This window comes from Terrapene carolina, unplaced genomic scaffold (assembly GCF_002925995.2).
Source record: "Terrapene carolina triunguis isolate 2854851 unplaced genomic scaffold, T_m_triunguis-2.0 Scaffold58, whole genome shotgun sequence".
NCBI classification, from domain to species: Eukaryota; Metazoa; Chordata; order Testudines; family Emydidae; genus Terrapene; species Terrapene triunguis.
The window spans coordinates 35,135,834-35,207,922 of record NW_020664409.1 but is presented as its reverse complement, the minus strand read 5'-3'; the positions used below and the strand labels follow the sequence as shown (position 1 = coordinate 35,207,922).

General features: G+C 38.7%; 1 protein-coding gene across 1 annotated transcript; it reads right to left on the bottom strand.

Annotated features, from left to right (window-relative positions):
* Window positions 1-13,769: 13,769 nt before the first annotated feature.
* RBBP8 (RB binding protein 8, endonuclease) lies at window positions 13,770-71,038 on the bottom strand. The gene is made up of 19 exons (XM_029913878.1): window positions 70,701-71,038; window positions 68,854-69,082; window positions 61,731-61,773; window positions 53,246-53,341; window positions 49,789-49,901; window positions 48,384-48,459; window positions 45,373-45,542; window positions 43,104-43,208; window positions 40,134-40,228; window positions 33,227-33,354; window positions 31,230-32,121; window positions 31,002-31,128; window positions 29,825-29,916; window positions 28,750-28,861; window positions 27,752-27,922; window positions 25,539-25,608; window positions 23,486-23,582; window positions 17,731-17,872; window positions 13,770-14,397 (listed from the first exon to the last, which is right to left on the bottom strand). The coding sequence occupies exons 2-19, from the start codon at window positions 68,963-68,965 to the stop codon at window positions 14,300-14,302; spliced, it is 2,739 nt and encodes a 912-aa protein (XP_029769738.1). The 5' UTR covers window positions 68,966-69,082; window positions 70,701-71,038; the 3' UTR covers window positions 13,770-14,299.
* Between the last annotated feature and the right edge of the window lie 1,051 nt (window positions 71,039-72,089).

Here is a 72,089-nt window from a genome sequence, read left to right as displayed (position 1 = left end):
GGTGGAGCCCCAGAGTCCACTGACTACTGACACCAGGAACTAGTAGGAGAAAGAAAGAACAAGAAAGCAAAAGAGATCCAAAACTGAACACTACTAATGGCATGTTCACAGAAGGAATGAGCTGACAGCATGTGCTGACAACAGATGGGAAGAAGGAATTGAAGGATGGGTCAGGTGGCTCCACCTCTTTATATCCTGGGCGGAGAGCATAAAGCATGCGCCAGGACACAGGTATGACTGCCCTATGGGTAACACTAGGGAAAACTCCCCAGCCCTGGTGCATGAGATGCATGTAGTGTAACAGACATATGCAATCACTCAAAGAAGAACAATATCATCACCAATTACTTTGTTTCAGTGCCAACTTATCTTTGCTGTAAAAAAAATTGCAGTCAATCATAGTAAATACCTTTCTTTAGGGAAAACTGTAACAGTTAAATCCTACTAAGCAAACCTTCAGGAGATGTATAAGTGGCACAATGACTAATTTAAAGGGAGAATTGTATTATGGGGATGCTGGACTGCTCTCTGAAGAGTAGGTTTGAGTTTTCCTTTGTGCTATACTGATACTATTCACACTAATATAAAAGGAAAAACAAAGCATTTCAAAAAGGTTGGTTTGATAGTTCCAAAACTAAGTTAGTCAGAAACTTTGTTTTGCAGGAATTTTTGACTTTTTATTCCCATTTGGGACAAAAAGAAATCGAATAGTTGGAATTTCCCAGAGAACGGTAATTAAGATGATGATAAAATTGTGAAGTAATTCTTACTTGCCTACTTGTGAGGATTAATATTATTTCACTAGTACAGTTATAGTAACAGTGCCTGCAATTCCTCAAAATAATTTTAGTTTATAATTCAAAATTTTAATATTATTTGTAATTTATCAATTCTAGGACATCTCGTTAAGATTAAAAGGCATATCACTTTAGTATCTATTCTGGTCCAATTCTGCACTGCCTAGTTCTTGTGAAGTCATTTATGCTTCTGGACAGTGGGTGTAAAATCCTACGGTTCTGAGCTGGTAACACTTCACCTCCATTCTAAGCAGGGCTAAAGGACTATACACAATGGACAAAACAGTGTCCAGACAGGCCCACTGAATTTATGGAAATGCTTGACAAAAGTGTGTTTCAGGAAAACTAGTTTGTGCTACCACCTTGGGAAGAAAAGAGATGTAAGACTGTGGAAACAGGGTTAAAGGATTTAAATATAGGCCTTTTAGTTGTAAAAAACAAAGCAACTGTTATGCTAAGTTTTAGCCTAATATTGCAAAACCTGTAAAAGCAGGGCTTACATTAAAAGCGGGTAAAAAAAACAGCAAAGTAAAGTCAGCATAATCCAGCCTTAAAATAGCAATGTTTTAAAAACAAAAGTAAAAAAATACAAAAATGGGCAAAACATAAACAAACTGCAAATGTTTTTAATTAACGCATGCCACTAAAATGTATAAATGCTTGTGTCATATTGCTTGTACTTTAAAAAAACTAAGGCAAAAATGCTCTCTGTCAGCTGTGTTCTTCCCTTGCAATTGCATGTCCTAAATAAAGCTCTCTCTAATTTTCTTGCTTCCAACCTAAAAGTAAAGTTAGTTTCTTCCACAATATTTGGTGCCGTGACTTGGATGGCTACGCCCAGCTAAGGCAGTAACTGCTACTATGGATCGTTCCTCTTCAAACCCCAGGTGCCAAGCCAGAGGTAAGAGACCTTTTGAAATCTCTATTGGGGTATTGGAAAAAAGCTGACCGGGGGGCCATCTGTCCCTTTGGGCTCACGCCATGCGAACTTTTGCTTATGCAACAAGATCAGACGCAGAACGGTGTTGAAAAATTGGTTGCCCCATGTAAGGTCAGTAATATGCGTACGCAGGGCTGAAAAATGTGTTTTTGCCCCAGGGTAAGCCAACGTGTGGCTTAGGTCAAACCTATTAAGTTAAGGGGTTGTGGTAATGCCCTCAAAAAAAGGTGTGTTCAGTCCGAACAGAGGAGTTGTGGTAATGCCCTCAGGTTAAAAAAAAAAACAAAAAAACCCCTGATGCATCGTGGTACAAAAAAATAGAGGCCTTGGTGTGTGTGTGTGTGTGTGTGTGTGTGTGTGCGCGCGCGCGCACGTGCGCCAGTGTAAATAAGGGCCACCGGAAGACGCCCAGTAACTAATAATTTAACCTGTACCATATTATAATATACCCCTTCCTATGCTATTAATGTTAATGCCTCTCAAAAGTACCTACAAATATTTAAACAATAAATGTGGTATAATGCTATCCCCCCCACAAATGTACTAAAATATCAAATAATAATTAATGCCGCATTAAAAACTGTAAAATTTACCCTGCCCCATCCAGCTTTCAAATCACTTTCATGTATCCAAATTGCTCAAGGGAGCTGCTATTTGGCTAGCACAGCAAAGGGCACAGGTCCCCTCTTAAAAAAAAAAAAAAGGCTTAACTAAACACTTATAAAATGGTGCAAATAGTGCAGCAGCAATTTAAAATATTCTTAAGGGCCAACAACATAATAAAAAATTAGGGCAACTAAAAAAGGCCACTGGTCTTATTACTAAAGCACAGCTAACCCAGGTGCAAGCTAAAGTTGGTAAATTACATGTTATTTCCACCTTTAGTTCAATAACCCAAAAGCGGTTAACAAAAATGGTATTAAAAATCACTAAGGAAAAAAAATTGCAGTAAAATTTAGCATGTTCAAAAATTCAAAATTTCCTAAATAACCAGCTAATGGCCATTCAATGTAATCTCAAGCATCAGGCGTGACCTACTGCCCTTACAGTGCTTCAAAATGGCATCTAATTTGTGGCCATAAAAACATACTTAAAAATTTTCAAAATAAATGTGCAAGTTCTCGCAGAGCTCCTTCCAAGCATATGGGCCGGTAAAAGGGGTGTGGGCTCCCACATACCAAATCCCGCCAGGCCCATAAAAAAATGTAAAATTAAATAATTCACTGTAATATCTAAAAAATTAAACCACCTGGTAATGCCTAGCCAATTTGCTGTTAGTGCTTCTAAAACAACACCTAATATTTAAATTAAAATAAAAAAATCAGTAAACATTTTGGCCCCTAAAACCCCCGCAGCTTTAGTATATAAAAAAATTAAAGCAAAAAAAAGTTGTCACAATGTTTAACAAAATTTGTTAAAAAAAATATAAAACAAAAAACTACCCTAACAAAATAGTGACTGTTCCAAGCTAATAATAGCTGTGTATACATTAAGGCCACCTCTTTGCTAAATATGCATTTTAATCTCACCATCACTGCAAAAAAAAAAATCACATTTATTGCAAACCAGCCCTACAATCAAACCTTAGGTATCAAATTCTTTTAATTAAACTACTTTAATACCTAACCAATTTCAAAATTTGTGCTTACTCCTACCAAAGGTTCAAAAAATTTCTAACTTACAGGGTCAAATCCATGTGCTTCAAAATATATATCAAATTAAAAAACATGCTTTTCATACAGCCTATAAAGTGTCTACTTTATGTACTAGTTATAATATAATGTGCTATGTAACTAAGGCAGTAAAACAACAGCAAAGTAAAGTCAGCGTAACCCCGCCTTAAAATAGCAATGTTTTAAAAACAAAAGTAAAAAAATACAAAAATGGGCAAAACATAAACTGCAAATGTTTTTAATTAATGCATGCCACTAAAATGTATAAATGCTTGTGTCATATTGCTTGTACTTTAAAAAAACTAAGGCAAAAATGCTCTCTGTCAGCTGTGTTCTTCCCTTGCAATTGCATGTCCTAAATAAAGCTGTCTCTAATTTTGTTGCTTCCAACCTAAAAGTAAAGTTCGTTTCTTTCACAAGACCTTACTTTCTACCTCTTGCAGCAGTTGCCATTTCACGCTTCATGGCTAAACCGAATGTATGGTGGTATATTTAAGGCACTCCATGGTCATAGGAGTGTAGTGGTTTAACCCAGGCTATGGTGAGATGCCACTTTGAAACCTGTCAAATGTTTCATATGTGACGTGAATATGTATCATCCCCAGCTGCATAATTTTTCCATTTCCTGTATACGAACAGGATGCAGATTGCTCTCGGAGAGTGTAAACCAAAGGAACAGGAACACTTTTAGAATAGTTTACCTTGCAGACCTTTCTCCTATCTAATCATTTAGTTACATCTTCCACAGAGCCTGAATTTGGGTGTGATTCTCCACTGCCTTGCCCCCTTCCTTGTGTAGCTATTGATATTTGTACAAGAGTGTTAGTGTTCTGATTTGTTAGTTTTGCATCATTTCTGTATGGGGGCAAGGCATGAACAGTCTGACTTTAATATTACAAGTGCCTTTGTATGTATCCAGTCTATTCTTTCCAATTATTACCTGAATTGATTTGTGGGTTAGAGCATGAACCTGATTTATTGAACAGGGATGAGAAAACAAGGCTGATCTCCTTGGGTCAGTTAACAAGGAGAAAGCAGATCTTTGAGACCCCCTGATAAAAATCTGAGGATATCAGATACTGGATTAAAAAAATACATAAAATATCTAAAACGAGCAGTGGAGGTCTTCTGCTGTAACCTGCGTCCCTGGCAGGTGTCTGGCGTGATCCATCATCACATGGTCTGCTTCCTGCTTCATTATTTTTGTTCTTTTTATACACAGGCACTGTTAAAGAAACAATTACTTTTGAGTTAGTGAATTAAATTGGGTTAAGTGATTGGAAACTATTTTTTCTTGGAGTGGGTGTCCATTTAGATCCCACTGTAGATGTACATGTGCCTCATGCATAACAGTGTCATTGGGATTTTTTATAGCAGTGTGTGAGGTGGGTGCGGGGGACAGCCTGCATGTGCCCTGTACCTCCTCGTGCTCCCATACAAGGGCATGAAGTTACTTCAGAAAGCGAGGCTGATACTTACTGAAGAGCTCTTGGTACCGTGGACGGTAGTGGATATGTAATGACATCCTCCAACTCTGAGTCAGCCAGAATGACAAAGGCTTCAGTTGTTGGAGCCTGCACTGTTGCAGGTACCAGTCGTCACTGTGTTGAGTAGTTGGTACTGGACGTAGGTACTGGGGTTGTCTTGCTGCTACTCTGTGCTGGTTCAGGAGCCGAAGTTTCATCACGTGCCCCAGCGGTATGGGAAGGCCTTCTGATTAATTCCTGGGAAAAGAGGGAAGGCAAGTAGCTCGTCTTAGACCTCTCAATTTTCCCTTTCACGGAAGAGAAAGATCCGTCTGGTGCTTTGATCTACCTTGGCTCGGAATGGAAGAATTGGTGTCAGGGCAGCCATTGGTGCTCAGCTAGTCTTTGACGGCCAGGGCTTCTGTGTTGATGCTGAATCAGATCTCCTACCAGCAGTGAGAGTGGCATCCTGGCTGACAGGGGAGTTGACTGGGAATTTGAGACAAAAGGTCCTGATATAGGGCTTGTTCTTGGTTGGAAGTGCCCCTCGGATTTATCCAGAAGATGTAGTTTCAGCCTTGTGTCTGTGGATTTTCTTGTTCTTGATAAGATGTACCAGCAGATGAGAACATTGGTCGGGCACTTGGTTCTCACTTGAACAAACCAGGCAGCAGCTATGACTGTGAGATGGGGCCATCCTGGGAGGTGCAGGGTTTAAATCCTGAAGACTTTGAAGCCACTGTTAAAGCAGTGGGGCACCAAAATCAAATAGGGATTTTTTTTATTTTTTTTAAAGCTGAAATAATTTTAATGGAAATTTTACCTGGATTGTTCATTAGAAGTAAATTGTAAGGGTATGTCCACATTGCAATGTAAACCCAGGCTGAGTAGAACTCAAGTTAGCAGACTGGGGTTTGTTAATGAAGAGCTTCAGCAGCTACCGTCATTTGTAACCACAGGTTAGGGATTGTTGAACCCTGGGTCCCAACCTGGCATGCCAGCATCTACATGGGGACTTGAGTCCAATGACTCATATCCCAGACTTCCTGGTGCCCTCTCAAAATGTGGTGACTCTAGCCACTTGTTCATGGTGCAGTGTGGGGAAACTTGACTATTCAGAGGACAAAGACAGTCAGCATGTGGGATTGTTGGATACTTTTGGCAGACTCCCAAAGTCCAGTGAAGCTGCATCTACACTGCAAAGCCATAGGGCTTGAACCCTGGGTTCTCAGGCTCTCCCATGGGGGCAAGGGACCCTGGGTCCGAGCCCTGGCTTAGCGTGATTTGTGTGTGTGTAGATGCAAGGGAAGTTAGGCTTGAGTCTGACTTCAAACCCTGGGCTTACATTGCAGTGTAGATGTACCCTAAGAGGTAACAGGCAGACAGACTAGTTCTGAATTGCTGCTGTAAGAGGGAAATGAAGGATGGTTGTGGCTATGCTGCCCTTTATGCCATCAGGTGGCAAGGCACAAGGACATTCACAGCACCGGAGCAGTCTAACAAACCCTGCTATTTAGAGTCCTAGCTCACACATTTGAGGTGCACATGCACCCTAGAGGGGGAGCCACACTGACAAATACTCTAACCAATCACTTTTATTTCTTTCAAGTTTGAGTATTCTTGCTATAAGCAAAAAAAAAAGAAAAATGGATTGGCTTTAACTCTAATTCAACTGCACCACTTCTTCTGGACTGATTATCGCTGTCACTTGTGTCAGCAGACCTCACACTAGCTTTTTATATGGATCATCTCTCACATATGCAAGGCAAATTACTTTCAATGTGATAATCTATTTATTATCACTAACTTGACCTTTAGTTCTTGAGCGCTAGCAGAATATAAATAATAAAATACTTAATATCACTTCTGAATGTAAAACTCTATGGTATACTTTTGGATAGTGTTTCTCTGCTGAGTTTGAAATACTTTGCAGGAATTCGGTAAGTAACAATTTTTATTTTGGAAAAACATTTATTTCAATGATAATTAAAAAAACTAATTGAAAGTAATGAGGAGCCTGGTGTTTTGTTAGTCTGTATCCCCAAAAACGAGAAGGGCGGTGTGGATACAGACTAACACGGCTACCCCTCTGATACTTGTAATTGAAAATAGTTAATAAAACTTCGATGTTCTATTAACCTTTCTTAAATCATTAGAAATGTATAAATGGTTGCAGCGCTGTGCCTTTTGGAGGGTGATGGAAACCTGATCGCTCACTGTTTAAACATACACCGTTTTTTAAAAAATGTGTAAAGCTACCCCATGACAAATGACAGCTGTGCAACTCATCTTTATTGTATGTAAAACCCTAGTTTGTGCACTGGCTACTGAAGGCAGAATTTTTTTTTAAAAAAGCAATTTGACTAAATTCTAAGTAAAAAGGAGACTTTAAAAAAAAAAAAAACTTTCCAAAGAACAGCTGCAACTGAGATCATGACAATAGGCCCAACTTCCATAGAAATGTAGGGCTGGAAGATACCTTCAGAGGTGATCTGGTCCACCACCCCTCTGCACTGAGACAGGACTAACTATACCTAGACATCACCTGTCAAGGATGGTCTAACGACCTCTTCTTAAAAATCTCCAATGATAGGAATTCCACACCATCCCTCAGCAACCTACATCAGTACTTAGCTACCCTTACATTAGGAAGTGTTTCCTAATATCTAAACTAAATCTCTCATTTACTACTTGTCTTACCTTCAGGGGACATGGAGAGCAATTGAGCACAGTCTTCTTTATAACAGCCCTTAACACATTTGAAGATTGATCAGGTTTCCCCTTGAGTCTTCTTTTCTCCAGACTAAACGAAACATGCCCAGTTTTTTAACCTTCTCTCATAGGTCAGGTTGTCTAAACCTTTTTTCATTTCTCAATAAGAACAGGAGTCCTTGTGGCACCTTAGAGACTAACACATTTATTTCAGCATAAGCTTTCGTGGGCTATAGCTAAGCTCTAAGATACAACCGCATTTGCTCCAATCCCTCAGACAGAGACAAGCACCTACAAGATCTCTATCAAGCATTCTTAAAACTACAATACCCACCTGCTGAAGTGAAAAAACAGATTGACAGAGCCAGACGAGTACCCAGAAGTCACCTCCTACAAGACAGGCCCAACAAAGAAAATAACAGACCACCACTAGCTGTCACCTTCAGCCCCCAACTAAAACCTCTCCAGCGCATCATCAAAGATCTACAACCAATCCTGAAAGATGATCCCTCACTCTCACAGATCTTGGGAGACAGACCTGTCCTCGCTTACAGACAACCCCCCAACCTAAAGCAAATACTCACCAGCAACCACACATCACTGAACAAAAACACTGACCCAGGAACCTATCCTTGCAACAAAGCCCGATGCCAACTCTGTCCACATATCTATTCAAGTGACATCATCATAGGACCTAATCACATCAGCCATGCCATCAGGGGCTTGTTCACCTGCACATCTACCAATGTGATATATGCCATCATGTGCCAGCAATGCCCCTCTGCCATGTACATTGGCCAAACCGGACAGTCTCTACGCAAAAGAATTAATGGACACAAATCTGACATCAGGAATCATAACATTCAAAAACCAGTAGAACACTTTAACCTGTCTGGTCACTCAATGACAGACCTGCGGGTGGCAATTTTGCAACAGAAAAGCTTCAAAAACAGACTCCAACGAGAAACTGCTGAGCTTGAATTGATATGCAAACTAGATACAATCAACTTAGGCTTGAATAGAGACTGGGAATGGCTGAGCCATTACAAACATTGAATCTATCTCCCCATATACCCTGTTTCCCCGAAAGCAAGACATCCCCCGAAAATAAGACCTACTTCCAGTTTTGCCTCTCGCTGTAATATAAGGCATCCCCCCGAAAATAAGACCTCCCCGATAATAAGGCCAGCCCGGAATATAAGGCCCCGAAGCTCCAGGAAAAATAAGACCTCCCCTGAAAATAAGACCTAGCGCATCTTTGGGAGCAAAAATTAATATAAGACACTGTCTTATTTTCGGGGAAACAGGGTAAGTATTCTCACACCTCTTATCAAACTGTCTGTACTGGGCTATCTTGATTATCACTTCAAAAGTTTTTTTCTCTTACTTAATTGGCCTCTCAGAGTTGGTAAGACAACTCCCACCTTTTCATGCTCTGTATGTGTGTATATATCTCCTCTAAATATGTTCCATTCTATGCATCCGAAGAAGTGGGCTGTAGCCCACAAAAGCTTATGCTCAAATAAATTTGTTAGTCTCTAAGGTGCCACAAGTATTCCTGTTCTTTTTGCAGATACAGACTAACATGGCTGCTACTCTGAAATTTTTCATTTCTGTTGCTCTCCTCTGGACTCTCTCCAATTTGTCCCTAGCTTTCTTAAAATGTGGTGCCCCAAACTGGACATACATCTCCAGCTGAGGCCTCACCACTGCCAAGTAAAGAAGAACAATTATCTCTCTTATGTTACATACAACATTCCTGTTAATACACCTCAGCATATTAGCCTTTTTTGTGCAACTGCATCACAATGTTGGCTCATTCAATTTGAGATTCACTATAACCTCTGGATCCTTTTCAGAAGTACAACACACCCAGTTATTCCCCATGGTGTACTTGTGCACTTGATTTTTTTCTTTCATAAGTAGAGTACTTTGCACTTGTCTTTTTATTGAACTTCATCTTGATTTCAAACATATTCTCTAATTTGTCAGGAATTCTTATCTTGTCCTCCAAAGTGCTTGCAGTCCCTTGCTGTCATCTGCAAATTTTATAAGCATACTCTACTTTATTATCCAAGTCATTAATGAAAATGTGGACTAGCAACAGACAGAAGACAGGCCCCCTGCAGGACTCCACTACATGCATCCTCCCAGTTTGACAGTGAACCACTGGTAATTACCTTTGAGTACGGATTTTCAACCAGTTGTGCACTTATGTGATAGTATTTCATCTTTCCATGACAGAATATCAATAGGATTTAACACATGAATACAGCAGGAGATGTACATCAGCATCAGAATTTAAGCATTGATTTTTTTCCCCTTTGGCTGGGAAAGTTTTGTATTGAGACCTGAAATGTCTTGCATAGATAAGTTTATTAACAAAAAGACACACTCACTGGATACTATTTCTAATTTAACTATTCCTGTCTTTTTATTGTTTACATAAAACTTTCCCAAGTACTGTGGTTTCCGTGCTCTCTTGGATATTTCAATTACTTTAAAAAAAATTCAGCTGTCCTAAAATTAAGAATTTAGCAACAATAGAATACTGCATATTTCTTTTAATTTATCTACCATATTTCTCACGCAGTCTGTTTTTTGAATCCTTTGACTTGGTTGACCAGCCTTCCTCCACTTGCAACTTAAATTCTGTCAGGTCAGTCATTTTAGATAATCTACGTTATCAAAACATTGTACTTCTGCTTATCATCAAATACTCGAAACTGATTAATGCAATGGGGCAGTTTAACACATGCAATGTGCCTTATTTACAACAGCATTAACTTTCACCCATGCTCACTGGTTTCAGGCTTTGAGAAGACGACAGTTAGCGCCCATTTCTATTTTTCTAAACAAAGTGTTAAAAAACAAATCTCTGAATAATTGCCCAGAGTTCACTAAAGTCTAAAAGATTTGGTTAACTGGAACTATCATGGCCGTTTCTTCCCCATATTTTAATAGAGAGCAGATCCTTGCTGTCCTCTGATGGAATAATAGCCTCACAGAAATTAACTGCCTTTTAAAGCAAACTGAGACCTTGGTTTATATTGCAGAAGACATTTATGTATTGAAGAATTATGTAGGGTCCCTCCCCTTCTACTTTTTAAGCAACACTAGAAACACCGGATGTACTAGTGATCTTAAAATAAGCAGAAATTACTATTAAAAAGTGGCAGACAATCCAATAATCAAATACAGGGATGTTTCAACATTATTAGAGCTAAAGATTTAGGGGGCATAGTGTCATTGAATATGCAGCAAACCTTAACTCTAGTTGTCTAACATATTTCTGTGTTGGTGCACAGACCAGGCGACTTAGTACCTCACATGCACATATAGGAATTTCCCAGAGATAGGAATGGTATCTCTAACATTTATGCCCTAGCAAGAGAACTGTCTGAGGCCTCTCGCTGGCACTGTGAACATTTGATAGACATAGTCAGGGGCGGCTCTAGCTTTTTTGCCGCCCCAAGCACTGCAGGCAGGCGGCTTCGGCGGCACACCTGTGGGAGGTCCGCTGGTCCCGCGACTTCGGCGTACCCGCTGCCAAATTGCCGCCGAATCCGCGGGACCGGCGGACCTCCCGCAGGCATGCCGCTGAAGGCAGCCTGACTGCCGCCCTCGCAGGGACTGGCAGGGCGTTCCCTGCGGCTTGCCGCCCCAGGCACGCGCTTGGAGCGCTGGTGCTTGGAGCCGCCACTGGACATAGTACTAGCAGACACGAACCGTCTCACATCTAAAGAGACATAGAAATGAGAAACAGTTTTGGGTGGGGACAGGGTCAGTGGGAGTTAAGCCCTTTCCTGCTACACTCTTTTTTTTTAAACTATATTATTTCTATGCATGAAGGTTGAAGTGGAAAATAAAGCACCCACCTTCACACTTTTTCCAGTTTTCTAGTTAATCCACAGACATCTGGTCACTTCTTAATACAAGAATCACTACAGAATGGTGGACAATGGTATCTGCAGAAGTACAAGCTAACTGGATGCATGGAAGGAGAAGCCAAACTCTTTAGTACCCAGCCAAAGCTTTCAAGATTGGGTTAAGACTCCAGGATCAAGTCCTAAATGAGCTATTCTTATAATTGTTTCTGAGTGGCATCTATACTTTACATTTTCAGTTATTCTCTTCCCTCAGTCTTTGTTGCTAATAGCATCCTTAGGAAAACAAATATTTGTTTACAAGGTCAAGTGTTGTCAATCCTTACTTTCTTAATCAAATTAATTTTAAACTATTAATGTGTTTGACATCTCAACTAATACGTGTGGAGGTGATGGTCATTAGGGGACTAATTTGGCTGTAAAGAAAACATCCTAAAATTAAGAACCTAATTTAGTAAACACTGAAGTACTACATTAGTGAGCAGTAAACAAGTATGGTTGTGAAGATACCATTTACTCCTGAGGGCATTCTGTGCCTAAAAATTCTGCAAATGTTGGCAAATAAATGTGGAGGCTCCAGCATAGCATTGGCAGCACAGGCCACTGGCTGCACAGAGGTGGGAAATCACTGTACAGCTTCCCCCCACCCCGGGACCCGGATTCGGTGGTGAGATTGCACCCAACCCTGACACAGCACAAAACTGGGTCAGCCCCAGGAGTAACCATTATAGTGAAACAGCAGCAACGATATAAAAGCTTTGTCACAATATTTCATGGCTATAATGATCTGAGGAGGAACAACTAAACCAAGTAATTCCAAAATAATTTAGTTTCAAGTTTTTGAAAGTTCACAATTTTATAAAAGTATAAAAAAAGTGTTACAAAAGCAACTTTATAGATGTAGGCAATAGTACTTAAATTGCAGGATTTAAAGCAAGTATAGCACGCCCCAAATTCTGATGAAAATAAGAGAAACTAAAGCATACCCATTATGGCCTCCAAATACCAAATTAAAGCACTGCATATTTAGGATTTTATTATATATATCTGCAAATACTGAGAAAGTAAAACTTTGTTAGAGTGCAATAATTTTTAAATGTTTCAGAAAATGAGCCTGATTTTTTTTACACTAAAGGCCCCTTTTACACTGCCAGGTAAGTGTAAAGAATTAGTATATATGAGATTTGGGCCCAATAACTCTAGCACAACAGTTTGTCTCTTAATTTTTATAAACATGTGTTTTTACAGTTGTCTGGGTATTTCAAGTTATTTATACCGCAAGATTTCCAGGGCAGGGATGGGGTCTTCCTATCTATACATACAGTGCCTACTACAATGGGTGTCTAATAATGTCGTCTCTAACCATCCAAGAGCCCTTCTGAAACTAATTAGAAACATACTCCACACTTACAGCTTCTGATGCAAGGATCTGAAAGCATTTTGCCAACATTAAAAAAAATGTCTTCACAACACTGCTCTGAGGTAGGTATTAACTTTCTTCTGTAAAATGGAGGTAAGTGACATGTCCCAGGCATAACATAGTACACGCAAAATAGCTTTTCAATTGATAAAGATGGTTGTGATTAGTGGTCATAAATAAAAGCTGTTTTAGTAATTGTGTAAAAAATACCATTTGCTTTATATTCTTTTGCTTTTGTTATTCACACAAGTTGGATAAAAGTCTTTTTGAGTGGAAGCAATATTCCCCTATAGTGCTGTATATAGGAAGTATTTTTAAACTAGAAAAATCTCTCACTTTGGCACTTTACACACATTCCGCTGAGGTTTAAATATTGCAGCTCTGTCATCTTAACCATGTTTCACAATACTACATTCCATCTTTTAATTTAGTGTAGTACTGAGACAGTTGGACTATATGGTGAGGTATCAACTTGTGCACTTTGTTGTGCAACATAGAAATTTACAAGACTACATTAGAATACATGTCTTAAGAGACCACTCAGTCTAGTGGATAGTGTTGAAGATATTTAGGAGGAGTCTGGGCACAATACATTCCAAATGGTATTGACGCTCTTCCCTCAATTCAGACATTCCTAGCGATAGGTGAGACACTGTAACTTTGGGTACTATGAAGGAAAGGTATACAGATGACACTGAATTAAAATTTAAAAAGACAGCCATATATGATAAGCTGGAGCAAAAAATTTTAAGATTCCAGCTTAAACCACTGAAATTGTGAGGACGTAAGTACCATTTTGGTATGCATCAGTGGGACAAGAAATTATGATTGGGGATCTCTGCTGGAGAAAGTTTTGAGGTGGTGAAATCATTAATAAATACTACTTTGTTTATTGTAATTAGATATATCACAATTATTACAAAAAAGGGAAGGTGATAAATCCTTTAAGTTATCCAGTGCAAAATGGAAGCACCCCACCAGGTCCAGTCCTGCTCCCACTGAAATTTATAAGCAACGTTTAGACTTAGAATGAGCAGGTAGAACTCCACTGAGCTCAAAGAAGTCACACCCACCTTACTTAAAGTTTGGATATGCTCCAGTGGGCATTTAGCCATTGACTTCAATGGGAGGAAACAGGAGCAGACCCACTGTCTTAAAGGTGCAAAATCAAGACAAAACATTAACACAAAATGAAACAAACATACATTAAATAGTAGTGTTTCCTGATACATACTTCAGATTTTCAAATGAGCTTTCTAAGAGGGAAATGATTTACATATCTAATGAAATGATTTATCATTTTGGAAAAATCCACAGTATTTTTATTTCAAGTTTATATTAACTATAAATATCTAATGACAGGAAACACTTTCCCCACATTTATGTGCTTTGTTTCCCCATCATTTATGTCTTCTGTTCTTTGCCTTTTGGAGAAAACATCACATTGTAAGGCTGCCTTCTTTTTGGACGGTGATAGGGTGCAAGATCCTCTTTAATATAGCCTTAAAAGAATAAAAATAAAATCAGGGTAAAGATTTCAAAACAATCTGGTTGAGAGATGGTACAGTATGAAAGCAAAAGTAAAATGCATTTAACAGACCACTAAGTTTTGCCTACCACAAAGATTTTTGTTTAAAGTATTTTTCATTTTTGGAAACTAGTCTGACCCTGCTAGGGATCTTTTAGAATGCCCTCAGCCAATGAAAAACATTATCTATTAAAAAATTAAACATTTAGTTATTGATTTACAGTAGTTTCCTAACAGCTAATACAGATTGAATATACTAAAGGTCAACTGAGAAATCAGGCTGTCAAATGTTCAACTATTTTGCAACTCATTACACGTTTCACTGTCCTCCCTAATAGAAGCTTTTATATTTTATTTTAATAAGTTATTTCTGTAAGATATATAGAATACTGCAAAATATGCGTTATTTAACACAAGAAATCTGTTCCTGAAAATATTTGCCACATTCTAATTTATCAAATGCACTCAATACAACTTCTCTGGACACATGTATCATACTTAACAGAACACAGGCCTCTTAAAAAAAAGGCTGTTGTCTCTGCTTATTTTTGTGGATAAGTATAGGACTTCAGCCTTCATATTTGTCAACTTTGCTCTGTTCACAAGTACTAAATTCATTAAAATCAAGTTTACTGGCAGATTCCTTCTTTGCAACTGGTGAAATGCTTTGTGTGACCCACAATTAAAATATACAAAATCACTTCAAGGGATTGCCAAGGACTAGCCATAACATACCACCCATTTAAATAAGGACATTCTATTTTTGAACAACAATTGCAAATATCACATTATATATAGTGTTCCATTTAGGGAACGCAGCAGTGACTTATGATTACTAATAGGATCAATGGTCGAGCCCAAAGTTTGAAATTCCTTAGAACAACAGGTTCAAATTTCAGTAAAATTGACTTAGCCCTTTATCCTTTTTAAGTAGCTTAATTAGCACTGCTGTTCATTGTTTGACAGTTTATTGCATAAGACCTTACACATCAAAACCTAAATTCCCTCCAAGCTGTGCGGCCACGCAGCAGGCTATCAAGGGCTGTGCAGGCGGGGAGAGGCGCCTCTCCCCCGGCCCCAGCTTCGGAGCTGCTGCGGCCGGGGGAGAGACGCCGTTTCCTCGGTCCCAGACTGCTGCAGTGAGAGAGGGCTGGGGGGAGTCCTCTCTCCCTGTCACAGCCCTGGGGTGGTCTGCACCCCAAACCCCTCATCCCCGGCCCCACCCCAGAGCCCGCATCCCCAGCCGGAGCCCTCACCCCCTCATCCTCTGCCCTAGCCCAGAGCCCCCTTCCACACCCCAAACTCCTCATCCCCAGCTGCACCCCAGAGCCCGCCCCCGCAGCCGGATCCCTCACCCCCCCGCACACCAACCCTATGCCCCAGTCCTGAGCGCCCTCCCACACTCTAAACTCTCCCCCCCTCCCCACATCACCTCCATATTAGTGCGCATAACAAAATTCATTCCGCACATGGATGTAAAAAAATTAGGAGGAACATTGATTAAAACTCCATCTCTTCTGAGAGTGGGCTGAAGATCCCATAGCACTTTTTGACGAGGTATAGCCAGTCACTTAATTACACTTGTGGTTTAATGTTGAAAATATTCAAGCAAAGCTTAGTCAGTTAATTAGTCAAAGAGAGTAATACAATACGAAAAGGAGACATACATACTGACAATCAGTCTTGCAGCGTTCACCTTACACAGAAGGTCTTCTTCAAATGTATGCATTTTCGACTACCTATGTTTATACTACAGTTGTTTCTCTGTACATCATCCAAGATTCAACCCACCAGTCTGTACCAGTTTTTTGTTTTGTTTTTCTGTATTGTCCTCTACCTTCCTTATCTTTGCACTGGATACTACATTCCAGATACCAGGAGGTGCCTCCATGGCCTACTAACTGTATCAGAACACACTCTATATACACATCTTTTCTCTGACAGGTTTTGTATTTGCCTGTGCCAAGAGCAGAGTTGTGCTGTTGTAAAGTGTTATGGGATATACTTTTGTATGAGTGAACAGAACTCTAGGAAAAACATAATACAATTGACATTGGTATAGCTTAGCATAAACTACCCAATGTTCATACATGATATAATGTGTAAGACATATTAATGTCATGTACAGTATGCATAATATATGTTGCCTAACATTCTACTTGGAAAACATGGGGATTCAACCAATTATCCCTGGCCAAGTTTTCCTGCAATCCACCTTAAAACCTTGGAGAACAGATAGCTCTGCACACTTCTATAATTATGTTATAATTTATTAACATTTAGAATGTATATGTACTGTTGTAATTAGATAATAAAGAGTTCAGAAATGCATGGGGCTCTTAATTCAGAATTTCAGTCCCTTTGAAGATATAGATGCAACTCCTTACAAAATGTACATGTTTTAAAGCCATTACCCCATTCAAGGGAATGGTGGGATTGTTTGGTATAATCAAAGTGAAAACTCTAGCACACGAACATCTTGTCAAACAAGTCTTTCAACTACTTCATTGTTTTCCACTCAAAATATCTAAGTAGTTGGATCCACTCTAAAGGCAAGCTGCCTGCAAAATCTGGTTTTAAGGCTAGAGCATTTGAAACTTGAAATATTTTGAAGCACCATTACTCTAGAACAGCATAATAAAAAAATCCACACATTTTTAATCCAAACAGTAGACCCATGTGTTAGTAACTCATTATTGTGCCAACCTACAATGGCTTCTTTAAAACTATTTATACAAAGAAAGAATAATCTGTGTAAAGAAAAGTCTTAAGAGCAGTTTGTGTTTTTGCAATAAACCAGGATATATGCATAAGAAAGAACAAACCACAATGTTCAGAAGGCAACCACAGATAACTGTTGACAGTGCAGCCATTTTATCATACATCCCCATTCATTGTGGTACCTAAGAGAGCTATGAAGACATATCAATTCATCTTGTTATTTGAGGCCTTAAGTAACACAATGAACCAGATTTTCACCTCTGAAAAATCAGTTCAAGTCTGGCTCTAGGTTAGAAATAAATATGGTCTTAATTTAATTCTGTGGGAATTCTTTCAATATCCTCTCACTCTATCCCAGTTCTTAGGAATTCTCTTCACATTCTCAATATCCCAGAAGCCATTGAACAAATGGCAACATTTACTCTGGACCTTAGTAGAAGGTGGTCAAATGGAATTTGACAGAGCTGTGTAGGGAATCTTTCATTATGAAATGAGCATCTTAGTGTTTTTAATACCTCAGTTTTCTCAGTATCAAGTTTAAAAACAAAAACATACAAACTTTCCAAACACAATTTTATATACGCACCTCTTTCCACACAAGTTTGGGTGGAAGGAAATCCAACCTCCCAGAAGTTTTCTGGTGTACTAGGAGGAATGTAGCGGAATCTATGTCTTGAACAAGCAGCTAGCTTCTTTTCTCTCTCCCCTTCTGGAATATCTGCATAATACTAAAAACAGAAATTGGAAAATATGTAATAGGTCAAAAAATGAACAATGATATATAAGAGGCAATTACATTACTTGTATCACACTATCACTACTGATTATTGTGCTTAAATACATACACATTGGTGAGGCTGGCCAAAATTACAGATTTAGGTTTGCATGTCCCTGACCTCAAGTGTTAGTTTGTTAAACTTGACTTATTACATATTTCATCCTCATTACTATAACTTTAAAAATGCACCCTAAACAAGCAACTGTGTTAGTTTTATACACTGTAATATGAAACAAAACAAACAATACAAAAACTCTCACACTTGTAACTACTCATGTGTAAAATTAAGCATGTACATAAGTCTCTGCAGAATTGGGGCTTAAAACAGATTGGAATACAGACAGAGACCAATACAAGAATCAAAGTTAACCAATAAAAGTAGTAATATTCAGATTAAAATTATTGCGTTTTCAGGTATTAATGAAACACAAATAGTCCCTGGGCCAGATTCTCTGCTGTATCTAGCTCATGGTTGTTACAACAGAGAAGGGGGAAAGCCATAGGGGTCCCTGATTTACTAGCCAAACACAAGGCACAAATTAGAGCAGCTAAGAAGCTGGTCTAACCTATGCCCACCGACTATGATCCCTGATGAACTATCTGGAGTACACAGTGATCTGGTTTCCTCTTCTCCCCTCCCCAGCAACTGTGCTATGGGCTCCAGGGAGAGAGGCATAGCAGTTAGTTCTATGCCAGCTGGAAACTCCCCACTCACAGGGAGAATCCCATGCAGGAGAATTATGGCTCTCTATTCCATTTGTGCTACCTTAACAACTCAAAAGAATTAGATATGGGTGAAAATCTGCCCAACATACATTGAACCAAATTCTGCCTTCCCTAACACTAGTGCAATGTCACTGACTTCAGAAAGAACACAATATATTCCACTACACCCTGAGTAATACAATAGTTAAAAATAACTTTTTAAAAAGAATCTGGTTTACATGGTTCAGTCATTTATTAGAGTGGTTCCAATGTGCATCAAGAAAGGGAATAATTTTCATACTTCTTCTAGCATTATAGACCATGCTTCTGGCCAAAAGCTCCTGCTAATGCCAGTCTGTAATTTAGACATTATAAAGTACTGCAATATTTATGCATCCAGCACTGTCTTTCCAAAGCTTGAATATATGATTTAATTCAATTAGCAATCCAACAGTCTTGTGCTATCCAAACTTTTATAGTTGGAGCTCATCAAAAGAGTAAGTAATCTTGCCAAAATACAATGGTATGACCAGAAGAGAGAAAATCAAGTTAAAATCTTAGTCCAGCCAGGCAGAAAGTAATCTGGAGTAAGAGACAGGAAAGAAATGGAATGCTCATCCAGTACAGGATTGCTTTTATTAATGGGATGCCCCAAAGTTTTGTTTTGTTTCCCATCTCTATCTAGTGCTAGTAAGATGCCACACAAGGCCTGCCTACTGGGAATGTTAAAGAATACTAGCAAACTAATTCTCTCAATATTTGGTGGGGAAACATAAACCAGTCAAAAACCAAAAAAGAAAGGATGTCAGTAGTGATGATGGTGTGGACAGCAAAACAACCAAAGCACTGCGAGAGGGCTATTAATGAGAGACGACATTAGTAAGATGAAGAGAGGATTGATTTGATTGGACTGTTTCTGTAGTATGGGGTAAGTGCAGGCCTGCCTGAGACTGAGGTACTTTAATATAAAGTATTATATAAGATATAAAAGGCTGAGTTGGTGTTATCCAGCATCGATCTGACAGCAGAACAAAATCTGTTCTAAATGTCATAGTTAGTACATGATTCTCATCATCTGGTGGCATGCAGGCTTTCTGGGTCATCAAAGAAGCAAGAGGTCTTAAAGAGATTCAGTTCTTTAATAGGCTGTACCAAGATGGTCAGAGTTTCCCCTTTCTATCCTGCAAGACTCCTGGTTTGCAGGTTAGACAGAAGAGCTAGATCTGGAGACGTGATTAATTTAAAATTACTTTTTGATTTGAACAGAGGTTTTGGTAAAAAGTCTGCCAAGAGAAATCCTAAGCACTTAAACATCAGGAATCTACCTGTGTCTTAATCGCTCTACTGATGCAAAAATGTTTGCCCCTCCCATCCAGCCAAGATGTCTTATATGTGCTATAAAACTGGTTTTGTTAACTTGTATAACTGTATGTAAATTAGACATTGCTCATTTCCATTTGGAGAACACGTTGACATACTTCGAAACTACAGTACTATGCTTAGAAAGCTAGATTAGAATTTCTTCCCCACCACACAAATCCACAAAAGAAGTTTAGCAGTATGTGTTTGAGATTATAGATAGGCTGATGAAAAGCAGAACAGCAAACAGGTAATGATTATTTTGTACAGTCAGCTTTCAGTGGCCAATGTTAGAAAACATATCAGAATAATTTTTTTTTTTTAAAAAGCAGACCAACTAAATTAATAAGAGATATCGTACGTCTGTTCAAAAAGAAAATCCACATCAGCCAATCAGATTAATGATAGCTAAATATTACTTAAGGATAATTAGAAATAGGTCTAAATCCTAAACTGTCCTAAAACAGTTTATTAGGAATTTTAAAACAGTATATTAAAAACCTCGTATTTTTCTCTATCAGGCTTGTTGTAAACAAATTTTAGGCCTAAACTACTAAATTGTCTGAACTGCTGGGGAATGGAGTGAACTGGGATTAAAACAATTTAAAAGCTACAGTACTATTTTCTGGGGAAATTAAAAAACAAATAATCAACAGTAACAAACTGAATTGTCATCATTTTGCAAGAACCAGAAAGTAAGGCTTTTAAATTTTAGCTCCATTAGAACACTGGGGTCAGGGGTGAATATTTGCAAACAGCAGAAGAAAACATTGACAGAAGCTTCTAAAGTGACAGTGTAGCTAAAGGATAGAAAAAAAAGGATAAAGAAGCAGTCAGTGTCCTATTAAGGATGCCATTTCAAACACAAAATATGTATTTTCATTAAAAATTGTGTATAAAGTCATCATGACTGAGAATGCAGTATCAGGAAAAAATATAATAGGGAGTTACCACTAACTTGCAAAAATTCTGATTGGGAGCAGTCTTGTTGGAGTAGCTCTTATAGATATCTACATATTGAGTAAAAATGAGAGCCAAAATCTGATGTTAACATATATTGTAGTGTTAGGTGCCAGAACTAGATATGGAAGTGGCTTCTCATCTAATGAGGACTATGATTTTCAATACTTATTCTCTTTTGGAACTGTGAATGGACCAAAGTATACATAACCTATGCAGAAAATTAACCAAGTGGTAGCTTCAGTTAAGAATTTTTTCAAATCCAGTCATTTTAGTGCAATGTTATTGCCAAGTATTCCGTACAATCTTGGATGGTTTATACTAAAAAAAATAAAAAATAAAAAAATCTTTCCTCAAAAATAATTAGAATAAAAACAGAATTCTAATGCTTGTACATTACGAAATAAAGTCTGCAAATGTTTCCACGATGTTACTTGCCAAAATATAATGAGAACTGGGTTCGTTGGGAGGAAAAGTCCTGTAGCATGCAGAGACAGGAAATTAAAATTGTTAATGCATAGCTCTTGGCACAAGAAACAGAATAGAGCTGCTTTTTTTTAATGCTCTGTTTTCATTCAAACCCTCTAGATTTCACATATTTTGGAACAGAGAATTTACTTTTACAGTCAGCTGTAAATAAGACTATTTGCATTAAAACCGCATTTTAGTGAAGGTTTTATCAAAGGGATTTTTCATGAACTTGTTCAAGAACATACTAATAAGCCACATTACTCAGTTGGAGAAATTTAGCTATCAGTTGGACAGAATGGATGTTAAGAAAAATATTGGTTCTAAATAAGAGTGGAAATTAAGCAATAAAACTCAGCAGGAACTCTTATTAGCTCATTAATCCACACCTCAGACATGTTGTGAAGTATGAGATTGTAGCTCAATATCTCCAGCAGATTGAAAAGTATATTAATGACCAAATGAAGTATAATCTATTATATACATAAAATAAGAGTAACATATATAATGTGCCTGAAAGCATTTCAATTACTTGAAAGGGAGAAAAATGAATGTAAAAATGTCTTTACAACTTTTTTCTCTACCCTTTACATCAGTGGTCTGCAAACTTTTCCAGTTCCCCCCCTCCTCCCCCTTACCATTAAGGGAATCTGTCCACACCCCTCCCCCCCCTTCCATTACTGCACAGCCAAGGCTTCCTCAGCAGCGGAGCTTCGGCTGAAGACGGGGATGGGGGTGGAACTGGGGAAAGCAAAGGAGCTGGGGCTAGAGGCAGAGCTGATCTGGAGGTGGAGAGAGAATGAGGGCAGAGCTAGGCTGGGGGCAGATCAAGGTGCAGAGTGGGACTAGAGGCAGAGCAAAACTGGAGGCTGAACAGGGTTGGGGGCAGAGATGGTCTTGGGGCAGAGTGGGGCTGGAAGTGTGGCGTTCCTCCTTGCCTCCCTTGGGGGCTGGCCTGGGCCCTGCCACACGATCCCCTGAACATTCCTTTGTGCCCCGATGGGGGGGCATGCCCCAGTTTGGGGACCACTGCCTTAAATTATACTTTACATGTTGCTTAGTCTAAAATATTGGTGAGTTATACAACATTACACGTATAAGTTTTGGGGACTGTAGATATGAACCGGATATCACTAAGCGTCAGACTGCTGCTCTGACAGTCAATGTGCAAAACTATACTTTAACAGTTGGTACTTTCAAATCACGTTATTTTCAAAATGATGACAAGCAGTTGCGGTGGGCTAAATTTTCAATCTGGTTTATAAAGGTATCTGCAATTTTGACAGGCAAGTTTTGTACGCATTTGTACAGATACACGTATGTGCAGGTGCAATTTTATTTGAATACTTGTTCCTGTATATACATTCAGAAAGAAAAAACAAAACATGAAGAATATACCATGAAGTGCAGCTTAACATTACAATTCTATCTTGGAACCAATTCTGGATATCTTAGCTTTAGCAGAAGTAGTGCTATCACTCTCTTGCTGAGATACTGGTGGATCAACCATTCAGTGGTTCTCAAACTTTTGTATTGGTGACCCCTTCACACAGCAAGCCTCCGAGTGTGAACCCCCCCCACCCATTAGAAATTAAAAACACATCTTTTATATTTAACACTATTATAAATGCTGGAAATGAAGTGGAGTTTGGGGGTGGAGACTGACAGCTTGCGACCCCCCCAGTAATAACCTCGCGACCCCCTGAGGGGTCACACCCCCCAGTTTGAGAATCCCTGGGGTAGTTGATTTATTTTTGTTAATTGAGGCCTCATTGACATGAGGATTTGCAATGCCTACTCCTTTTAGTAGATACAGGAAAGATAAGTAAGTAAATGCCAATGCTATCATTCCAGGATGTTGTTTTATCTAATTATTTTCCATTATTACAGTACCTACTTTTTATTATGGATCTCTACTGTGGCCAACAGCTTTAGTACAACTGACTTCTTTGCCACTTGATTTACCAGTACTCACGCTTCTATGTTTTTAATTTGAGAAGCATTTCAGGCCTCCGGTACCAAGCAAGCGAAAATAATGCAAGACTGACCAAAACTTAAGAGTTTTACTTACTATTTCACATTCCTTACAGGTATGGCCCAGCAATTTTCTTCTCTCTTCTCTCTTCCGAACAACCTCAATATGAGGAAAACCTAACACAGCATTTTTTCTGAAAAGCAAAAGGAAAAGTTACTAGGGGCATGTCTACACTACTCCGCAGTGCAGACTACAGGGTTTGTTAACTGCAGCGCGCACCAAAATTCTGCGCTCTAACTACCCCCATTCAACTCTTTCAAACAGGACTATGTTAATGCAAACCAGGCACCTTTTAGTTCACGTCAGCAGCATCCACATGGGGCAGTAGAGTGCAACATTCTGGTGCACTCTGTGATTCACCCCCCCATAGTCTGCACTGTCGCACAGTGCAGACATAGCCTAGGTTTTCACTTGATAATGTATTTCTTTGGTAAGTTAAAGTGTTTATTAACCCAATGAAGCAGACAGCAGCAAGGAAATAATAGGATTTCACAGGGACAAGCTAACAGATTATCTGAAAAAATCTCAGCTTCCTGACAACTGGCATATAAAAAGCTATCTTTAACATCAGAACATAAAGGAATAATCTGTAGCCAAAAGAAGTTGCAGTGTTTTTTTTTTTTTTTTTAAAGTAAGTTGTCTTACATGAATCTATGCTCCTCTGTGAAAGAGGAACTGCTGAACATCTCATCTCTACTTAAAAATCTTGAATTGTATTAACTTATTGCCTGCCCAACTTAAGGTTTTAGGTTTTTTTAGTAAATGCTTCATGAGTGCCATGATGTTTCTACCTGTTTGTTCCAACTGTATGGGATTTTTCAACTTTGCATTTTCTTTTTAGCAAGACACAATGTCAGTCTCTTTCCTTTGCAAAGTTAAAACAGGCTGGGTATAGAATAGATGTGTGAGCCAGCCAGTAAATCGAGTGCTTAATGGTATTATGAAATGAAGACTAAGAGGTTATGATGAAAACAGGAGATGAATGGCAAAAGCACTAAGATATACAGTGGTCTGTTGAATGTTCCTTATTTAACGTCCACAGGAATTTCAAAAAGCTTGATACAAAACAAAAAGATTGAGACACTGAAAAAACCCTCACTTATAAGAAATCTGTATGTTCTTTGGCCTTCGAGAAGAATTGCATACAGAAGCTAGCCAGCGACTCCAGGAAGTAGAAATAGGAGCAGCCAAAGTAGGGACTTTTTTCAGGTTTGGACATTCCACTCAAAACTGTAGGAAGTTCTCTGACTTTCTCTTAGGGTGACCAGACAGCAAGCGTGAAAAATTGGGATGGGGGTGGGGGGTAATAGGAGCCTATACAAGAAAAAGACCCCAAAATTGGGACTGTCCCTATAAAATCGGGACATCTGGTCACCCTGCTTTCTCTTCCTTGGGCAGATAGCCTGTTTACGCCAACCCTACCCACCCTCCAGTCTCTTCACCACAGCTTCACTCCATACCTGCTCCTCCTTCCCTTCTCCCCTGCCCTGTCCCCCCTTGCTCTCCTTCCCTTTTCTTTCCATTTAGCTGATCCCTTCCTAAGTACCATTCCCCCACCACCAGTCATGGAACATACCTGATGTTTGCTACCATCACATTGTTTATTCTCCTTGTATGTTATATCTCTTCCCCCACCCTGTGTCTGTCTTATCCATTTAGATTGTGAACATTTTGGGGCAGGAAGCCATCTACTACTCTATATATTTATATAGTGCCTAGCATAATGGGGCCCCATTCTTAGCTGGCCCTTAGGCACTACCATAATAAACATGATAATACATAACTTGAGCTACTATGTGTTTTGGAAAAACATCACAGATTACAGAAGCATGCTTTTAGTAAAAGAGTAACATTTCCTTCTCTTTATTAAAAAGTGACAAGCATTCCTCTCTTCCAATGTTCTGTCGTTTCTCTTTCCGATTCATCTTCCTTCTTTGTAATAATAACCAGAATTCATTTAGAGATTTTCCAGTTGTACACCTTCAGCTTCTTTGTATGGAATGATTTAGCAGTTTTATTTTATGAAAGGATAATGTCTCTTCAGAGGGGAAAACCCAATCCTCTTACATTAATAAAAATGTTGCATTACCTTTCATCACTTTTAAAATATGGCTCCACAAAAGCTTTCTGCTTGGTTTTATCTTGTTTATTCTCATGCTCTGTAAATAAATAAAAACATGCCGTAAGTCTGTTAATGAACTGCCTAGGCAGAATGACCATAAAATGATTGAGCGAGATATACTGCATAAATTGCAACAGTGTTAATTTTAAAAATTTAGCATAAAATTATTTTAGTTAACCATTATCTACCTGAACCAAAACCATATGCAGATTTCTCAATTTTAATATTTCACAATTATCTATTTGTCCTCTAATGTGCTGAATGACAGCACTGAGATCAAGCTTCATGAAATACACAATCAGCTTTGAGGCAACAGATACAGTGCAGTAAGGGAAGCATGAAATGGGGTGAGCAAGAGGATTAAAATGGTGTGTAAGTGAAAAGTAAAGAGATAATAGTGGGAGATGTAAAGTGGAATGAGGAAGAGCAGGGAAAAGAGAGCACAAAGAGAGATGTTGCTAGGATGCAAAATATTCAAATAGTCTTAGAAAGAGCTCCTTGAAAAAAGAATTACCTCCTCCCCACATTAAATTGAGTTAGTAACTGCAACCAAATCAACCCACTAACACCAAGAATCGGTGATTCCTAGAACAGACATCCTACAGTATAGCCCCTATGTTAACTTCTGTGATACTTCCCTGCTTCTGTATGAATGCTAAGTCACTTAATGCAGCAGCTTTTAAATGGCTCTCTATTCTCTTAAAATTCTGGAATGCTGAATGAATTCCTTTGAGTTTCTGATAAACAGAATAATCACTTACTTGGCATATTTCTGTTTCTAGTGGGATTGTGTCCCAATTAAGAAGATTCTCCGTTAGTTTGACCAATCTAATTACAGTAATGCCTCACTTAAAGTCGTCCCGGTTAACGTTGTTTCGTTGTTACGTTGCTGATCAATTAGAGAACATGCTCATTTAAAGTTGTGCAATGCTCCCTTATTACGTTGTTTGGCAGCCACCTGCTTTGTCCACTGCTTGCAGAAAGAGCAGACCATTGTAGCTAGCTGGTGGGGGCTTGGAACTAGGGTGGACTGGCAGCCCTCTTATCAGCTCCCACCTCCCATAAGTTCCCTGTGCAGCAGCCACCCAGCAGGCTATCAATTGCCTGGCAGTTCAGCTGTCCCTCCCGCCACTGCCGTGTGCTGCTCCTGCCCTCTGCCTTGGAGCTGCTCCCGGGAGCAGGGGGAAGAGGGGTGCTAATGTCAGGGTGTCTCCCCCCCTCTAACCCCATTTCCATAGAGTGGGGAGGAGGGGGACACACGACAGGGCTCAGGACAGAGGGAGCTTGCTGGCAGCAGCAGCTGTCTCAACTTGCTGATCTACTTAAAAAGGCAATGTACTTAGATTGGGCTCAGCCTACTTAAAGGGGCAATGCATGTCTCTCTCACACACACACACACACCACACACACACACACAAAAGATGTGTGTCTGTCTCTCTCTGCCATGCTGTGTCCCCTCCCTCCATTCGTGCTGCTTTGTACAGTGTGAGGCTACATTAGCAACAATGTGTTAACCCTTGAGGGCTCAGCCAAGTGCTAGTTCATCATTTAGCAGTAAGGCATTCCCTGGGAAATATCCCACCCTCTGACTTCACCACCTCAACCAAGCTTCACAATCATCATTGCTGTGTACAGTGTTAAATTGTTTAAGATATATATATATGTGTGTGTGTGTGTGTGTGTGTGTGTACAGTATTAAATTGTTGTCTTAAACAATTTAATACTGTACACACACACACACACACACAGAGTATATCAGCGGTTCTCAAACTGTTTTTTACTGGTGACCCCTTTCATATAGCAAGCCTCTGAGTGCGACCCCCCTTATAAATTAAAAACACGTTTTTATATATTTAACACCATTATAAATGCTGGAGGCAAAGCGCGGTTTGGGGTAGAGGCTGACAGCTCGCAACCCCCCCATGTAATAGCCTCGTGACCCCCTGAGGGGTCCTGACCCCCAGTTTGAGAACCCCTGATATATATAGTCTTTTGTCTGGCAAAAAAAATTTCCCTGGAACCTAACCCCCTTCCCCTCTCCCCACCCCCACTTATTCTTCTTATGGGGAAATTGGATTCACTTAACATCGTTTCGCTTAAAGTAGCATTTTTCAGGAACGTTAAGCGAGGAGTTACTGTATTAACACTATAATTAAAGGAAAAACAAGTATACTACTTACTCGTTAGTTTGCTCGCTGATGAGACTTCCTCATTTTCTTCCTCTTCCTCAAGAGGATTTTCTTTTTCATCACATGCTGAAGGACTATCATCTTCTAGACAAGATTTATATTCTTCATATGATGTCCGATCAAACATTTCTGCTAAGCTGTCATTCATTTTTCTTTCTCCCTCTATAAAAAAAGGTCAGAACAAACATCCAAATCAGTCTTTCAACAAAACATATGTTTTCGGTGGAACATTAGTCAAAAGAACAGGGTTATACTGTACTTCCAGCTCTGTCACTGTCTCACTACAACAGCTTGGTCAACTCACTTAATTTTTGTGTGCCTTGTTCTTCATCTTTTGAATATGGATTATGCTTTCCTACTTCAGAAAGATACCTTGATTGATATAAGTGTATATATGCAAAGTGATTTCACAATAATAAATCCTCAACCTTAGCACTGCATGAATAGAGGTATTTTGTTGATAGCTACTATTGTGGAGTTATCCAAACACAAATATCTGCATTCTTTACTGGTGAATGATAATCCACCTCCATCCGACTTAGGTATTTTAAATACAGTCAAATTGATTTACATATGACATGAAATAAATCACACACACACACTAATTGTATATATTTATATTAAAATGAGATCTTTCTACAGATAAAGGAAGTTTGATAGGGTCAATAATGGGGTATTTTTTTGTGTGATGACAGTACTTAAATATTTAACATGTTTATTTCAGGTTAGACTACAAGTACTATATGAGGTATATTTAATTTGTTTATAGAAGCGTAGAAAGGAAGCACAATCTCAGCCATAAACTATGAACCCTAGCCAAGTCTTTGACCTCAATATAAAGTCTTCTATTGACTTCAACAGGAAATGGATTAAGCCATCACGATAAACCTGTAGTCTTTACTGCAATGCTACAGTAATGCTACAAAACAAACTATACTGTATCAGCCGCCAATTTTCAATCTATTTATGAAGAGGAGAAAAATACATACTTGGACTGCTTTCTCCTTTCTGCTCTTGAGTTTTCATTTTTAATAGCATGCTTTCACTAACGTATGTATAGTCCATGTCAGTCTCTCCTCCTACTCTTGATTGAGAGCCTTCCTGAATAAATGAAGTATAATAATGGTAATCACACTTAAAAGTTACAACTAATTGACATATTTCAGTCTCATATCAGGTACCTGAAGTTCCTTTAAGATACAATTCAGACAAGTCTCCCAAAGAAATTTAACCAGTTCCCCACTACCGGAACTAAGAATCTACGGATAAGTTTTTCACAGTTGTCTTCAGAGAGTAACATTTGCATGGCAGAGATACAGAAACTTGTTGCTAATACCAGGTTATACAACTGGATTTGAAATTGGGGTAATCTGGTGAACATCACTAGTCACTGAGATCATATTCTACAGGTACCTTCTGTAAAGTTTTATGAAAGGAAAATTTATTTATGGATGTATAAAGCAATTCATCAAACTGTCAAATTTCATGGAAACAATTCCTGCAATTACACGAAGAATCAATACATTTGCAAACAAATTAACCTTTAAGACAAGCAAGAATGACAAAAACAATTACCATTCAGGAAAACACTCAACAAGGCCATGCTTCCTAACTGACTAAATGTCAGTGATCCAAATAAAGTTAATAAAGTCAAGTCTTGTAAGTCTCCAACTATTTACAATAGAGTTCACAGTGAACACTTACAAAAGACAAGTTGTGTAATTAAGAACATTCTTTAATTTTTTTACAAAACATTTTAGTAATGACTGTTCCCTTTTCCACAGCTACCGGGAAAGCACTCAAAAGAATGTGGCACTATCTTTGTAATGGATAATGAAAAGCTTTGGGAGATAAATTGAGGATCTGCTTTGCAAAGTTTTGTTCTAAGAATAAGTAAAATGTATTTGTAATGTTTAAGTCTACTCTGGCATTTTTCAATTTTTTCTAAACCACGTTTTAGATATGCAGCCTATTATTAAATTAGCCTAATTTACTCTTTTTTAAAAAGTTAAGTTTATTATTTATTTTATGGGATAGGAGGGTGTGACTCAAATTTCTGCTTACCTTGGTGTCAATAACCGTAATATCCATTTTGTACTGGGAAAGGTCTGCTCCTGGATCTATACTCCACTGCATATTTTCTAACGATGGTTTATCTTAGAGGTGGGGATACAGGAAGCAAGAGAGAAAAGACAAATCAGACTCAAACTACTGACATCTAATGCCAACCTTAGGTGCATTTCCTTTTTAGCTATTTGTTCTTCTTTTAGGCTTGATTTTTCTCATAACAAGGTTGAAATAGTGTAGCGTAAGTACACTAATTTGATATAATTTAATTCGGATATAAAGAATTTTAAATAATCCTTTAGATTCTTCTGTACATTCACTGTATACACTGTTACTGTAATGATGCACTCTCTCTTTTGTATAGTACATATAAATATGGTGGTCTTAAATAATATTACAATAAAAAGTTTCACGTGGTCTGTCAGCTCATCCTATCTATTCAATACTGATGATGACCATAAAAGTAAAGATACTACTAAACAAATAGCTACACTGGTGGTCTGAGTTCTTTTGTTTCAGAGTTGGCTACAAAAGAATGCTGCTGAGTGAAGAGTTATTGAGAGAGATTCAGACATTCTAATTAGAAAAGTGAAAATATATAATATAATTCCTGTAAATAAGGGTATTTGGTAGTAATGCTATCCATTACTAAAGAACAGGACTTTCTTAGAAAGGATAACATGAATGCAAACAAACATTCAGACAGACTTATAGCCAGCTATCATTAATTTTAAATGTCTATCTATATACGAGAAAGTTGATGTACAATAAAACATCAAACTTATTTTGTTTCAACATCTTATTCATATACTGCAGCAAAGTGCTATGTGCAGTTATAATGTAAAGTAAGCTAGATTAAAAAAAAAAAAATCTTTCCTGCCCTTAACAATCTAAAGCCATGAACAAATACTGTCTAGTGAACACAGAGTGACAGGGGACATTATTGATGAAAGCTTCATGAAACAGGTATGTTTTTAAAAAGTGATTTGAGGCAAACGAGGATGGAGATAGTTAATGTAGAGGTAATTCTAGGAATAAGAGGTGGCATTATCAAAGGATATGAAGTTGGAGCAGGATTAGAGGAAGAGAACAACAATAGGAGCACAAGAACGAAAATATGAACATTCCACTCCTTTAAACTATAGGCATGGGCTGAAGAAAGAAAATAAGTTACCTTGTTCATTTTGTAGTGGTTTAGTTTTTGTTATTCTACAAGGGTTTGGTTGAAGCACAGATGCCAGCTCACATTCTCCATGTCCTGTCCTGGTTTTCTTTCTAATTGGATCATGGCCACTGGCAACCTAACAATATACTACAATTTTAACGTTTCTCAGGCTTTTTAAACACAACATTTGGAAAGGAAAAACATAAAATACACATTTCCCTCAGAGAAGCAACATACCTTCATGTCATCAAAAAGTAGTTCTGTCTCCACTGTGTTTGGCAATGATGGGATTTTGAAAACAGAGATTTCTTCTTTTATTTGCATCAAAGGTTTTTTATCTGGGCATGTTTTGCCACGTGACTGGAGAATCATCTCCTGTACATAGGGATGTTCTTGTGACTCTTTTCCTGACAAATAGTTTCCATTGTTGGTATTTTGGATGGATGAAGAACCCTTTGGAACGGGCTTCACCAGCTGTGAAAAAACATCATGCAGCGTCACCTGTCTTAGTCTATTTTTACAGATCTCATCACTTCTTGAGCTTTTTTCTTGACAGCGAATAGCAGAAAGACGATCAGACAGGTCTAGAGGCTTATCAATTATATGATCTCCATTAACAGGTTGAATGTCTGCTTGAAAAGGGAAAGAGTTTTCTTTGTTGAAAGATGTTTTTTCACAGCTAGTCACACGCTCATCTTCTGTTTTCTTTCTTTTAGCACATCTGTCTGCCACTTGTTTGTGGGGTGCAAGGAGGAAGTCATTCTTGATCATCTCTTTACCTGAGCAAGTGTTGACCACACAAGTTATGGATTCATTTGCATCCCTTTTCACAACCATCTGCCTACTGGCTGAGGCCTGGCTGATAACAGAGTTTACTTCAATCCCAAGATTAAGTGGTGCAACAAGAGCAACATCTTCAGATTTTGATCTAATTTTGTGAGATCTAGAACTGAAAGTACTGTTGAAGGAGTCTTTTTTGGCATTGGACTTCAGTCCTGTTTCTAAAACAGAAGGGGAAAGACTTGAAGTCAGGCTGTTCTTCATGTTGTTAGATGCTCCAAAAACAGGAGAAGCTACCTGAGAATCCCAGTCTACATCTGGTAGAGTGTTCTGAGATGAATCTGAAAGTCTGAACATATTGAGAGATGAAAGACATTCCTTGTGCCACTGGGAAAAATGATTTTTTTAAAAATTCAGTCCCCTAAAATATGAGCATTATTCAGCAATTGTCAGGCAGCAACTGTATAAATTGAGGGGAAAATTATGTACACTTACCAGCATATATTCTAGTAGCTGAACAGAAAATTAAAAAGTTGTAATGGCTTTAGTTTGTTAGTACAGTATTATCTACAATTTTAGTAGTTAGTACTAGTAAAGGGTAATACAACACTATTCCTGGCTGTATTTCTTATTGGATAAAAAGGAAAGATGAGAAATGAACATTGTTTGTACGCAGATGAGATCTGGTCAATGATCAGAGTTAAAACCAGAGGACCAAAACTAGGCAAAAACAGATCTGGTTTTCTGTTTCAATGTGACCCTGGGTTCTCTCAAATCTGTAAGAGGAATCAACCTGACATAGAAATCTCTCAACAGGCCTTGGCTTTCAATCTATTCAAAGGATGGAAGGTGGAGGCGGTCTGGGAGAGAGGCCTATCTAGGTACTTATATGAACCATATTACTGTTTTAACTGACTGTTTCAACAGCATGAGACCTATAACCTCCTCAATAATCCCTCTTGGGATCTTCAGTGGCAGCCAGCTCACTTACCAAATGGGTCACTCCCACCCATGCCACCTTAGAGAAGAAATTAAGGGGAATGGCCCACCTGCCTGTCTCTTTTCAGCAAGAGTGAATTCCTGGTGCCACTCCACTATCTTACCAGAGTCTGAGGTTGAAGGTGCCCCAGAAGGCACCACACAATAGCTAAGGAAATCTCAGAAGTGGGGATTCATTGCACTGGGATACTTTCCCCTCAAACATTTGATGTCATCTTGGTAAGAAAGAAGTAAAAATCAATGGTTTTGTAAATCTCTCCAAGTCATAAGGAATTTTGTTTGGTTTTAGAACACTGACCTGTTCGGGTCCATGAAGCCCACATAAAATGAAACTACTGGGTTTTGCAGAGTCGTAACTTTAAAGACAGACACCATATTCTATCAAAACTAAGACTTGATATAAGCCAGTTTACCGCTATTCATTTTTATTTGCTATAAATTAAAAAGAAACTCACCCCAAGTTGTCATTATTTCTTGATGATTCATGAGCTAGCTGTTTTCTGGAATCTTCCTGCTGTGGGCTCTGAGGCACCTGGGTCATCGGAATGTCACTTCTAAGAGCATTCAGTACACTCTGGGACTCCTTGAATGCCATAAAAATAATGAATGAAATAATAGAAAAGAATTAAAATGATAAATATTAGACTTGAAAATTAGAACACCAAAAATCCCAAACTAAATAGTTCAATTTTGAAAGTCTTGAGATGAATAAGTAGCTGAAGTTTACCAGCCAGCTATTATACTACCTTAACAATCTGCTTTTAAATGAGCCCTAAAAAAGCGCTTTAAAATTTTTTTCAAGACAGTTAGCTACCATGTTTCATGCATGCAAACCAGTAAAGAACTCGTTTCATTTTGTACTCCTAAGAAAAACACGATTCTATACAGATTCTTTTACTATCCTCTCCATGGTGGAATCCGAGGGTATGTCTACACTTCAATGCAAGTCCAGGGTTAGTGGGACTTGAGTCGTGGACCCAGGACTTGAGCATCTACACTGATTGTCAACCCTAGGCCCAAAACCAGGGCTCTAGCATCCACACTGCAGTATGCAGATCCAAGTCTAACCAACCAGACTTCCTAGCACTCTCCTGAAATGTGATTGCTCTAGCCCTTTCTTTGTGGTACAGCATAGGAAAACTTGACTGTCCACCCTACACGTTACAGGAAGTTTGAACAGCCTACCAACACATCCTGCCAAGCATTTATCTGCCAAGACCTCTCATTTTGGTCTGCATGCTCCCAGTAACCAAAGCCAGCAAGGCGCCATTTGAAGAATTTCTCTCACATGCACTTTTACTCCTGTTCCAGGAAACAGGCAGAGGTTCCATGAGATGCTGGTGGACATTTCTGAGACATTTTCTGACCCACTGAAGGCACCTGACAGAGCTAATGATGGAGCGGGAGAACACAGACATGGCAGACTTGAACTGGCTGATGTTGCTCATGACACTTGGTATAGCTGCTGCTAACTTCTACACAGACTGACTTCTGAGAGCAGGGCCACAAGCACAGACTGCTGGGATCCCATTGTTTTGCAGATCTAGGATGACCAGCAGCAGGTCCAGAATTTTTGCATGAAGAAAGCTCCATTTCTGGAGCTTTGTGAGCAACTTGCCCCGATTCTCCACCATATAGACACATGCATGAGGGCGGCCAGGCTGGTCCAGAAACGAGTTGCTATAATCATCTGGAAGCTGGCTACCCCAGAATACTATATGTCTGTTGCCAACAAGTTTGGTGTTGGAAAGTCAACAGTGGATAAAGTGGTGGCAGAGGTTTCTGAGGCAATCAGGTGTGCGATATACCCCACAGTGATGGGCATAAAAGATATTCTGGAAGTAACTGCTGGCTTTGAGAGAATGGTGTTTTCAAGCTGTGCCGGGGCCACTGATGGGCTGCATGTGCCCATACTTTGCCCCCCTCAAAGAGCACGAGTACATAAACTGCAAAGGGTACTTCTCCATTGTTATGCAAGCACTTGTGGACCACAGTGGCCAATTTATGAACATCAACGTGAGCTGCACTGGAAAAAATCATGATGCCAGGGTTTTCTGCTGATTGGGAGCCTACATTCATGGACAGACTATGACACTATCCCCACCAAATGACATTGTCATAAATGGAGTTACTGTCATTCTTGGGGCCCCACATGCCCCTGTTGGCCTTGGCTTAACTGTACCCGGATATCAGAGGCCCTGGCAAAACGCTTAATTACACTCTTAGCAGGTGTAGAATGGTTGTTGAATGTGCATTTGGCAGATAGAAATCCTATTGGGAGGTGTCTACAGACACGTTTGGATTCCAATGTCATCAATGCTGCGCTCATGCTGTGGCTTGCTGTGTTCGTCACAATTTTTGTGATGCCAAAGGTGAGCCATTTCCCCTTGAATGGGCTGCTGAACTGGTATACTCAGCCAGAAAAGTGCACCTACCACAGATGGATCTGGGTGCACGTCGGCAACAGAAGTTAGGGATGCTTTGTGCTCCCACATTACAGACTTGCATGGGCCAATGAAGAGGGAGAATAGTTCCTTTATGAATATTCTTGTAGAGGGGAGTAAGGGAGAGGCGTTGATTGCCATGAAATGTACTTATGAATGACCTGAGAGCTTATTGAATGGAAGATGAGGGAAGGTTAATTCTCTGATGTAAGGAAGTGACTGATGTATGTATTGATGTAACTAACTGTATTGAAAAATAGCACTTATACACCTCTACCTCGATGTAACGCGACCTGATATAACACGAATTCGGATATAACGTGGTAAAGCAGTGCTCTGGGGGGGCGGGGCTGTGCACTCCGGTGGATCAAAGCAAGTTCAATATAACACGGTTTCATCTATAACGCGGTAAGATTTTTTGGCTCCCGAGGACAGCGTTATATCGAGGTAGAGGTGTATACCAATTCCCAATTATCTCTGATCATGTATTTACTTTTTTTATTGAAACACACATTATATGATGTGATGCAGTGATAGCAATGACATTTCTTACTAAAATAAAAAGCTTTATTAGGAAACATTTATTAGAAAAATACAACATTAACACATTGCCAGGCAGGCCACCACACCAAAACACCAGTAACAGAACCTTACAAACAAACAGTGAAACCATCTACAAGACAGAAACCCCCTACTGTTGCATGTCCCCCGGCTCCCCAATCTCCTTTCCCTTCCTCCCATGTTTGCCAAGCGCTAGGCACTGGGGAGGGCAGTAAAGGCATCCATGGGGGAGGATGTCAGTACAGAGGACTGACTGGGGCACTGTTGCCCTGCCCAGCCACTGATGGGGCCCTATTGCATGGGCCACCCAGTCATAGAGTTGTCCAAGCTGCTCCTGGACTGCAGCACAGGGTACTGCAAAGGGGACTCAAGCCATGATGCGGGTGCAGCAGGAGCCAGTACTCATGCGGACATCAGTGATAGCAGCCATTCAAATAGTTCTTTCTGCTGAGTTCTGTCATCCTCCCTTAGCTGCTGTTCCTTTTCTAGGAACTAGGAAGCAAATGTCAGCTCCTGTGCTGCAACCCTGTCCTCAAGCTGTACAGCCAGCCTGAACCTTTCTGCTTGCCTCTCGTCATGCCTTTCCTCTAGCCATAAGTCCCTCTCTCTTAGGTAACGGACCTCCTTGTTGGCCTTGTCCAGAACTACAACTATAAGTTCATCACAGAAATGCTTCCTTTCTGAACGGTCCATGAAGGTACACTGACACAGGCTTCTTCTGCGCTGTAGAAGTACTAGCCTGTAGAAGTTGAGGGGCCTGGAATAAGGCAAGACACAGAGGGTTATTGTCTCAAATAGCTCAGTGCAGGAGCAAAGAAAAAATCCTTGTGGAATTTCAAGGATATAAAATGTTACTTTTAAAAACCGAATTTCAATATATTGTGAGGGGGATGCTTCAGCCCACAGAAGCTCCCTGGACACAGCCAGGTTAATCACAGTGTAATAAGTACAGAGACAATGGCAAGTTAAAAATCGCAGCTGCTTTCTCCCCCTCCCCGAAGAATTGCAGAACAACTTGGGCTGTGGGAGGGCAACAGGGACATTAGTGGCTGTTCTACAAAAGGTTGCTCTATCATTTCAGGCATTCCACATTTTGGAGGACATACCAGTTCTTGTGGTCCCCAACTGGCAAATAGAGGTGTTACTGCAAGCTGCCCATGGGAAACCAGCAATGCCTGCCAATGAAATATGCAAAGTAGTGACTGAACAGCGCCTCTACGAGTGGAGCGGGATGGTCAGCTACCAAAATGGCCCTGGAAAATATGCCCTTCCCCAAATCATGACTACCTATCTGGAGTTCCTGCTATGGGAAAAGTTTGCAGCTATCAGCACCTGGGATTGGGTCAGAATTCATGAGGGAATCAACAAGATGCTGTGTAAGCATCCACATGACTGAGCCTGTTATGACTGCATGAAAATACCCAGAACTCCACAGCCATTCCCACATCCCCGGCACATTTCTGGACCAAACTTAAAACCCCAGTCGTATTTGGGAGAAATGATTTAGTCACCTATGGACTGCATGAACTACATGTAACTGAAATGGACCAGATTTGTAAATGGAACACATTTTCATAATCCCCTCAGTTCACTGTTTCCAAGTGCCTCATTACACTGTTGAGTGGTTACAGAGCAGTGTACTTATGGGGATGGCAATGTAAAGTTGTTATTTTTAGCAAGAGGAATGTGCTATCAAAAACGTGTGGCTTTCCAGAAACAACTCACTTTTAAATGTGTTTTTAACTGTTTGCATTTCATGGTCTCCATTTTGAATTCCATTTGGTGGTGAACACCGAGGTGCTGGCATACCGTCTGCCATTAGTGGATACACACTGCTACCCAGGGCTAGCACTAACTTTTGCATTCATTCATAGAATGGAAATCACTCCCATTTCTATATTAATAAACATTAAAATGGAGCTGGAAACTTACCAGGCTCCGTGGCAGGCCGTTCCTCTATGGGGCACAAAAAACTCTTCTGAGTACAGCCCCGAGATGAGCTGCAGCTGCTCCTGTGGCAAAGCTTCCTCTGAACTGGTGTCAGCAGCAGTCAGTTTGCTGACTTCATTTTGTTTCCATGCTGGACTCTGGGACACGCAGGTTGCCATCTTGGCTGACCAAGTCATCATGTACCACCACTGGCTCCATGCTCAACGCAGAACATAGCATCTGATCAAACTCATCATAAAACAGGCATGACTGTTGGCGGGTTGCCTAACATGCAGCTCTTGTTGCTATTTTTTCTGGTACTCAGTCTTGAGTCACTTAATTCACTCTCTGCACTGGTCACTGGTCCAGTAAATTTCCAACGCTGCCAGCTTCTTCGCTATTTGGTGTTATACGTGGTCATTCCTTGTACTCTTACTAAAATCCACGGTTTAGCTGGACTCACTGGAGAGATTAACCAAAATCTGCCTGTGCTCCCACAACCATGAAGCAGTGCGTTTCGCAAAGGACTACTCTTGGTCAGCGTCCACTGCAAATGCAGAAGGTTCTCCAAAGTTGTGTTTGCAGTTCATTGGTCAGAATAAAATGGAAAGGCTAACCGCCAACTTGCTGAGCTGCTGTACTAGAACAAGGGGGTTGCTCCTGTTTCCCTCAAGTCGATTTTCCTCTCTCTCAAAGAGTGTCAGCCCAAGGGATTGTGGGATACTTTTTGCAGACTCTCAGGACCCAAGTCCAGGGGAGACTGTGTTTACCCAGGTTTGAACACTGGGTCTTGGCTTGACCCCTCCAAACTTGTGGGGTCCTAGGACCCTGTCCCGAGTCCAAGAGATTTGTGTGCAGACAGAAGGGGGCTTTAGATAGAAGCCCGAGTATGGGCTTACACTACAGTACAGACATGCCTTCCAATAGTTCTTTAAGTGAACGTGACTAATGTCATACAGAACTACACAACATCTGCTCATTCTCCCTTCTCCCCTCCACCCCCACCCCCCCCCAAAAAGAAGAATTGCATGTGCAGTGCACGGTTTTGGTAGGGTTTGGGTTTTTTTGTTTTGAAATGTATATGTTGCTATGTGTCTGTCAGAGTAGGGAAGGTTGAAAACAGTGGAACAGAAGGTGAGGTGGTTTGTGATGGTCCTTTGTTCCTGTGGGAGTTTGTTCCAATGTCTTGGAACAGCTCCCGAAAGTTCTGTCTCCATTACATACGAGGGATACCCTTATGCTAGTGAGTGTAGAGATCTCTAGGATGATTTTTTCCGGTAAGCTCCTACTTGGTTTAAGAAGTAAAACAGAGAATTTCAATTGTTCCACTATAATTTATACAGTTACTACAGTTAAAAAGTTTATTTATCAGAAAAGGTGAATTTATTGGCCAGATTGAGGCCACCTGTTCCACTCCCTTTGACTGCTCCAATGATGCAAGGCCAGAAATCTAACTGAACAGGTAGCTGAATTCTGGGGGTGCCATGAAGCCACCCTAGCCACCTTTATGCCAACAATTCCTCCTACTCCCCAAAGCACAAGTTTTGTGTGGGAAAAAGTATGCTGTACTCTGGTGATCCCTGGCAGTTGGGTCCTTTAGGGACTATTCTAGTGGCAGCTCCAAGTTACAATGAGGGCTGGGTTCAATCCCCAGACAGCCCTGAAGACCAGAGGAACTATAAATGCGACTTAGAACCACCCTTCCTCCATCCCATCACCACAGTTTCTGCACTGAGCACAGGCTAGCCAGATCTGTGGACTTAACTCATTGTTTTATTCAAATGAAGAGTTGTAAGTGGGGGGGGAAATAATACATTTTATAAAGCTACTTAAAGCCTGTGGACAGGAAGCCTGTTCATTTCTCTTTCTTGCTAGGCCATTACATCAGGAGTAAGCAAAAACAGAACAGTATTTAGAATACTGAGCCCTGGTCTACACTGGGGGGTGGGGGAGGGGGGTGGAGATCGATCTAAGTTATGTAACTTCAGCTATGTGAATAATGTAGCTGAAATAGACGTACTTAGATCGACTTACCGTGGTGTCTTCACCACGGTGAGTCGACAGCTGCCACTCCCCCGTCGACTCTGCCTGCGCCTCTTGCAGCGCTGGAGTACAGGAGTCGACGGGAGAGGGTGTTCGGGGGTCGATTTCTCACGTCTAGATTAGACGCGATAAATCAATCCCTCCTGAATCGATCGCTGCCCGCCGAGTAGTGTAGACATACCCTTAGAAAATGTATTATTCAGAAGGCTTTTGCTTAAAGTGAAAATAGTCAAGAAATAATTACTTTTCTTCTTAGGGTGACTTTTACGTTCCTGGAGCTCAGCAGTTCTCCAACAAGGTCAGTTACATAGCTTGACAAACACTGCATTACACAATAACTGGCTTATAAGATTTATTTTTTGAGAAATACAGGAACATTACTTACAGATTCTTCTTGAACGAGTCCAATTGTTTCTGCAACAACTGCAGCCAAGTTAAAAGATGGCTTTGCAACAGGATAGCTTCCCATCCCTTGTTTATCTATGTGGATAGAAAAAGACATAATTAATACATTATACATACATGATAATTTTATTCTACTCTTACACAGACTGTGTAAATTGAGTCAGATTTAAAAAAAGAGTCCATAAATTGAAAACCACATCAAAGTGACAGAAGTGTGCTGAGCTGTTTGGGACATGGTAAATTTAGTGAAAACTTGGGATTCTTGTCTATACAGAAGGGAAGATAGTCCTTCTATTCATATGCAGTCCCACAAAATCAAACTGTACAGAGACAATCTGAGCAGAAATTACCCTTTCAAGCTTCCCATCTACAGTATGAGTTCAATGATAGTGGCAAGTGGATTGGCGCAGTACGTATGTGTCAATGGTGATAGTGCACCAAAAAGTAAATGTAGAAGATGTTAACTTTTTAAAGTCTAACTTTTCTAACACTGCACGTACTATAAAACATTTCACACTCAGTGACTGGGAAGACTGAAGTAATGCATGACATTCTACATTCTTTAGAATAAGAGGAACATTACCTACAGAGGCAGAGTACTATGCAAGGTTATTTCTGAGTTACTGCATTTTTAAGATGTACTTAAGATACCTAATTAATTCAGTCTTAATGATTACAACTATAATATATAAACTGTAAAATCTCACTACAGGCTTAAGCACTAAATATATTTGATCTCATTTTAGTGGTTAAGTAGACAGCAGAAAATAAGAATATTAAGATTCCAGTCAAACTAATGTGTTAGAGTCATTGCCTTTGGCTAGCCTCAAAGACTATGCTTCACAAGCTGTCACAGATTTTTTTCCTGAAGTCTCTGCATATCTGAAAATGGCTACCTTTTCCAACACACTTCTCTTCTGGTAGCCAGGCAGAACAAGTAGAGTGCTGAGCATAGCAGCAATATCCAAACAGACATAGAAGCACAGAGCAAATGGACCCAAAAGAATGGATTGGGTTCCCTTTGATTTCTGCATTGTCCCCAAAACCCCTCCTTGTCGAGCATAAAGGAAGAAAAATCCTGAGTGGGGAAAGCAGATGATATGCTATAATCATGCCTCTGTGACAAGAGCCCCCAAAACTCTACTCCCAGGTACCAAATTAAGTACTTCCATCTCAATTCAAGGGAAAATTGAGTTTAGGAAGTGGTGTTAGGAAAAGTACGTTGAAGTAATAATAGCACAGTTTTTATATGCTCATATACTGACTTTTTAAGGATGCTGGGATACATGATGATATTCTTTACACCTATACCAACCACAGTAATTTTAAATTTCTGCAGAAGACATAGCACCTGATAATACACTAATTGGCTGTAATCTTCAGTCTGCTCTTTAATTAACTAATTGAAAAAGATTTTAGAATTAGCTACATACACTGCAAATTTAAATACACTGCAGGCCAAAGTGTGCAGCTACATGCACAAAATAGGTAGTGTAACATGCAATTATCTGAACCCGACCATGCCAATTAGGAACATGCAACTTGGCTATTTTGGAAAATTTGGCCCAGAGTAACGCAGTTTTACCAGGCTTATTTATCATCAGATTTTTAAAAACTGATCATTAAATTTAATTATTATTATATTGCATTTCAGTATGATGTTATGCTACATAGTGCTCAAAACATTTTGTTATTTCACATTTTATTGGAAATTCTTCTTTTGAGTGAAGAATTTTTCCATTTTGAAAACATTATCCAGAGCAAACTTACTGCCAATGAAACTCAGTATTTCAAGATGGCCCATTAATCTATGGGCAAATTACTCCAACTGGGTTAAAAGAAAGACCTTATTCTAACGGTCCTAACATATTTTAGAATATTTGCTATCTCTAAAACATTTACTATCTGCTTCTAATGTAGAGGAATTTAAAATTCAAACTAAGATTATTGCTCCAGACAGTTAATTACTTTAAAAATAATCCCACATTGAAGGAAATCTACACTGTCTGCTAAAAACAAACATGGCGGCAGACATGAGGGAATGATCTGCTCTAAAACAGGTGCCTGTTAGATCTGACAACTTAAATATTTTTAATGCCATATGGTTTTACATAATTTCTAATTATTTAACTGCATATATAGAATATGAAATGTTCACAATTTTGTAACATTTTTACAAATGTATTCAATGCATTATATGAAACAGTGAACTGACTGTATGCATATTTCCATTCAATACTTGTAGTTTTTTCCCCTTAAAGTTATTCATTTAAGATTTAGATTAGGGAAGTAAAGAAAGGCAAACTTGCCTTCTTACAGAGTCGTAGAACAGCTCAGTTCATTAAATCAGGGGGAAATAATGGGCTTTCAGGTGACAAACACAAGAGTGTCCTACAGGAATACTTTCTGAAACAGTGCTATCTCCAGTCATCTAATTAAATATTTCCCAGAAAAATCCAGAAAACTGAAATTTCTGGAAATTACAAGCTTGACATCTTGTTTCTAAAGTAAAGAACATGAAGTGGAGAAAAAAATAAAGCTACACCAACTCATGATTATGCCAAGAATACAGGAACAGAAACCAAGTTTAAACATTTGGAATCAAATGGGAGAAAGGATTTTAGTTATAACCTCTTGTACTGGAGACAGTGCTGGATGACTATAAGAATAGTAAGATTTAGCACTTACAGTATTTTAATCTATTTTATAGACATTAAAAGACTTTCCCAAAATGACAATGGAACTCAGTGACAAGAATGGGAACTAGATCTCAGGAGTGTATGCCAGCTCACTGAGGAAATATCCACAGTAATTATGGGATTAAGATTACTCCTTTTTTCTGGCTCCCGAGCTCAAATTGAAAACTACAAATTGAATTTGAGTTACTGGTTACCCATAACTGCCTGTGTTTTTTCCCTTATGAAAAAATATGATTAAACCTAGTATTTACTTGCTATCGGGGACAGTTCTTGGTCACAGGTGTCTGCCACTAGTATTTCCTTTCCACAGTGCTTAGGAATTTGAGTGGATGACGACAATGGAACTTTTCCAAATGCTAGATAAAGGAATAAAAATAGGAGTTAAATTGGATATGACCTGGCTTCATAATTATGAATAGGTACAGACTAGGGTTTCAATCCTGTAAACACTTGTGCACACACTTAACTTTAAGTATGTGAGCAGTCCCATTATCTTCACATGCTTAAAATTAAAGTGTTTCCATGATCAAGACTTGAAGGGAAAAAAAACAAAAATAATAACAAAATAGAAGTTACATTTCTTGAGATGAAATTGTGCTCAAGAAAAGTACTTTTTAACATGAAAGCGTAAAACAAGCCAGCCAAATAACAGTAAAGATATTCTGACAGATAATTATCATTTATGTTGATGCAACAAATCACAGTTATGTATGTAACACATTACAGTTAGACCCCATTTACTCAAAGCCTATGTTCTGTACACCTGCCAGCTGAAAGGGGAGACAGTTGCTTAAAAATTTTCCTATTAGAGGGGATAATTTTCAGCTGTCCCACCAGCAGGTCAGTTAAGACAATGATGACTATAGTGAATAACTTCACTTTGGATTACAAGCAAGACATTTTGTATGGTTATACACTGATACGTAGTTAACCTTTTCCAGCATGGTACCAACAGCCTGTAAGAATAGTTAATATACTTTGTGATTAATATTTTCTATTTTTATTCCTGAAAAGAAAAGAGCCTATTAAAAATTTATATTTATAACTATTCAGAGGCTTCTATATTTGCAGGATACATTCTTATTTTACAAGAAATAAATTAACATAGTATGAGCGTCTGGAATACAATATTCAAATCTAGTAACATGCATCCTGTGTATCATTATAATATATGCAGGAAATCTTACTGCACCTAAAAATAGTTTGTATTGTTATTAAAGTAGTTTACATTTGTTAAGTGAATATCTTAGACCAAGTTTAGATTAATCCAAATGCCTGCAGTAATAATAGGTTTGTGTACAAGACAAATGTAAGCAGGATTCTTATAACAGAAAAACATGTTTTGCAGTTGCTCAATTCAGGTGGCTATTTTGTTAATTTTGATGCAACTTCTCTGCAGTAACTGAACATGGCAGATTGGCTTTTCTTTTGTTCTCCACTAGGTGGTGCAACAAGCACATATACTGCAGAAAGTGCAATTCCAAACTTCAGGTAAGTGTTACTCCAAGAAACTAATTCAGGGATGCCTAGATGGTAGAGTGAAGTCCTGAATGGCTATTAACAAATATCTAACAATAAGTAACATCTGGTTTGTATAGGTGTTAACTGAGGGTACAGCTTTTACTAAAACTATTACTAGCAAGGCTGTGTGTGAAGGAAAGAATACAGCTAGACTTCCAAATTTATACGGTGAGGGTAATTAACATTGGCACAATTTACCCAGGGATATGATAGAATTTCCATCACTTGTCTTTAAATCAAGACTGGATGTCTTTCTAAGATATGCTATAGCTGAAACAGAAGTTATAGACTTGATGCAGAAATTATTGGGTGATGTTCTTTGGCCTGTGTTATGCAGAATGTCAGACTAGATCATCATGATGATCCCTTCTGGACTTTAAAAAAAAAAAAAAAGAAAGAAAAGAAAAGAAAAAGTCTATGAATTTATGATTCCTAGGCAGTTTTCAGAGTAGATTTGAGGAAAAAAAAACTTTTTGCTTACAAACTGAACAAGTTTGATTCTGAAGTCACTGAAACCCAAACATGTATCCCTATGAGGCCATTTTTTGCAATTACTTTTAAAATAAATTCCATTTAAAATGTAAATTAATTGATCTATTATAACAATGAGTACATTATCACATTTGTTAATTATCTGAACAAGATTTGGATTCAGCCCCTCAATTTCTTTTTATTATTTAGGAGTTCTAGAAAGGGTAAGATTCAGAAAAATCTATTGTCTGCCAAAATCATATACTAATACGGGAATTCAGAAACCTTGGGAGAGTAGGACACACATTAACTAATATGCTAGTGGTATGTTTAAAATCAAAACAACTTTTTACCCTAGAGCACCGGCACAATTATTACAATACATAACCAATTCACTTTTTTTGAACTTGTATACAGAAAGCTTTTAAATCTTTTGAATTCAAAATTAAATGTGGCTTTTGTTTTCTTTTCCCTTTAAAATCTTGAAAAGCCACTATAGAAAAAGGTGACTAAAAACAACACTCTTACCATTAGTGCTTTCAGAATGCTCCAGATCTGTATGTGTTTGCTCTGTGTATCGGACATGCCTGTTCTCTTTCTTTCTTCGGATACGATTAACCACTGATAGTGAAAAAGATTGAACGGGTGAATCTGGAATGACCCCTTCCTCCAATTCCATTGCTTGTTGCTCTCTCCCCCTGAGGACAGAATTCAGAGCTAAAATAAAACCTAGAAACAGCAACATGAAGAGCTAAATCTTTAATTTTAAGAAATTTATGAAAATCAGCTTAAGAAAATGACAATCACAGATTCAAAATATATAGCCAAGAGCAACACAATATAGAATTAGTATTGTCATCATGACTCCAGACTATTAGAAGAGACAGACCTAACAAGAAATTCAGAAAGGCTAGATCATCCTGTGAACTTCATAAACTTTCATGCTTCAGGGTTTAAGTCAATCTCTTGCAGTAAGAACCATCAAGTACTTGTCACTTTTGATGACAAGATCCAGAAGAAGATGGACCACTGGTCTGACCCATTATGGCAATTCCTATATTCCTCAAGAACATAAACAATAAGAGAGATGCTACCAGGTAAGTTTAAAGTTCCTTAATGTTACTAAAATTGCTCAGAGACAATCTTCCCTCACATATGATTCCATGCTGCGGTTTACTGACTGCCCTATAGAGGCCTTTATTTAATTTGTTTTTAGAAGATTAAGACAACTCCTAAGAGAGCCCTATACCCCAAGCTGTGCCACCTTTTAGAGAAAGAAGTCACCTGAAACATGTTTAAAAATGCATTGATCAGTAAGCGTGAAGTTCACTTGGCCCTATTTTGTGTGGTCTCAGAGCCTACTCATGATGTGCAAAAACTGGTTTAATAAAGTGGTAAACCTTTTCTCCCAAGAAATCATATCTAAAAGTGGCAGGGATCACAGAGGGAAAGAACAAGCTCTAATTAGAGATCTCTGAACTAGATAAACAGAATGTTTTATCCTTTTTTGTCCTCTTACGGGAAGTACTTTTCACTGTCACATGGGAAAAGACAAAGAGTTAAGGAAATCAAACTCAGTCAGGCTGCCTTTGTCATTTTTCCTTAATGTTACTTCTCCTTTTGACCTCTCAAGAGAAACCAGAGACTGGAGACCACTTTCCTGTCTTTAGAAAGTAGGATGCGAGGACTTAGATCTAAAGGAAGAGGAGGAGGAAGTGTGGAGAAACTGCCAAGCAAAATCCTCTTCAATGACTGAGGGAACTACCTAGCTATACAATAAAATAAAATAACAAAAGAAGAAATAAAATTCTGTATGTTTATAGTGCCTTTAAACTGGTGATTTCAAAGTACTTTACAAAGATAAATTATCACCACCCACAAAAACTGAGGCACAGGTTAGTGAGTTGTGTAAAGTCACACAGCAAGTTTTGATCAAACCAACAGGAAAAAAAATGTTGTGGTTGCATTAAGGTAACTTGTAATGGCTTCTGTAAAAGAAGCTGGAAATGCAATGAAAAAAATGTAGAAATCAGCTCAATCAACAAGAATGACTGAGCTACTTAGGCTTAATTAGTATGACAAGTCTGAAGTGTCAACTCGGGTATATTTTTTACCTGCTAAGTTTGTTTCTTTGAACACTTCAAGGTGAGTACTTATGTGTGGGTTATGCTGCTTCTCTTCAAATAGGGGTCACAGAAAATACTGAAACCTTAGAGCTATGCCACCTGCTATCAAACAGACTTTGCTTGACTTGAAATTCTCCATATGAAATTCACTAAGTACTATCAAGAACCAGTAACGAAAGCAGTAATACTGGCTACATATTTTCTCAACTTTTATCCATTCAGTTATCCTGCAAACATGAACTAATTGCTGGAATCTCCATTCAGTATTAGTAGGCTACTCAGTCTTGTACAAGATAACTGAGAAACTGAAATAGCATGTAAATAATATATTTTTCTCCACCATTCTCCTGATCTATTTCAGATAGACTTCCAAAATAGTATAACATAAAACAGCCAGAGAAGAAGGGTTTAAAGTTCAGTTCAGTAACTGCTGAAAAGGCTCTCCAACATATAGAGTGTCCATAAAGATTACTACACCAAATACATAATTCCTGAAATATGGAAAGACTCCCAGAAACCACCCAAAATATTTGAACATGGAAGTCTCTGATCTCTCCATCCAAGGATGGTAGAAAGACCTCTAGTAAAATAGGATTTGAACACACAATACAGTTTTCCTATAATCTAGACTGCCTTCCCCTATACCTTCATAAGTCTCTTTGGAAATAGTAATTTTAGACAGTTTTAGCCCTGCTAGGAGGACAACCAAGCAGTAAAGATCTAATTTCATTATATATGCTTGAAAAGGAGAAGACCTATTAGTTCCTCTAGTCTATGTTCCTGCCATCACAGGACTGATCCCTAGAAGACCAGAACCGAACAAAATATTTCGAGTGCTTTTGCATCACAGCTGCATGAAAGAATACTAGCTCGCTCTCCCACAATGCAACATCATCTCTGTGTTAAGTACAATATTACATGTTCTATCATATTACATTGGAGAATATGTAGGTCATTGGATTGCATTTATACTTGGGGTCTCTTGCAAAATGTACTGCTTTTCAGAGATTTCCCCCTCTCACTAAATATCTAATTTAGAAATCTCTTTTCTAAAATCTCATCCAGGCGAGAAAGAATAATCTGAGTATCTACACTGGTATAAGTGAATATGAATTTAAAATCCATATTCATAATGACCAAGATAATTTAAAATGACCACGGTCTCTTAAAGCTATCAATAAGTCCAATCACTTGGTTACAGAAATTCTTTCCCTCTGACACACACACACACACAGTGTAAAATAAGGGAAAATGCTGCATATTGAGATAGCAAGATATTTGTTTTCAGTTCTTTATTAATTCCAAATGAAAGTGGACTTTCATTGGACAATTTATTAAGAGATCTGACTCAAGTTTGAGGAATTAAACAGACGTAATATTTTCTGAAATTAATGTTGAGAAAAAGGAACTTACTCCATCTGCTTCTGCAACTGCTGAAGCTGTTCAGATATCTTTTTATTTTCATCCTGTAAGTTGTTTTTTTCATTCACTGCAATATATAGTGAAAAGTCAGCACACACACTAATCTTATGTTGCATTTGACTTTTGTTAGTTCTTCTAACATGACTAGGAAGTGAGAGATCAGATTATTACACAATTGTAAAACTGTAAACTTCTACTCTTTTATTGACATTCAAAAACAGAAGTATTCAAGTGAGTCATTGTTGTAAATTAATTTTTTACAGCAAAGTTATTACAAATTACTGGATCACAATGTTAATTAGTTCCATGTAATTAGTAGTTACTTTAATTTTGGATGTAAGTTTTTTGCAGTCAAACTGAACAGCTCATTCTGGGTTCCCTGACATAATTGCCTAGACTGGGGACAGAGAGACCACGAAAACAACATAATCAAGGCTTACTTTTTGGTCCAGTAACCAGATCGTCTGAGAAATAATAACACATTACTATGCTACTGGAAGCTGTAATAGTAGAAATTAAAACTAGAAAGACTCATCACAATTCGCTGACTTACACCTCTGACCTCATCTCTTCCATCTCTCCTATTTCTGCCAATACCTCGCACTTAGAACACACGGAGTCTCATCTCCATGCCTCTTCCCATAATGCCCCATATTGCTGGAATGCCAGGTCCCACCTTCCTCTGTTCATTTTCTCTTTATTGTCATACTTCTGTTCCTTTTTCTTCTTATATATTTTCTTTGTATTTATTCTCTCATGGTTATGGCCCTACCAAATTCACAGTTCATTTTGATTAATTTCAAGGCCAGAGGGTTTTTAAATCAGTCAATTTCACATTTTCAGATGTTTACATCTGAAATTTCAGGGTGTTGTGACCCTGGGGATTCCGACCCAAAAAGGGATCATAGGGGTGTGTGTGTCACAAAGCTGTGGGTGGCAATCCTGCGACCCTCCCCACAACAGCTTTGCGACCCCAATGGCTCTTCTTTTGGGTCAGGACTTCCAGGATTACAACAGCCTGAAAATTCAGACAAACATCTGAAAACATGAAATTGACCAATTTTAAAACCCTCTGGACTTAAAATTGATCAAAATGGACTGTGAATTTGGTAGGGCCATAACCATGAGAGAATAAAAACAAAAAACATACAATGAGATTAGAGCAACAGGATTTCACTCCATGTTAATATGAAATTAAAATGACTAAAAACTGTCTCTTATTTATTTTGTTTTGAAGACCACAGAAGGGAGTGTTCTTGCTTTATTGAACTTCTCAGGCTTATTAAAGCTACAATATGGGAATTCTCTCAACCTATAGCAAGGTGTATAATCACCAGTTTACATTTACAACAGACTGCATTTTGTCTTGGGGACCATTATACTAGATAACACTCACTAAGTTCCGTGATGAGTTTAAGGTTCTGTTGCCGGATATTTTCAAACTCCTGCTGTTTCTTTCTCATATGCTCCTCAGTTACTGCACAGCGATCGCATAATCCTGCTCTTAATCTATGTGAAAAATTAAAAAATAAATTTTTCATCTGTTAGAAAGAATGTCATACATAGGGCCCTACCAAATTCACAGTGCAGTAGGTCAATTTCACGGTCATAGAATTTTAAAAAGTTTTAATTTCATGATTTCAGCTATTTAAATCTGAAATTTCATGGTGGTGTAATTGTAGGGGTCCTGACCCAAAACGGAGTCCTGGTGGGGAGGATAGCAAGGTTATTTTAGGGGGGGTTGCTGTACTGCTACCCTTACTTCTGTGCTCCTGCTGGCGGTGGCGCTGCCTTCAGAGCTGGGCAGTTGGCAAGCAGCGGCTGCTGGCTGGGAGCCCAGTTCTGAAGGCAGAGCTGCCACCAGCAGCAGCGCAGAAGTAACGATGGCATGGTATGGTATTGCCACCCTTATTTCTGTGCTGCTGTCTACAGAGCTGAGCCCTCAGTCAGCAGCTGCCACTCTCCGGCCACCCAGCTCTGAAGGCAGCAATGCAGAAGTAAGGGTGGCATGGTATGGTATTGCCACCCTAACCTCTGCACTGCTGCTGGTGGGGCACTGCCTTCAGAGATGGGTGCCCGGCCAACAGCCGCCACTATCTGGCTGCCCAGCTCTGAAGGCAGTGCAGAAGCAAGGGTGGCAATACCGCAACGTCCCTAAAATAACCTTGTGACCCCCCTGCAACTCTCTTTTGGGTTAGGACCCCCAATTTGAGAAATGCTGGTCTCCCCCATGAAATCTGTATAGCACACAAGAGACCAGATTTCACAGGGGGGAGAGCAGATGTCATGGTCTGTGACGCATTTTTCATGGCCATGAATTTGGTAGGGCTCTAGTCATACGTAAGTCAGACATTGGTACTTAATTGGCTTTTGAAACAATAAAAGTAGTAAGCTGTTGACAACTATACAGAAGGTTGCCAATTGAAGACATTTCATATTTTGATGTATTGATACTTGAATAACTGTACATAAAATAGAATTAAAGGTTTACTTTGAATTGAGATTTAAAGGAAGATTTCAGTAATTAGTCATATGTTAAATAGCCAAGAAATTATTAGATGAGAAAATTACTACATGTAGTCTATGTGAGTTTGTGTAATTATATACACAAATTTTCAAAATGGAGTTTTTGAAACACCTATCAAGTTATTTCCATTTAGTGAAGAATGCTGATTTATTTCAGTGAGAGCCTATATTAATATTTGTACATATGCATTCCAGTTATTTCAGCAGCATCCAAAATGTGTTAGGCAATTTCCAAACACAAGGCAAGAGACATCCTCTTGAGCATACAATCTAAAAAGAATGATACAACATACAAGCAAAGCGATCAGGGTTATAATATACAATACAATATTATTATAAAATATAAAAGGAGTTACTTTTATAAGTAATGTTAAGTTACACACACTATGCTGTACGACTCCATGAAACCCTCCTGCTTATCGCCACTGCAATACCCAGGGGTTCAACTCTGTTGTCCTTACACCTCTCTCTACCAACATTCAACCTCTTCTCTCCACTTAAATGAGCAATTCACCCAAAGCAAGGTAAGTAAATGAGATAAGTAGATCACTTTCTTGTAAGCTTCAGGGGAGACATTTGCCTGATACAGTTTAAGGAAGTATCATGTTAGACATTTAATAATTGTAATTCTAATGTTTAGCTATTATTTTCTATCTAAAAATTGTCCAAAATTATGCAAAAATAAGACACATGTTGAACATAAAATATGAACATGATAAAATGAAGCAAAAGAATATACAAGTTGGACCAGTAAACAATAGTAACCACTCAGTATGGAATAATAACCCCATGTAACTAATAACTCAGACACACATACATAGGGTCTGATCCAAAGTCTCCGAAGTCAATGCTTCCACTGATTTCAATGGGCTTTGGACTAGGCCCTTAAAGTATATTTGTAGTCAGAAAAGGATTTTGTCTGAATACCACTTTTTTACTTGACATTCTCTCCCTATTACGTCATATTTGTTCACTTTGTAGGCAAAACCAAGTGTTTATTTACTACTGTTAGCAATGAAGAACCAAAAGTGTTATGGAACACAGAGCTGGATTCTGTTTTACCTGGGTTATCAAAATAATTGCCACTTAATACTGTATTTCTGCAGTAAGAATTTATTCCTGGTAACTTAAGAAGCAGAAAGAATACAGCTGAATTTTCAGATCTTAGGTTGAGCATTGGCCCTAAGAAAAATCATCTTGGCTTTTAAACTGATTATGTTTGATACTACAGCAATGGAGAATTACTGTAAAAAGGATGTTTTAGTAGTCTCTCTTCTTATCATAACCACATTAAACACGTGGTATTCTGAGAGTTAAAACTGAAGTTTGTAATACAGTTGTCCTCCTTGAATCAAACAGTCTTAAATACTCTTGGTTTTTCAGAACAAGAGAACTTTGTCTGCTAAGTAACCATGCAAGTTCATCCATTTGTGTCTCTTTACTTTGTCCATGCAGGGTCAAAAGTTCAGTACCTTACACTATTCAATGGTCCTATTCCCCTTCACAAAGAATTTCCAGGTATAAAGCAAACTATAAGGCTTTTACCTTGTTGTGGATTTTCACCTAGCAGACAAGTAGGGAAATAGTCCCAATATATTATGAACTCCTGCTTTCAATGCATTCTAAAAGCCTTTTAGTAGTGAGTTTTATACACAAGTAACACAATACTGGTCCCAGACACTTTTAAAGACGAATAGGAGATTTGATATAATTTTATGCATACTAGTTTTGTTCAATACTAATAGATTAAACAAAAATAGGAACAACAAGCCACATGGCATCCAAACAAAGAAAAAAACAGAATGGAGCAAGGAGTGATCAGTGAACAGCTGAGAATGAGAAAAGATTGGGGAAAAAGCAAAAGCTTAAAGGAGATTGAAAAGAACCCTGAAAATCATTATCTACTGGAAGGATGTCTAATCAGTTGTCACAAGAGTTTTAAAATATAAAATGTAATCTAATCAATGCTTTCTAGTTTATTTTGCCTTTTCCTTTAGAATCCTTGGTGGGATCTTGTCTTGCTTTGGAGTTTTGTCAATCTTCAAACGTGCTAAGTTCTCAATTCCCTATTTAATTTACACCTCTTACAGCAATTTTTGTAGAGGATATGAATTTGTTTAGAAGTTGCCACATTGTTTCCAGGTTGATCTCTTTCATTTCTATTTATCTGTATTGCACCAAGCACTGTGGTACCTGGGAACTAATACAATTATGTAAGAGGATTTGCACTTGCTACCTCTCCCTTTAACTATGTTTTGAGTATACATGAAAAAAGTTTGGTTCAGCCCTTCTCTCCTCTCCCCCCAGCAAAACAAAAACTCACTCACCTGTCTTCTAAAACTTTGATAGTGTCATGAAGTCCTTTCTGTTGCTCTCTCAGCTGTTGATTTTTGGTATAAAACTCTTCAAGCCTCTCTGCATCCCTAAAATAAAAGAGAAACAGGTAAATGCTTTAAGAAATAGATAAAAGAATCTCTTCAGTTGTGACAAAAGCTATTAAGTTTCAATAGAGAATTCTGTTTATGGTTATGGTGACTTTGCTCTCTGTAATGTTTCTTCTGTCTGAGCAGTGTGATTGATAATCAGCAAAAATATTAAGTTGAAGACAATAAATGAAACACTTGCATGTGTTTATTGTGAATGGCTGGTAACTTAAAATAATGTTTGAATTATACAGAAATAGTAGGTACTCCATAGCTCATGTTGCAATTGAATTTCCACTAATGTCTGATTTTGGACACTTCCCCCATTTAAACCCACAAAAAGAGTTATGCCACTAAAAGAGCCATTAAAAGTGATAGGTTAGATCTGGGGCCAAAGCAATTTTTTTCTACAAATCTCCAAATAAATCAGACAAAAGTCACTCAAATTATGACACCCTAAATACTACTTCTGGGGGGATTCTGCACCCCAAAAAAATCCAAATTTGGCACCAAAAAATTCAAAGTTCTGCATATTGTGTCAAAATAAAGCAATATAATCACACCAGTTTCATTTGTTTTGGTAATTTATTTAAACTACAATACAGAAAAAAAGTCTCAATAACTATTCAGCATTTCCAAAACACATGAAAGTTAAGTTACAAACACTTGGTAACTAATACCCTGCATTCCAGTTATAACCCTGGATTTAAATTACATTACAGAAAACCAAAGAGAAGGGAAAAAAAAGTAGACTGTCATTTTAAATTGCTCAGACTTTCACACATGAAAGTCATACAGTTTTGCTAATCATTGTCCTGGACTGGCTGGGTACTTTGGGAAGTGCTTGGTTCTGATTGTCCTGACATTTTATTGACTGCTTGGTAAATGTTTTATTTGCCCTCAGTATTTTTTTTTAAGTGGGTAAGTAAAATAAATCCTGAGATGTAATATAACTCCATTGTGGCACTTTCTCACAGGAAAAAAGTGAAAAAGCACATAGATCTTCCTAGCTGAAGATTCCCTTACTGTCATTTATAATAAGGCTCCTTTACATCACCCTGGCAATGTAGGGGCCTTAAAACTTTCACAGGTTTTATGCTCCTGGGGGAACTGACTGAGCATGGGAACAGTTAACAATAGGAACATTAACAATGTTACTACGAAGGCAGACTGCTACATTTCTGCCTCAGAGAATGAGATCAATTAACTAGCTGGCAGGCTGCTACATTTCTGCCTCTAGCCTGCCTCCTGCATAATAAAAAGCCCTACCCTTCCACGCCAGCAAGCTGCAGTAACAAGCGAGAGGGACAGAGAATCTCTCCCTCTTGTTTGTATGCCTAGCCCTGCTCCCCCCGCCCCGATGGTGATCAACCATGCAGGCACGCACACCCAGCCCCCGCTCCTGCCTCTGAGGCTACTCCAGGCATGCTGGAACAGACGCGTTGCCTGGACTGCTGGGGAAGAGGTGCGTCTCCCCCAGCAGATTTTTTTTTTTGCGTTTTTCTGAGCGGGGGCACTTTTGTCAACATCTTAAATAAGGAAAACTGTAATTTATGCTATATACCTTTAAAAATGTAGAATTCAATTACTTTTTTTTTTTTTTTTAACGTGCAGTGTTTTTTAAAGCTATAGTTTATAAACATTAACCTATAAACCAAATATCACTGTTGAAATACAAATGTCAGCCAGCAACTGCTAACTATTATGAGACAGATGCAATTTGCCTGTAACCTCAAAGATAAAATATAACTGCTTCCATTCATTGCAAATCTTGTCCCACAATAACTTTTCACACTGTGTGGGGGTGGGGGTGAAAAGTAAGTGCAAGTATAACACAATTCACAAAGAAATTTCAGATGAGAGTGCTGGGTGTTGTAGACTATACAGGGAAACAACAAATCTGACTAAAAACAAACTGCTGCCAAATGCACAAGGTAAATAAAAAACATTTTTGCTAACTTCTTTCTGTTATCTTGGGGGCTACCTGTAACTAGTCAATATAGCGTTTTGGGGGCTTTTTTAGACAAATACCATTTTCAAGTTGATGCTGTCCCTTTAGATGTTTTCAAATACATTTTACAACTCTTTGATTTTGGGCTGCTGGGGATTGGCGTTCACAAATGTGGTAGGAAGATGCTTCTGCAGTGTACTACCCAGATTTTTTTCTTTTATTGATTTAGAATTTTAAAACAAATTAATACCTTGAATGCTTTCTGACTTCACTTATTACTCAAATCACTATCATAGATCCAAATAGTGCTTTACAATACAATTAAATGATCCTCTTGTGTAAGGAGTTTACGGTCTGAAGTGCCTGATCTTGCAAGTGCCCCTAGAAGCACTAATACAGACTCTCATCTCCTTGTGGAGTGAAAAGCCAGGGATGAGTAGTCTAGACATTCCTGATATTTAAGGGGGAACCCCCCCCATACACACCTTTCAGGCCTACTATATGCAGTAGATCTAATCTACCTGGATTTTAGTAAGGCATTGGACACAGTTCCACATAGGAAATTTTAAGTTAAAATGGAGAAGATAGGGATTAATATGAGAACTGAAAAGTGGATAAGGAACTGGTTAAAGGAGAGACTACAACGTCTCATGCCTGAAGGGTGAACTGTCAGGCTGGATTGAGGTTACTAGTGGAGTTCCTCAGGGATCCGTCTTGGGACCTATCTTATTTAACATTTTTATTAATTACCTTGGCACAAAAAGTGGGTGTGTGTTAATAAAATTTCAAGACAACATGAAATTGGGAGGTATTGCCAACACGGAGTATCATAAAAGAAGATCTGGATTACCTTGAAATCTGGAGTAACAGAAAGGGGATGAAATTTAATAGTGCAAAGTGCAATGCCATGTACTTCGGGAATAACAAGAATTTTTGGTGTAGGCTGGGGATTTATCAGTTGGAAGCGACAGGGGAGGGGGAAAGACCTGAGTGTACTGGTTGATCACAGGATGACTATGAGCTGCCAATGTGATGCAGCCTTGAAAAAGGCTAATGCAGTCATAGGATGTATCAGGTCAGGTATTTCCAGTATAGACAAGGAAGTGTTAGTACCATTATACAAGGCACTGGTGACATCTCATCTGGAATGGTGTGCGCAATTCTGGTCTCCCATGTTTAAGAAAGATAAATTCAAACTGGAACAGGTACAGAAAAGGGCTACCAGGATGATCCAAGGAATGGAAAACCTACTTTATAAGAGGAGACAGAGAGCTTGGCTTGTTTAGCTTAACCAAAAGAAGATGGAGGGGGATTATGATTGCTCTCTATAAATACATGAGTGAGATAAATACCAAGGAGGGGCAGGAATTATTTAAGTTAAGCGCCAATGTTGACACAAGAACAAATGGATATCATCAACAAGTTTAGGCTTCAAATTAGATGAAGATTTCTACTCATCAGAGGAATGAAGTTCTGGAACAGCCTTCCAAGGGAGTACTGGGGGGCAAAAATCCTAACAGGCTTCAAGATTGAGTTTGATAAATTTATGGAAGGAATAGTATGATGAGACTGCCTATAATGGCATGTAGCCAATCTGCAACTGCTAGTGGCAAATACTGTATCTCCAAAGGCTGGTAATGGTGAGGGCTCTGAGCTACTACAGAGAATTCTGGCTGGTGGGTCTTGCTCACATGCTTAGGGTCCACCTGATCACCATACTTGGAGTTGGGAAGGAATTTTCCCCTGGGTCAGATTGGCAGAGACCCTGGGGTTTTTCATCTTTCACTGCATGGGACATGGGTCACTTTCAGTGTAAATAGTGGATTCTCTGTAACTTGAAGTCTTTAAATCATGATTTGAGAACTTCAGTAACTCAGCAAGAAGTTATGGGTCTAATACAGGGGTAGATGAGTGAGGTTCTGTGGCCTGCAGTGTTCAGGAGGTCAGACTAGATCAGTGGTCTCCAACCTTTTTATGCACAAGATCACTTTTTGAATTTAAGATCAAACCAGGATCTGCCCCGCCCTGCTGACTCCATTCCCCACTCCCTCCGTTGCTCGCTCTCCCCCACCCTCACTCACTTTCACCAGGCTGGGGAAGGGGGTTGGGGTGCGGGAGGAAGTGTAGGCTCTGGGCAGGGGCCGAGGGGTTCAGAGTGTGGGAGGGGGTTCTGGGCTGAGCCTGGGTCAGGGGATTGGGATGCAGGAGGGGGTGAGGTGTGCGGGCTTTGGGAAAGAGTTTGGGTGCAGGAGGGAGCTCAGGGCTGGGGCAGAGTGTTTGGCTCTGGGCTCCGGGCTAGGGTGCAGGGTCTGGGAGGGAGTTTGGGTGCGGGAGAGGACTCTGGGCTGGGGTAGGGAGTTGGGGTGCAGGGTCTGGGAGGGAGTTTGGGTGTAGGAGGGGGCTATGGTGCAGGAGGGGGTGCGAGGTGCTTATCTGCTTGCCCCCTCCCACCGCCGAGGCCGCAAATGCCGCCCCCGCAGCTCCCACTGGCCGCAGTTTCTGGCCTATGGGAGCTGCGGAGTCGGTGCTGAGGGGGGGGGGCGGGGGCAGCGCGCGGAGCCGCCAGCCTCCCCAGCCCAGGGGCCGCAGAGACGTGCCAGCTGCTTCTGGGAGCAGCATGGGGCCAGCCTTAGACCTGCTGCGCCGCCAGACTTTTAGCGGCTGGAAATCAAGATCGACTGGCAGAGGCTCCAGGATCAACCAGTTGATCGCAATCTACCAGTTGGTGACCACTGGAATAGATGATCATGATGGCCCCTTCTAGCCTTAAAGTCTATGAGATTCATAAACATGCAAAAAAGGAATAAATCCAATTTTTAAAAGTCATTTATAGGTCATATTTAAATGATCAAACTATAGACTTTAATCCTGTTTTACATAAAAAATACTTAAAAGAATATATAAAGGTACACTACCATCTCCTTTTAAAACTCAGTAGATTTAGGGATCTGATCCTAAACTTTATGTTCATGTTTTAAAGAAATACAATGGAAGGAACAGGAAGAAGTTTTCAGGATTGTGGTACTGCTTGACAAAGTGACTGACAATTTGGCTAAGAAGCTAGTCTTTGTAATGAATAGTCTCTGACCCTGCATTTACAAGATCATTAGCTCCAACACTGAACCAGGGTACAACATAAGGAGCTCATTGTCAGGCTGGTTATCAAGTCTGAAATAGTAAACCTCAGCTATTCAAAAGCATCAGGGAAAACAAAAACCCCTATGTAAGACTATTGTATCTACAATGTGGTACTTGTAGAACGACTCCAGCAAACAATAATTACGCCATTTGGTTTGATATGTATTAAATCACAACAAAATATCATCAATAATACAAATCTTCTAGAGACCAAACTGCCCAAGAATGTAAACTTTTCATTTTACATGGCTGTAGAAACAGGTCAGGATATTCAGAATTAAGTCAGTAACAGCAATCTGACAATTTTAGACTGGAACTGAAGCACATCTAGATATCTTTTTGGAAGCTGTACATAATAATAAATAAAAAGGGTGGTGCTTAATTTGATTTTTCAAGAGATTTGTAACTATTACACAAAGCAAGAAATAACTTAACTGAAAATCATTTACTAAAACTGATGGTACACAAATGTTGTAGTGTAAAAAGTCTGATTTGATTTCAAGCTTGGTTCCATTATTGTCTGTGAAGTTACACAGTCACTGTATTGCCAAAGCTACTTTATTCCTGACATATAAACTAGATATACACTATTTGGATTTTCACAAAACATCTGACAGGGTGTTTCATGAAACCCTACTCTCAAAATTAATTCGAATTAATTTTGATACCAATGTCAAATGGACTGAAAACTGGCTGAAGGACTAAAAAAGCATGGCCCAATCTGCCAAATTTTGTTCTGTGCCATGCATTATGTTTTATACAAATTTAATGTTTGCAAATAATTTGCATGTACTATAAACTGAAGCCTAAGCTGACAGTCAACACACACTGTCCAATCAGAGATGGGAGTAGGACTTGCAGCTGCACAAAACTTGGCAACTGTGGCTGGCAAAGCTGGGTGAGTGCTCAAGATGGAAGCTAAGAGGTAGCTGTATGTGTGGTTACTGGGGCTGTTGGTACTGCTGAGGGTTTGTGGGTTGCTGGGAAGATTTAGAGAGTGCTGAGGATGCTGGGGGAAGGATGGGCAGGCTGCAGATGTGGGAGCTTGAGGATAATATGTCCCTCATCTTGTGCTGCTGTCCTGCCTTTTCCTTCAATGCCACTGCTAACTCCTCCTAGCTGCCCTTTTCAGGTCCTGATCCAGCAGAGGGAATGGCAAGAGAGGCAGCAGGCAGATGACTACTCAGCAGGTGCCAAATTGACACCAGGTGGCCAAAACATAGGACAGCAGCTCCGATGGATGTGCAAGAACCCAGCTAAGAAAAGGGAATGTGTGACAAAACTGAAATGCCTGACATTTGGCAGCATGAGGTTAATGACAACTAGAGAATATAAGTGGGGTGTGTTTAGCCAGAATATGCACACAACACTAAAATTTTGTAGGAACTGCAAACACCAGTGAGGACAGACAAAATGCACAGGGGCCTATAGCCAAAAATCAAACTTAATTTAATTTGGAAAAATGCAAGCTAATGAATCTGGGGAAATACAAATCAAGTAACAAATTTAATAGATGGCAAATACCTGAAAAGTAGTAGTTCTGAAAGTGGACAGCAAGTTAAGCAGGATTTCGCAATGCAATAGGACAGCACAAAAGATATACATATACATGTAAAGATTTCACACCACAGAAAAGGGAAGTAATAATTCCATACTATAGGGCTTTGGTGCACAGGTGCCGTGGAAATCTGCCTTGATCTCCAAGACCCTCACTATCATAATGATACATACATTGGAGGAAGTCATAAAAGAGCCACCAGAAAGATGACACCTCTGGGAGTTATTGTACAAATAAATACATACCTGGAAGACTAATAAAGATACTAAAGAGTATATTTGGACAATGTTGGGGAGGGCTCATATCTGTAAAAAAGTATTTGAAAGGTGCAACTACAAAGGAAGGAGAGGAATTATTTATTCAAAATGGCATAACTAGGAAAAATGCAGTGGCTGAAATTAACAATGGGAAAACTAGTTAACATAAGTACACATTCATAAAGGTATAATTTGTTTTAGAAGAGCACAAAGAAACAGAATACAGAAAACTATGTTAAGAGTATTATGGTTGCATATTTAAAAATAAAGAATGTATATTTTGACCATATTGCACATAGGGAGTATTTTGATTACTGGTTAGAATAGTATAACTTAACTTCTTTAGTGTGTTTAATGCAATTAAGTCCCCTCCCCCCGCAAAATGGAAAGAAAACTATAAAATACATCAAAGACATTTTTTCATATAGCAAACATTAGTATACACTACTTATAATGCAGTCAAGTTCTTGAAATTTTCATTTTTCCTTTCCTGAAATCTGGAGTTAACATTTGCAAACATAATGTTGAATTAACATAGGATTTGGCATTTAACTGAATTATAGAATCTGGAGTGAGAACTAAAAATAAGCTGTTTTAATTTTGTAAACACAGTACATGGATTTTACTATGTTTACTTCTATTATCTAGGTTAAAATACACATTTTTTAGTTCATGTGTCTAATAAGCTATGTTCAATATTGTTAAAAAAGAGGAAAAAATAAATTTTGCACAGCACAGAGGTGCATAAACCTTCAGGCTAGGGATGTAAAAGGTTAACTAGTTAACCGGTAGGCATTAGTCCTCCAGGTTAACCCGCCTTAACTGTTAACCCCGGGCCAGCCAGCCAGCTGGTCCCAGTTGCCCCGCACTGGCAGGCCGCACAACCCCCAGCTGTGCCACCCGGCCTGAGGGGCCCCAGCTGCACTGGCAGATCGCCTCCAGCCGCTTAACCATTTAAACATATTTTTAAATGTTTAAACGGTTAACTTTTTAAACAGTATTTACATCTCTACTTCAGGCTGGAGTTCTTTATACAAATCACTATGACCCAGCTTAGGGGAGGCAGCATTTAAAGGTAAACTGCTAAGCTAAAATTTTTTTAAAATATGGTTATGCCACTTGCTGCTCCTTTATAATGTACAGAAGCGACTTCACCTTAAAAAAAGGTTTCCTACTTATTTTTTTTTATATTTGAATTATCAACATCCTTGATGAGCACCCTAGAAATACCATAGAAGACTGCATCACCAACCACTCATGCAGGCAATGGAGAACTGGAGTTCAGGTTATAGATCCTGCAAATGTTTATACATGTATATTACTGACTTCAACATTGCTACTCATATGAGTCAAGTTATGCACATGGGTGTCTGCAGGATCAGGCCTCGAGTCCTCAACTCATCATGTAGGAATTACAGTTTATTAACTATATTAAAATTTTCCTCCTAGAAATTATATCTGTCTGGCATATGAATAGGTACTTACAAACACCTTTCCTTTTTCAGTTTGGATATTTTCAACTGTAATCCTGGAAAGTGAAAAGAAAAAAAAAAAAACACGGATTATCTTTTGACTCATTTTAAAACAACTGTATAGCTGAACTGTCCTTTCAGTTATGAATGATTTTTAAAGCTTTCATAACATTTAACCACTCCCTTTTCTCTTGTCCACAGGTAATTTATAACTCATTCTAAAATTGGCCCATCGGATAGGAGGCAGCATTGTTGTTTGCAAAGCCCTACTTTGGAAATAGCCTCAGTTTCCATTTTTCCATTCCAGGGGGTTCTAGTCACATGAGGGATGTGATTTATTCAGGTGTATGTGATGCAAAAGTCATTTGGTTCCATGAGTGTTTCCTGGTGTCAATCTCTATGGAAATATGCTTGCCTGCAATCTGTGAAAGAGAAAAAAATGCTGCAACATAACTAGTGGAGGAGGAAAGTAGTGGCTCCTGGACTAAGAGGGGTAGGGCCTACTTGGACCTTGCCATGATATCTGAATTAGTTCTTGGCTGAGTTCAGGAACAGCTATGAAGATCCCATTATTGGCTATCTCAGGATCCTTAATAAATAACACCTGCTTCCCTTTTAAGTTAATATAGAAATTTCTCCTTTGTAAAAAATATACTTCACCTCTACTATGCTGTAAAAGTAGGGGGTATTGTGTATTATTCATATAAACAATTTCTTGGACTTTGCAGACATGGAGTAGTACACAGTACTAAGTGGATATATAAAGTTGTAGAAAAGATTTCTGACATTAATTTTCAAATATTACAGTATCCAGTCATGTAATTAAGGACAGAATCATGGATACACACAAAGCAGCAATGTTAAGGGACCATCGCTTAAGGTTCCTAAGTCCACAAGGAGGGCACGCTTCTGGGGCTACTACTATTCTCCCAGCAATAATGGAGCCATGCTGCTGGGGACTCCTCAGGCTGAAGCTTCCCAGAAAGCCTCTTTAAGATGATTTGAGGAATGATGCACATCATTCTGTGCCTTCCTCACTCTTTTCCTATTCAGTCATCCATGTCCTGCAGAGGATCTGAGACATCTACTCTGTGTAGGAGAGGGAAGATTCACACATGTAGGGGACCCTCCAAATGTAACTGTTGGGGATAATCAGATGCTAAGTACATGACAAAGAAAATTAAGAATGGGAAAATAAAACATGTGAAGCCAATGAATAAGGAAATTTCCTCCCCACCCAATGCCTTCTTCAAACATACTACCAAAAAAAGACTAACCAGTTTTATTCAGATTTTAAAAAACGTTTGAACTAAAAATATCGGTGCCAGCATGCCATTCACAAAAAAGGATATTCTTTAACTTTATAATCTCATGAAATCCTTATTAAGAAAGTGTTGACACAGTAACGACATAACATAACATAAAAACGACATAACAAAAACACAAATAAAAACTGTGACCTTGCTTGGAGAAGTAGAGGTTGGGATTGTCGAGAAGTTTCCTCCCCCCCCACCTGGAATAGCTGAATAAGAAAGTTTACTTGCTGACATATATGCTAGTCTTTATTCTGGCAAACCTTCCAGTATTCAGGCTTCCACTTGGAAAGTAATAGTCAAGACAAAGATTCACTGAATACACACTATAGACTGTTACAAGATGATGAGGTAACAACGAGAGAGAAAATGCATGGAGACTACTTCAAAAGAAAGTTCTTGGGACATAGGTAAAGACTTCTCTTATCTCATAAGCACTCAACACCTGTGAGACTTTATGTTCTGTCACGCAGCACAGAAAGAGGGTTTACTTATTTATTTTTTAAAGTGGTTGCTATTCATAAAGTCAGTTAGACATCGGCAATTAGAACCCCTATAAAGTGTGCTTTAATCCTACTCCACACCCATCGGAAGGAATGAGCACAACAATGTGGCTCCTGTATGAACAGGTAGTCTGTTCAGCAAAGTATTTAAGATTGTAACATTGGCAACCTGAGCCGCCAACTGAAGAGGCAGTGCTCAAAAGGCCAAGTACTATGCTACAAGTAACACTATCTCCCCTCTCACCTGAATTCAGCAAGAACTAAACTGGTTACTTAAAAGGGTTTTTTTTTAAGTCAAATGACTACAATGAGAAGGCAGGAATCCAGTTTGTTACATTTATCTGAGAGTGTAGAATTACTAACGTTACCCATAATCTCTTCCTTTTTGTCTTTCAGGGTACCAGGAAGCTTTGACCAAACTAATTAATAGGATTATGCTTGTGTTTCCAAAAAAGTTTTTTGTTTCCAGTATTCAACATATAGCAAACCAAATATTTGTCTAAAGTGGAAAAAAATCCTCAATTTAATCACAACCACTTAGTTTCTCCTTTCCAGATACCTTCTTGAGAAGCAGGTGGACGATTTGGTGCAGGGCATCTATTGCTGGGATGTTAGGCTTTAACTGTTTTAAGGTGTGCAATATGTAGGTGACTTGATGAATATTTATTAAAGCTCTTTATATGTTTTAAATCTATTTTTTAAATCAAACATTTAATATAAATACACAACATTCAACATTTAAAATGTAATGTTATGAGACTTGTAACTAGGCTACATTATGCATATATGTAATATTTTTCATTAAGGATTGTGACTTATTTATACCTTAATGGTTATCATACCTACAGGAATTTCAGCATTTTAATTTCTTGACCTGTGTACTTAAGTTTTCAGTATTAACATTGCATTAGCATATGGCTTGGCATCTAACTCCACTGTCTGAGGAAAAAAAATGAAATGGAAATAGTTAAGAGAAACCAGAAAAAAAGTTATAGTAGTTCATTCAAATGTATGCGGTTTTACATTCAAACAAATGTATTTGAACTAAAGTTCTTGGAATGTGAAATGCAGTTTTCTCTTATGGGACTAGTGTGTTCTGGGGCTTCTATCTGAGGCTGATTGGGTTATAATTGGCTGATTGGGCTATAATTATATTATGCAGATGCCTGTCCAGAAACAATTGTACTGAGACCACATATGTCATATGGTGACAATTTCTGATCTTTACTAACATTGATTGTGTTTTAAACAGTGACCTAATAGGGAAAAGGTTCCAAATTCCATTATACATACAGTTTCCTAATAGCACCTTTTTCTTATCCTAAAAAGCCAAGCATTTTAAGTAACAGGATGTAATAGAATGGAGTGTGGCCCACAATCTTCATCATTGTGGTAAATGCCTTCTCTCTTGCTTTCTCTCATATATTACAGTTACCCTTCCACATGAGAAAACAGGTGATAGCTGAAAACTTTTTGAAGACTTCCATGTGTCTTATGTTATCTTAAAATGACGTATGGAAGACATCCAGTGTAAAGGTTTCAGAGTGGTAGTCGTGGTAGTCTGTATCAGCAAAAACAACGAGGAGTCCTTGTGGCACCTTAGAGATTAACAAATGTATTTGGACATAAGCTTTCGTGGGCTAGAACCCACTTCATCAAATGCATGGAGTGGAAAAATACAGGAGCAGGTATAAATACAGGAAAAGATGTGATTTGCCTTACCAAGTGTGAGGTCAGTCTAATGAGACAATTCAATTGAAAGCAGGATACCAAGGGAGGAAAAATAACTTTTGAAGTGGTAATGAGAGTGCCCATTTCAGACAGCTGACAAGAAGGTGAGAGTAACAGTAGGGGGAAATCAGTATTGGGGCAATTAGGTTTAGGTTTTGTAATGACCCAACCACTCCCAGTCTTTATTCAGGCCTAATCTGATGGTGTCCAGTTTGCAAATTAATTCCAGTTCTGCAGTTTCATTACTTATCACTTTACTATGTAATTTTAAAAGTTATATTTCTAATAATCTTTCATTATTCTACTGAAGTTGCTAAATTTTGCAAGACAAATTTTTGAAAATACTACTAAAGATATCAAAAATATCTTTTATGAGGCACCTAAGAAACAGAAAATTTACTCTGAATGGATGAGAGAATAAGTTAATGCTGAAGGTAAGGATATAATGCAGTAGTGATGAGCATGAAGATATCAATTTCAATATAATTTTATTTACTTTTTCCATAGTCTTCAACCTTCACATCTCCTGTAGGGATCCTTCAATGCAAAAATGTGTTTTATTTTTCATGATCCTATCTGTCCTAAGACTCACATCTTCTTTATCACAGTCTCCTGTTTTTCTATGGGTGTAATGGGGCAGAACTGGATTATTTATTTTATTGTTCTACAAAAACCTCCTTCTGTTTGTTCAATGTGTTACAGGTATATTTGTTTCCTCTAGTATGCAGCTTCAGATTTAGTTTTAAAGGTTATGCTCAGATACAAAGTTGATGAGGGACAAATCCTACACCTACTTAGAGACTATTCATATCACGTATCTAATTTGTAATTAGTATGTAAGTACTAATATCTGTAGAGGGATCTGGACTCTTCACAAATATTAGTATTAGATAATATCCTGTGTAAAGTAGGATAGAATTAATTACCATAAACATTTCACAAATGGGAAACAGAGGCACAGATTTATTGACCGATTTTCAGAAGTACTGAGCACCACAAATTCCACTGAAGTCAATAGGAACTAAAGGTGCACAGCCCGTTTGATAATTAGGCTTTGCTCAAGGTCACACAGGAAGTTTGTGGCAGAAACTACTAGCTATTTTGTCAGCAGAGAAGCAGCTTTTCAAAGGTGAATAAATTGTCCTGATAAAAAAATGAAAAAGCCTCCATTTATCCTCTAAATGGAAAGTACAGAAGCTGGAAAATTACATTTGTTAAAAAATAGCTGTTTTTCATTTAGTGTGATAAAGCACACAATGAGAGTGCATACACATTTTTTTCTCCAATGTACTAAAAAAAAATCCAACATAACCAATTTAAAGCATTCTAAAAAAATTACAACTTTTATAAAATTTCAGGAGTTATAACTAATGTTAACTTGCAAATCCCTAGAAAGCAGAATTTGTAACAGAAATAACAGTCCTCTGATAGTCAGAACAAGCACACACAAAGTACTTCACTTCTTGAGCAAACACTCCATTTCTCCTAAACATAACCATATGTAATATTTTTTTGCTGACATCTAGATTTGAAACTCATGAATCAATTTTAATTCTTATTTATAGACTTCAGAAACAAGCAAAGTCCAGGCAAGTCTGTGTTTGATGTGTCTTAAATATTCTCTTCTCCCTACCTTTTGAAAAAATTAACTATCCTTCAGGCATGTCTTTGATGTTATCATGGAAGATCTAATTTTACCCAACACGGTGGGACACACTACCAAAGGGCTAGGCATGAAAAAGTTTGCCTAGTGGCAAAATTACCTGGCCCCGCCCAATACACGTTTTAAAAAGAACATGCAAATGTATAAAAAAAACCCAAACTTTAGAAATATGCACTGAATGTCACAAATAACTACAGAAAGGGGCATTCAACACTACCCATAAGTCTTAGTTTTTTTGTTTTTCAGGTTCATGTTTAGACATGCCATGGATTGCCAAATCCCACACTGATGCTCCAACATATGATCTGCTGATGACATCACATCCACTACTGAAACCCAGCTGAAGATTGAATCAAATCAAACAGAGTAAAGACAATATTTTAAGAAATAAACACAATGTTGTAGTTTTTCAGGACATTCTATAAACTTATTTTATCTCTCAGGATACAAACTAAGTTTTTTTTTTTTTTTTTTTAAAGTAACCAGAATGCAATTGGTTGGTAAATCTTTTTCTTTTAATTAATGTCAAATTAATTTCCTTTTAGCGAACAACAAATTAACAAATGTTTTTGACCATGTACACAAACCCTCAAGGTTCAACCTTGCAAGTTGCTGAGTGGAATCAAACATCCCACTGAAATTAGTGGGAGTTATGAGGGCAGCTGCATCTTATAAGATTGGGCCATTAGGTATCTGAAAACTATGGAGGCCTGATTGCAGGATCAGTCCTTAGACAGATCCCTGTATGCGATTTGAAATAAGTGAGACTCCACATAGGTGGAACCATCTGCCTATGAGGATCTAATTAAACAACTGGGGCCTACATTAATTCCTAATAAGTCATCTGCTTCTCTTCCAAAGTGATTTGTATAATCTTTAATGTAAAACAATGCATTTTTTGAAGTTCAAGTCAAATGCTGTTCTAAATCAGTTCAAAAGAACTAATCATGCATTAACAACTATTCATGTGATTTATGGTTTGAGAGACCAGGTTTTAAGTTTGGACCACATATTTTTAGAAAGAGAAAAAACACACACATGTGAATCGTTTAAAGAAATATGATAAAATATAAAAAGTATATGCTGTGATAATTCCTCTCGTTTTCTGATGTTTTTTAATTCTCCCCAACACTCAAGAATACAGATGTACAATGCCTTCTACGAGCCATAATCATGGTACAACCAGTAGCACAAAGGCTGAAAAATATAATGCAAGAATAAATAGCTTCTATTATAAATTTCATTGTGAATATTTAAAACTAGAGGCATTACCACTTGGCATTTTCTCACGTCAGAACTACTAGTGTTAATATATATATATACACACAGTACATTGGTTTTATGTATCTGAAGAGGTAAGAAGTAAAAAAAGGAGGAAAAAAAACATTGGGCTTGGTAACTTGTTTTTCCTTTAAAAATAGTGACTTTCAACTATGAAGCATTATTAGCAAAATAGCACTAAATGCCTCCAAAGCAACTGTAACTGTCAGTTCAGGTTAAGTAACTTTACTTGGTAGATTTATGAGCTCATTTATAGAGTTTGATTGCTTAGGTTCCAACCCTGCAAGAATTTTCAGATTTTAAAGCCAAAAGAGACCATTGTGATCATCCAATCTGACCTCCTGCATAACACAAGCCATCGTAGTCAGAGAAGTTTTGTACTGGCTCACCTGCAAGATTGGAGCCTTAGAGTTAACTCTTTTACTTCTAAAATCAAGCACAGCTGCTACAAATAGCCTCCTAATCTAACCGTAAACAAAGTTTCTTCATACTAACAGTTACCATTTTACAGGATAGCATAGCACAGGAAGGGACTTCTGGGTCATCAAGTCCAGTCCCCTGCTATCGCAGGCAACCCCTTCATATAATCCTGTTCATATATAAATCAAACTCCATCAACATACAGCATCAGTTGGAATAATTTACCTTGTACTTCTTTATCATGACATTCTTTTAGTTTGGACCACAGATCCTTGAAGATGTCCCCAGTAGATTCAGCAGAGCTAGGGCTTCCACAACTTCCTCCAGAAGCATTCATTTTGTCTTTTCCAATGTAACTTTTTTTGCTTATCTTATCTATGGTACTTGTTCACTCTATCTTTTTTAGTTTTAAATTACATGGCTATGAAGTTTGTTTCTGAAGACAGCTGCATGCCTGTAATGACAGATTGACAACATTTACATTTGCATGTATCAGAGTATGACTTGCAGCCATGGATGAAATACAAAGCCCACTGCCTGTCATTGTCAAGTTGTGCTTATTTAATGACAATCATTCACCTTAAAAGCTTGTTAAGTTCTAATTATCTTGCCGAAAGCTAAAAACCATTGTATAATAAAAGCTGTTATTTAAAAAAAAAAAAGCTACCAAATTCAAATTAGACAATGGATTTTAAGGATCGTTCACTTTTTCCATGTTTGAAAACATTTTAATCTAATTCCTGATTACCAAAATTACTTTATGATTCACACATTTTACAATTTGAAAATGCTTCAATACAATTTTGTAAAAGGGGCCAACTGGGTAAAAAAACCCACAGGGTGTGCACATGTATTTCTTTATGCATATAATTCTAGATACAGGCCAAGAATGCTCATTCCTAAAGGAGGAAATCAGATGAAGAGGAACACTAAGGTTCCCCTGGTAGTTTTCCTCTAAATTCTGCCACCAGGAACAGGATTGTCTCATCACAGAAGAATAGGAGATTGGTCCCAGAACTTGCAGATCCCCCAAAATCCATGAGGATCTTGGGATCCATCAAAGTCACAGGGTCCTGTGTCTCTGCATTGAATCAGATTCCTCTCAGACTCCAGCAATATGACTCAGATGGAGTCACACTGCAAGGAAATTCCCCACCTACTGCTGCTCCTGCTGCCTTATGAGGGGTTCCACAGTGCAGAGGATCTCCTCAGGTAATCTAAGAGGAAGCAAGGTGCTGTGGTTAGGGCACTGCATTGGAACTCAGAACTGGATTAATTCCTGGTGCTGACACAGATGTGTGACATTGGAAAAGCCATGCAATCTGTCCCTCAGTTGTCAAACTGTGGTTAATTATCTTTCCTCTCTCCCAGCCGCTTTACATTGTAAACTTTTGGGGTCAGGGACTGTTTCTTCTTATATGCTTGCACAGTACCTACCCACAATTGGTCCTGATCTTGGTTATTATTGTTCTGTAGTACAAATAATAAATAAGTACATGAATAATCCCCCAGCCCTTTTGAGTTATTCTTAAACAACCATTCTGACTGAGCATGCTAGAGACTGACTTTTAAGACCTGCAGTTGGAAGGGCTCCCTGAGTTTCTGAGGTAAAATGCAAAGTTTCTCCTCATACCCAGCAAGACCTAGGAGTAACCAAGCAGCTGTACTTCCTAACGTACAAGTCCATGAGCTACCTAAACATATGTATTGAGGCTGCAACTTCTCTCACAAACAATAGGAATACCTGGCTCCAAGTCTTTCCTCTATCACATACTTCCTGTATGACTTTGGGCAAGCCACTTAACCTCTCTGTGCCTCACTTCCCCATCACTAAAATGGGATATTAGTACTTCTTTATCTTACAGCAGTGTTTGAGGATAAATACATATAAAAGAGACTGTGTGGAGGCTCAAAATGTGCACCTTACATAAAACAGACATCAGACAGCCCCAAATATGCTTGAATCTGCTTTGCCTCTTGGAGATTGAATTATGTGACTTATTGCACTGGCTATAAGTTTCAAGTTAGCGAAGGTTCTCATATTAAACACAACTCAACAGAAAACAAGTTACCTTTTGGAATTAGGGATAACTACTGGTCACCAACTGAAGTCGTGATAGAGGTCTCCATACATCTTCACAGGTGAAATGCGTCACTTTGAGCCATCATACAATGCTTCTTTGTGGAACCCATTGCCTAATAACATTAGGAATGTCTTTTAGACATTTGTTTTCATTAGCTTTTAAATAGAGCTGCCTGAGAAATCACCTCTCTCTCTATGAGCAGTCAGGACAATGGAGATCAGATGATGCGCCCTTGCTTACAGACTTAGATTTGAACATCTAGGGTCTGTCATTTTCAGTTGGAGGGCATGTGATTCTAGAATTTTCTTCCACTTTTGGGGATTGTCTCTAAGGTTTTCCTGCACAAGTTTCCCACAAAATTTATCTTCAGTGGTACATAATGCTGAAATTAAAAGAAAAAAAGTAGTGGAATTGTCCTAAGCTCCATCAGCTTTGTGACCCCAAAACGAGATGCAACTCATGGCAAATGTTCAACACATGATCATGCATACTCTGCTTACTCTTCTGCCTCTAGCAGTCAGTGTTCAGAAATATCCCTGGACAAGACTGGGCAGCTGCATAATCACAATGGGCACATGATAAAAATGAAAAAAGCGGAGTCTGGATATTAAGAACTGATTCTAAAACAGCCTTCATGGCTCTGAAAAAGAGCTTGAAACACTGAACTGAAGGTATATGAATGCATGACTGCCTCCCAGCAGAGGGAGGAGCAGAAGGAGAAAGCTGCCTGATGCCAGTCACTGCTCTAAAGAAGAAAAGACCTGCTGCTTGGGGTAGGCTTGGATGCCCCACTGTGTTTGCAGAATTGGCTCCCTGGACCTCACATGTGGTTGGGTTCCAACCCTTTCCTCTAGCCCATTGGCTTTATAGCTCAAATTGGGATAATACCAATGCTTTTTCTTCCCTAAACACTATCCATTTTGGCATCAAAATGAGAGGTCTTTCCCAGTACACTGCGCAGGATTTTGTAAGATACTGTCCATCTCTTCTTACATGTTTTCATCAACAGTAGCAGCTACTAGATCAACAATTTAATTACTGTAACTAGGTGTCTGTGTTAACACTTCATTGAGATTAACAGGACAGTTCCTTCACTCAGCTGTATTGGTGCTGCTTACCAACTTTGGGTGCACTAGCTTAAGAAAAGCTCTTGCAGCCAGTAACATTCATAACACCATGATACTGTTGACACTCCAGACAACTATTAAAAGTGCAGGCAGCCACACAAAAAATTGCCTATACAAGGACTCCCAGAAGTAGATATTTTTGCAGAAAAACCCTGGAATAGACACAGCTTTAGTCGGAGTGCATCCGCTTTAAGGCCACACGCAAGTTTAGAGCCACCAAAGCTGCCCAGAGAGGATGCATCACTTCTTC

Bases quoted from the DNA above. Each gene is read 5' to 3' on its own strand.
- RBBP8 (XM_029913878.1), bottom strand. From the start codon at position 68,965: ATGAATGCTTCTGGAGGAAGTTGTGGAAGCCCTAGCTCTGCTGAATCT. The intron at 40,229-43,103 runs GTAAATACTAGG...CTATCCACATAG, and splicing joins AGAACTGTCCCCGATAGCAA to ATAAACAAGGGATGGGAAGC. The intron at 14,398-17,730 runs GTGCGTATATAA...TATTCTTTTAAG, and splicing joins CCAAACTTGTGTGGAAAGAG to GCTATATTAAAGAGGATCTT.